This window comes from Myxine glutinosa, chromosome 3, assembly GCF_964187855.1.
Source record: "Myxine glutinosa chromosome 3, kmMyxGlut1.1, whole genome shotgun sequence".
NCBI classification, from domain to species: domain Eukaryota; kingdom Metazoa; phylum Chordata; class Myxini; order Myxiniformes; family Myxinidae; genus Myxine; species Myxine glutinosa.
In genome coordinates, this window is record NC_136263.1 from 74,707,212 (window position 1) to 74,779,300 (window position 72,089).

General features: G+C 44.7%; 2 protein-coding genes across 4 annotated transcripts in view; both read left to right on the forward strand.

The window, feature by feature from the left end:
- The first annotated feature begins 22,153 nt into the window (after positions 1-22,153).
- On the forward strand, positions 22,154-49,320 carry LOC137423438 (E3 ubiquitin-protein ligase TRAF7). The gene is made up of 13 exons (XM_078774213.1): positions 22,154-22,311; positions 28,087-28,304; positions 28,520-28,593; positions 28,919-28,967; positions 33,410-33,537; positions 37,414-37,496; positions 37,619-37,658; positions 40,539-40,655; positions 43,584-43,706; positions 45,187-45,306; positions 47,118-47,249; positions 48,843-48,962; positions 49,164-49,320. The coding sequence occupies exons 1-13, from the start codon at positions 22,235-22,237 to the stop codon at positions 49,176-49,178; spliced, it is 1,296 nt and encodes a 431-aa protein (XP_078630339.1). The 5' UTR covers positions 22,154-22,234; the 3' UTR covers positions 49,179-49,320.
- An 18,243-nt stretch (positions 49,321-67,563) lies between these two features.
- Positions 67,564-72,089, forward strand: part of LOC137423439 (uncharacterized) — a 6,741-nt gene continuing 2,215 nt past the window's right edge. For 2 of the 3 annotated variants that reach the window (XM_068110615.2, XM_068110613.2), the window contains exons 1-2: positions 67,564-70,900; positions 71,010-71,769. In XM_068110615.2, coding sequence (XP_067966716.2) covers positions 67,797-70,229 — 2,433 coding nt within the window. In that variant the 5' untranslated portion in view covers positions 67,564-67,796 and the 3' untranslated portion in view covers positions 70,230-70,900; positions 71,010-71,769. The remainder of the gene's footprint in view (positions 70,901-71,009; positions 71,770-72,089) is intronic. The other variant, XM_068110614.2, reaches the window with a different exon arrangement.

Consider the following 72,089-nt stretch of genomic DNA (forward strand, 5'->3'; position numbering starts at 1 on the left):
ATACAGAACGAAGAAGAAGAAGATACACAGGGCAGCCTTAAACAGTCTTATATTATACCCCGGGACAACAAACAGACTCACACGACAGGGAATGGCAGGCAGGAATGACTGGAAGAAGGAGAGGGTCCAGGTGGGACACCAGGGCTGGAAGGTTCGGGCAGAGGCACAGCATGGAGGTCCGCTCCAGGTCCACGCTCCGGGCTCGAGGCGAAAACCTGGCGGCAGCCGAAAGTATTCGTTTCACGAGGTAGGGGCTTTTCGAAGCAGCTTGTCAAAGAGCTCCGCGCAGCTTCGTCTCTCTCAGCCAGACCTCACCAAGCGCCGTCTCCAACCCAAGTCGACTCTTAGAAGCACCTTCTCACTCAAACTCTTGGTGTACCTTCTCACGCGTCTCTCAACCGTACATTCTCACCCGACTCCCAACCGTACCTTCTCACCCGACTCTCTAGCACCTTCTCACTCAACTCCCCCAAGCAGTCCCTTTCAGCCGCTTTTTTTGCTCGTGTTGGAATCAAGCCGCCGGCTCTGATGACACGCCTACCGGTTCGCTCACCGCGGCGCTGGTTGGTCGGTAAGGGCTTGCTGACTCCACCTCCGATGACGAGTCGACGTGCCACACCTTGTTCTGGTGGCTCCGCCCCCTTCTTCCTCGGCTTGACCGCATGGCTTATGGCGGTTTGGGGCCAACAACCGAATCAAGGCAAGGAGCAGCGAACGCTGCTGGCAAACGAAGTACTGGGGCCTATCTTATTTGATTAATGCAACGCAGATTCAACTATTGGGAACAGATCCTTAACTGAAACACGTACTAATGAAATAACTACGGAGAGGTCCTATGGTTCGCTATGTGTTGTACATGGACTAACTAGGGTGCGATCTTTAACAAGCCAATTGATGGGGATATTTACAGGGGAACATTTATAAGGGCAAATTTCATTCCCCTTTTCTCCCGCCTCTGGAACAAACTCCCCCCACTCCCTTCAATCCCACTCCTCTCTCCAGGTCTTTAAAACAGCTGTTCACCACCATCTCTTATCTTCCCCCATCCAAAACCTTGATCTTTTCTACCCCCGCTAATTCACCCCAGATACACTTTTTTTCTTCTTTCATTCCAACTTCTTTCCTGGAAGTCCTTGCAGTGTTCATATGTTTTATACCTCTCCCACCTCCCCCAAAGCTCTCACCCTCCCACATTTCTCCCGTTGTCCCTGCTCTCAAATGTTGTGTTTGTGTCCTTCCCCCTCTCCTCTCTCCCTCTCTCCCCATCTTGTCTGCCGCTCCCCTTATTTTTTGTGTTTTGTGTATCGGTTTCACTTTTTGTGTGATTAATGTTCGCTCTTTCACGAGCCTCGATCTTGTATACAAAAAAAAAGGGAAACATTTACTAAAATTTACGAGTGAAGGTTCTAAAAACCGTAACAATATATATGTATATATATATAGAGAGAGATATATAGAGACATAGAGATATATAGAGATATACAGAGATAGATAGATAGATAGATTATATATCAGGGTGTCACTAGTAATGGTGGGCGGAAATTTAAAGATGGATTTTTTCAGTCTCACCCCATAATATTATTCCACTTAGTGTAAAAACAGAGTAGAATAAATTTGGTCCTGATTAGCCATCATTTGGAGGTCGCTCATTCAACTTCAAATAATGTCCGTTTGTTCACATCACTTTCTACTTCTTGGAAATAAACCAAATAACCATTTTCCTTTATTTCATAATTTCGGGTTTTTCTTGCTTATGAGCAGGCTTCCTATTATTCCATTAGACGTTACCCCTTTTAGTGTTGGGAGGATGCCATCCGGATGGATGTTCCGGCTAGATCCGAGCCATTCGTTGAATGGATGGATGTTTGGCAAATCCGGTATAGCCGATCTTCTTCGTTCCGCCGAGCTTTACCTCTAAGGACAATTTAGGTTCGGGTACACGTGACGTCGCATCCGTGCGATATGCCGTCTATCGGGACGGGATGAGATATGCCGTCTTTCGGGACGGGACGAGATATGCCGTCTGCGTTTCGAGATGAACGGAGGAGTATGAATCGTGGAGGTTCTGCGCGCTTTGCACGACACTAAGTAACGTCCTGGGGAGGCGCGTTTCGATCACTTTGTGCGTAGTCGTAATCTGCCATACTCGGTTGAGGGCGTTCGCCGGGTCGGCGAATGACCGGTTTACAACCGGTTTACAACCCTCCCATGGGGACGCTGGTCAGGGCTACTAGACCGTGGCAGCGATGGGCGATGGATTTCAACAGGGCCGCTGCCGGTATCGGGTAACTCTCGTTATGGCTCCGAATGGCTCTCATCGATTCTCTCTCCCTCGATGTGTACCCCTGACCTCGCTATTATTCCATGACATGGACCTAACATGGATCGACCATGAACCCTTGGGAGCCTAGTCAGGTACAGGCTGACGTGGAGGCTTACTGTAATGTGCTGTTTACACATCTTACACATCTTACACATCGGATGAGACATGTAGACTTGAATGGTACGTACCCGCACATATTCTAGGCTTGCTTGCATTGATTAATATAATCGATCCTTCCTATTTGATGCCAAGATCCTGATATATATATTGCATGATTGTATTTTACAGGATGATGCCAGAGATCTGATTGATATTAAACCTACCTATGGGACAAAGTTGTGGACTTGGTTCATTTTCACAACAGAACATGGATGGATATCCAACAGAATCCAACAGAACATGGATGACTCTAAAACCGCTACCTCAGATACTGCCTTCATTTCATCTGCTGACCGCTTTCTTCGTTTCTCCTCCTCCTCCCGCTGTCGATTACGATATTCGGCTTGGCATTGATGGGTCTTGTCCAGACCTGTCATTGAGCCGGGACGTCCTCGATGACGCTGCTGCTGGAGGAACTCCCAGTCCTCTCGGCACTTGATCAGTTTCTCAGCGTGGTCAGCGTGGGCGATGTCAAAGAGATGATCTAAACGTTCAACGAATTCTTTTTCCTTCGTCTTGTGTGAATCACTTGTCCTTGAAGCGTGTTTCTTGAGGCCTTTCCACTCCTCGAAAACTTTTTCTAGTTTGCTCATGCAATGTTGCTCGAGCCTGGTTGGAATATGAGCTTTATCCCAGAAAGCCATCACTGCTCGACAAGACTCCCTTAATGCGTCCCAGACTGTCAGTTTCTTTTTTGTATACTGAATCGAGGCTTGTGAAAGAGCTAAATGAATGAGCTAAATGAATGAGCTAAATTTTCATGGTGAATGTAGAAGAAATGCCCGAATGCTTGCCGACAGTCGCGTGAAAAAGTAAGTACACCCCATGTAAAGTTTAAACTTTTTCAACATATTTCAACATACAGCTATTTGATCTTCATTTCAACAATATTGATAGATAAAGGTGATATAATATAACAAATACCATGAAACATTTACATTTTGTAGTCCATTGTATAATTGAAATAAACATCAATGCAAATTTCGCTTGTGGAAAAAGTAAGTACACCCTTGGCTCTAATAGGTGGTATTGCCCTCCTTTGGCAGAAACAATCTCAAGTAGGCGTTTCTTATAACTGTCTACCAGTCTCTGACATCGACTGGGAGAAATTTTTGCCCACTCCTCCATGCAGAATTCTTTCAGCTGTGCGATGTTTGAGGGGTTTCTTGCCTGCACAGCTCGTTTCAAATCCCCCCACAACATCTCGATGGGCTTTAGATCCGGGCTTTGACTTGGCCATTCCAGAACCCTCCATTTCTTTCTTTTCAGCCATTCCTTGGTGGATTTACTGGTATGTTTAGGGTCATTGTCATGTTGCAAGGTCCACCTTCGGTTGAGCTTCAACTTTTCGACAGATGGCCTCACATTATCCTCAAGCACCCTCTGGTACAATGAAGAATTAATAGTGGATTATATGATTGTGAGCTGCACAGGCCCTGATGCAGCAAAGCTGCCCCAAACCATAATATTTCCACCACCATGTTTTTCAGTTGGTATCAGGTTCTTGTGGTCAAATGCTGTCTTTGGTTTTCGCCAAACATGTCTTCTGGTACTGTTGCCAAATAACTCTACCTTTGACTCATCTGTCCAGAGCACATTGTTCCAGAAGTGCTGGTCTTTGCCTCGGTGTTCATTGGCAAACTTTAGTCTTGCCCTGATGTTCTTTCTGGACAGCAAAGGTTTCCTCCTGGCACACCTCCCATGTAGATAAAATTTGTGCAGCCTCTTTCTAATGGTAGACTCGTGCACTTTGACATCAACAGTGGCAAGAGCTACCTGTAGGTCCCGTGATGACATTCTGGGGTTCTTAGAGACTTCTTTCAGCATCTTGCGGTCTGCTCTCGGGCTGAACTTGCTGGGGCGGCCTGGCCTGAACAAGTTGGCAGTTGTTTGGAATCTTCTCCACTTGTAGATGATCTTCCGGACAGTCGAATGGTTGATTTCAAATTGTTTGGAGATCTTTTAAAATCCCTTCCCAGACTCATAGGCATCTATAACCTTCTTTCTGAAGGCCTCAGAGAGCTCTTTTGATCTTGGCTTGGTGACGCCGCACACTTCAACAACAAAGAGCAAACCAAACTAAATGTCTGAGGTTTAAATTAGACAGGTTCCTCCAAGATCCTCTCTAACGATGTTCTAATCATTTGCACCTGAGCTGGTGCACCTGATTCTAATTTTAGCTATTTGTAAGTAGTGATAAATGTAGGGGTGTACTTACTTTTTCCACAGCGAAATTTGCATTTATGTTCATTTAAATTATACAATGGACTACAAAATGTAAATGTTTCATGATATTTGTTATATTATATCACCTTTATCTATCAATATTGTTGAAATGAAGATCAAATAGCTGAATGTTGAAATATGTTGAAAAAGTCAAAACTTTACATGGGGTGTACTTACTTTTTCACGTGACTGTAGATGAGGGAAGCTTGCATCCCTTCACCTCATCCACCGTTGTTCATAGCAAGTATACCTGTTTGCGGGTATCCATCTGTAGAAAGATTAAGTGGAATATGATTTCTATGTAAGACCAATCACTGCAAAATCTGGGAGATGACTGACGTGTTGCAAGTTTTTTTTGGGTTTTTTTTTGTGCGTAGAAATATCAATATTTTTTTGGGAAGCAGGAATAATATTAAAAGAACCGCGTTTTGATGTGGTTTAGGGAGTTGAAAGGGGAACAGTTGAGAGAAGAGGAACAGACGCTGGATAAGGAAAAATGATAAGGCTTCGGGAAATGGATGACCGGAAAAATTGAAGAAGAAGCCCGCAGAGACGTCGATAATTTTATACGTGTAGAATGTAGAATTGTAGAATCTATATGTTCTATATCTATCTATAATTCCAGTAATCTCTGTGTGTATGTATGTATGTATGTATGTATGTATGTATGTCTGTGACCGCTGTTTCTCGACAACCACGGGTCCGATATACTTTAAACTTGCCAGGTATATTGCTGGGGACCCGAGGATGTGCCTTTTCAAGGTTTCATATTAATCGGACAAGTAGTTACCGAGCTATGTCCAAAAAACGATTCAACCAATCAGAGAGCAGCGAGCTATCACGTGTGCCGAACGTGCCGAACAGACTCTGCCTCGGACGGCACATTTGAGAGCGTATTCATTTATTTCACGTTGGCAAACTATGTTGCCGCTATGTTGGCGTTAAACGATGTTTTAAAACTAATTAAAACTAATTTGCGATTCTTTCGCTTTCCTGCGCGTTTGTGCATGCTATGGCGATTTCTTTACCAAACTCCGCAAGCCGTTCGCTTTGGACCAAACCATTTCATGTAAATAGAGGGGGGGGATTGTCACCGTACTCGCAAGCCGTTCGCTTTGGACCAAACCATTTCATGTAAATAGAGGGGGGGGGGGATATAATTTTAGATATAGATATAGTACGGGCATGCCCTAGTATGTAGAATTGTAGAACATATTATGTTCATCGGTCATTCATTCGTATTTATAAAAAATATGAACAAATAATAGTTTTATTTAAATTTTAAAAATCTGATTGGAATACAAAAATCTGATTTAAAAAAAGAAAAAAGAAAAAAGACTTTGGACCTCGGGGGTGACCTTTTAAAGTTATTCAATCCAAATGATTTTTCATTCACAAAGTTTTTACTACTAATCAAATAGATTCCCGGGGTGAGAATATGAAAAATCCAAACTTTACATTTTAGTGACACCCTATTATATATATATATATGATCAAGGCACCTCCTAGCTTTAATGGTGAGCACCAGCCACGGATTATGTCTCACACGGTAAAAACCGCATCACCCGCAAGGAACCAACAGCCTGTCTGCCACACAGACCATCGTTCCCGCCAGTGCAAACCAAAACCAGGGGGTGCGTTGCGATCGGCAGGGATAATAATCAACGACATAACAGCATGACGAGCGCTGTCCCGATCTCCTGTGGACCGAAGTCCGAGACCAAAGCGTCACCTCCGTCCCGGAGGCCTCAGCCCGGCCACTCTGTCAACAGACAGAGATTTATTCTTTGGTCCCCATTGGCTAAACATCAAGCAGAGCCGCCAATCCAGATTTCGGGCTTATTAACTGTTATGAGGCCACAGTTAAGGCCTGCCTTTTTTACTATGAAAAAAGGTAAAAAGTCAAACATTTGAACAGCCTCGGACGTGCACCTTGACCCCATGGCCAAGGCACAACGTCAACAAGGCTGTCCCCATAACAATACACATGTGCCTCAACCCCAAGGGGGAAGCACATGGTCATTCAAACACATGCATCATGCCCCCAAATGGCCACAATGCATGGTCATACAATTGGGACCACTCCTCTTAATAGGAGTAAGACCCCTTAATCCACTGACAGGGCATTACTCCTGCCAGGTACGATTTGCAGGCCTACCAGCGCTTTTAGGGCCTGCGCAAGGCCTGCCTTTTTTGCTTGTGAAAAAAGGTAAAAAGTCAAACATTTGAACAGCCTCGGACGTGCCCCTTGACCCCATGGCCAAGGCACAACGTCAACAAGGCTGTCCCCATAACAATACACATGCGCCTCAACCCCAAGGGGGAAGCACATGGTCATTCAAACGCATGCATCATGCCCCCGAGGGGCCACAATGCATGGTCATACAACTGGGACCACTCCTCTTAATAGGAGTAAGACCCCTTGATCCACCGACAGGGCATTACTCCTGCCAGGTCCGATTTGCATGCAGGTCTACCAGCCCTGTTTTGGGGCCACAGGGAAGCCCTGCCTTTTTTACTATGAAAAAAGGTAAAAAGTCAAACATTTGAACAGCCTCGGACGTGCACCTTGACCCCATGGCCAAGGCACAACGTCAACAAGGCTGTCCCCATAACAATACACATGTGCCTCAACCCCAAGGGGGAAGCACATGGTCATTCAAACTCATGCATCATGCCCCCGAAGGGCCACAATGCATGGTCATACAATTGGGACCACTCCTCTTAATAGGAGTAAGACCCCTTGATCCACCGACAGAGCATTACTCCTGCCAGGTCCGATTTGCATGCAGGTCTACCAGCGCTTTTAGGGCCTGCGCAAGGCCTGCCTTTTTGCTTGTGAAAAAAGGTAAAAAGTCAAACATTTGAACAGCCTTGGACGTGCACCTTGACCCCATGGCCAAGGCACAACGTCAACAAGGCTGTCCCAATAACATTACACATGCGCCTCAACCCCAAGGGGGAAGCAGATGGTCATTCAAACGCATGCATCATGCCCCCGAAGGGCCACAATGCATGGTCATACAATTGGGACCACTCCTCTTAATAGGAGTAAGACCCCTTAATCCACCAGCAGGGCATTACTCCTGCCAGGTCCGATGTGCATGCAGGTCTACGAGCGTTTTGGGCCCGCTCGAAGGCCTGCCTTTTTTACAATGAAAAAAGGTAAAAAGTCAACCATTTGAACAGCCTTGGACGTGCACCTTGACCCCATGGTCAAGGCACAACGTCAACAAGGCTGTCCCAATAACAATACACATGTGCCTCAACCCCAAGGGGGAGGCACATGGTCATTCAAACGCATGCATCATGCCCCCGAGGGGCCACAATGCATGGTCATACAATTGGGACCACTCCTCTTAATAGGAGTGAGACCCCTTAATCCACCAGCAGGGCATTACTCCTCCCAGGTCCGATTTGCATGCAGGTCTACCGCCCCTGTTTTGGGGCCACAGCTAAGGCCTGCCTTTTTTGCTTGTGAAAAAGGTAAAAAGTCAAACATTTGAACAGCCTCGGACGTGCACCTTGACCCCATGGCCAAGGCACAACGTCAACAAGGCTGTCCCAATAACAATACACATGCGCCTCAACCCCAAGGGGGAAGCGCATGGTCATTCAAACACATGCATCATGCCCCCGAGGGGCCACAATGCATGGTCATTCAATTGGGACCACTCCTCTCAATAGGAGTAAGACCCCTTAATCCACTGACAGGGCATTACTCCTGTCAGGTACGATATGCGCCCGTTTTAGGGCCCCGGACAGGGCCTGCCTTTTTTACACTGAAAAAAGGTAAAAAGTCAAACATTTGAACAGCCTTGGACGTGCACCTTGACCCCATGGTCAAGGCACAACGTCAACAAGGCTGTCCCCATAACAATACACATGCGCCTCAACCCCGAGGGGGAAGCACATGGTCATTCAAACGCATGCATCATGCCCCCCGAAGGGCCACAATGCATGGTCATACAGTTGGGACCACTCCTCTTAATAGGAGTGAGACCCCTTAATCCACCGGCAGGGCATTACTCCTGCCAGGTCCGATTTGCATGCAGTTTTTCGCGTCGCCACAGGGCGGCACACTGCGAAAAATCTAACCAATGAGGACCAAACTCGTCTATTAAGTTGATCAAGGCACCTCCTAGCTTTAATGGTGAGCACCAGCCACGGATTATGTCTCACACGGTAAAAACCGCATAACCCGCAAGGAACCAACAGCCTGTCTGCCACACAGACCATCGTTCCCGCCAGTGCAAACCAAAACCAGGGTGTGCGTTGCGATCGGCAGGGATAATAATCAACGACATAACAGCGTGACGAGCGCTGTCCCGATCTCCTGTGGACCGAAGTCCTAGACCAAAGCGTCACCTCCGTCCCGGAGGCCTCAGCCCGGCCACTCTGTCAACAGACAGAGATTTATTCTTTGGTCCCCATTGGCTAAACATCAAGCAGAGCCGCCAATCCATATTTCGGGCTAAATAACCCTCATCAGGACGGCATACTGCAATATATATATCTGTGCAGCGTCTGTCCTGTCCTGTGTTGTCCTGTGTTGTGTTGTCTTGTCACTGAACTACTTTCTCAAGCTTTTGTTAAATCGTACCAAACTTCTGGTATGCACATATCTCTCCCGTCGGTATGTCCTTAGGGTATTGTTTTTGAAAAAATTTCAATTATTATTATTTTTGGGGGGGGAATTTTTTGGGGATTTTTTTTTTTCAACTTCAATTGTTTATAAAATGTGATATCACGTATATTACAAATACATTTGTGCAAAATCATTGTTTGAATTATGATTGGTTTAAACCATGACAAAACGGCAACTCAGGTACAGTCATTTATCTATATATCTACACATCTGGGCAGTGTCTGTGTTGTCACTTAACGACTCCCTCAAGCTTTTGTTTCCGTAGTTGTGAAGTGTTTTTAATAACGTGGTGGTGAGGTGGTTTGAATTATGTGGTGGTGATGTGTTTTTATTACGTGTTTTATGGCTGTGAGGTGTTTTCAATTTCGTGGTGGTGAGGTGTTTTCAATTTCGTGGTGGTGAGGTGTTTTTAATTTTGTGGCTGTGAGGTGTTTTTATTACGTGTTTTATGGCTGTGAGGTGTTTTTAATTTCGTGGTGGTGAGGTGTTTTCAATTTCGTGGCTGTTAGGTTTTTCAATTTTGTGGCTGTGAGGTGTTTTTATTACGTGTTTTATGGCTGTGAGGTGTTTTTAATCTCGTGGTGGTGAGGTGTTTTCAATTTCGTGGAGGTGAGGTGTTTTTAATTTTGTGGCTGTGAGGTGTTTTTATTACGTGTTTTATGGCTGTGAGGTTTTTTCAATTTCGTGGTGGTGAAGTGTTTTCAATTTCGTGGTGGTGAGGTGTTTCCAATTTTGTGGCTGCGAGGTGTTTTTATTACGTGTTTTATGGCTGTGAGGTGTTTTCAATTTCGTGGCTGTGAGGTGTTTTCAATTTTGTGGCTGTGAGGTGTTTTTAATTTCGTGGTGGTGAGGTGTTTTCAATTTCGTGGTGGTGAGGTGTTTTTAATTTCGTGGCTGTGAGGTGTTTTTATTACGTGTTTTATGGCTGTGAGGTGTTTTTAATTTTGTGGTGGTGAGGTGCTTTCAATTACGTGTTGGTGAGGTGTTTTTATTACGTGTTTTATGGCTGTGAGGTGATTTACAGACTTGGCATTTAATATGGAATATTTTTTTTGTGGGGGTGAACTTACTTTTCAAGATGACTTAGAACCAAAAGTTCAATTGAATTATGTTGAAATTATTCTAGATTTTGTTAATGTGACCTTTAAAAGAAACAAAAACCACATTTGACATTTCGAAGCAAATAAATTGATCCTTGAAAGTGATGGAAACTGATTTGCCAAGGATTTGATTTGGAATTTGAAGGATTTGATGGATTTGCCAAGGTTTGGACAGGAATCGCTTGCCATGCAGTGACAATAGTCTGCTGCAATTCACGCACAGAGGTCGGCTGCTGTTCCAAGTGGTCGATTTGACGAGTTAATTCTGCCCACAAGTTCTCTATCGGATTCCTATCCGGGGACATGGCAGGCCACTCCATATGCTCCACACCACGTTCAGCAAAAAAGTGTTGGATCATGCGAGCACGATGAGTCCGTGCATTGTCATCTTGGAAGAGAAAGTTTCCTCGAAAGGCTGCACGAGCAAATAGAAGCAATGTTTCTTCCAGAATGACCCTGTACTTGAACTGGTTCAGGATTCCATTCAGAACAACCCGGTCAGTTTTGCCCCCTGCATGAAAAGCAGCCCAAATGGTCACCCTACCACCTCCAGCTTGGACTCTTGGCACTATACAATCTTCGTTGTGGGCTTCATGCACTTGTCTGTGCACTCGGACGCGGCCATCTTGACGATAGACCAGAAATATAGACTCGTCACTGAAGATCACGTGATTCCAGTGTCCTGGCTGCCATTGACGGTGCTCTCTGGCCCACTGCAATCGGCGCTGGCTGTGTTGTCTGGTCAGGCGTGGCTTTCTCAGGGGACGCCTGGCACGATAGCCTGCTTGAACCAGTCGTTGGTTGACTAACTTTCTGGATACAGGCACATTTGTCAGTTGCTGCCACTCAGCCCTAAGCCGATTAGCTGACTTGGTACGGCCATTGCAGACTAACCGGTGCAGCTGGCGATCATCTCTCCTTGTGGTTCTGCGTGGACGTCCTGGCCTCGGTATTGGAGGAGGGACACCCCTCTGAGCATTTCGTTTCAGGATCTTTGACACCTGACCTTGAGTGATGCCATACTGCCGAGTAATAGCACGCTGTTTCATGCCAGAATTTCGTAAAGCCATCAATCCATGACAAACAGCATTGTCAAGTTGACGGACCATCTCCAGAGGAAGCGGCAATAACTTTTGTAGACGTGCAGCAGTTGTTTTCCATTAATACAGAACGCAACAACCCTTATATACCCGATTGTGAAGCCAATTGTCAAATGTACCTGTCCTTACATTTTGTCACGCCACCTGTGATATAATCCTGTTATTGACTTCTTGCTGCAAAAGACAATCAGTGACATGGTTCTTTCAACAAAGGCATCACCGAAGGCTAAAAGAAACTCACCAGATTGATATACTGAGTTCAGAAAGTAAACCCAAGTCAAGAAAAAAAAAAAAATTGCATATTAAATGCCAAGTCTGTAAATTTCGTGGTGGTGAGGTGTTTTTAATTTCGTGGCTGTGAGGTGTTTTTATTACGTGTTTTATGGCTGTGAGATGTTTTTAATTTCGTGGTGGTGAGGTGTTTTTAATTTCGTGGCTTTGAGGTGTTTTTATTACGTGTTTTATGGCTGTGAGGTGTTTTTAATTACGTGGTGTTGAGGTGTTTTTAATTTCGTGGCTGTGAGGTGTTTTAAATTACGTGGTGGTGAGGTGTTTTAAAATACTTGGTGGTGAGGTGTTTTAAATAATGTAGGGGTGAGGTGTTTTAAATTATGTGGTGGTGAGGTGTTTCAAATTATGTGGTGGTGAGGTGTTTTAAATTATGTGGTGGTGAGGTGTTTTAAATTATGTGGTGGTGAGGTGTTTTAAAATACTTGGTGGTGAGGTGTTTTAAATAATGTGGGGGTGAGGTGTTTTAAATTCTGTGGTGGTGAGGTGTTTCAAATTATGTGTTGGTGAGGTGTTTTAAATTATGTGGTGGTGAGGTGTTTTAAATTATGTGGTGGTGAGGTGTTTTAAATTACGTGGTGGTGAGGTGTAATCGTCCCAAACTTCCAGTCTGCACTGACCCCTCCCCTATGTATGTGCTGAGGGGTTCTTTCTTGAAAAAAACCATTCAACCTAAATCTTCAACCTAAATTGCCTATAAAAATGTAATATCACAAATACATTTGAGCAAAATAATTGTTTGTATTATGATTGGTGTAAATCATGACAACACAGCAACTCAGGTGTAGTCATTATCCTCAGCTAAAATAAGCCCGTTCCTCAGTAACGACGCTCGGTGAGGCGAGCGAAGCTAGTATATATATATATATATATATATATATATATATATATATATTGTTGTGGATTTGTAATTGCGTGTAAAGACCACCCTGCTGCCTCCATTCTGTGTATGGGGAATATGGTGTATGTGTATGTGGTCAAAGGGCGTCCCTTAGTTAGGTCATATACAATCACGTAGCCAAATCATAGATTTCCTCCTTGTTGGTAGTTATTTCCTTATTCTGTGTATTAGGTTAAGGCTCTGTTTTCAACTAGTTAACACTGCATTGCATCGAATTCAAACAAGGTAGTATCCCCTTTCAATTTCCCCAGAACCTCCATTGGATTCCCCTTTTGTCAGCCGCATTACAAATTCCTCTGCGCGGTTTGCTGCATTCCGCTGTTTCTTTGGGCTTGCGGTTTTCGCCGCAGCTGCTTGGCGGTTTTCACCGCGACTCCATTAGCCACGAGGTGGGCTCAGAGAAGAAGGGGGAGGAGCCGCCGAATCCAGGGCGTTGGCCGCCCCTCGTCATCAAGGGCGGAGCCAAAAGAGGCAGTGCGAGCCAACCGGCACTGCAGTAGCGACCCGGTAGGTGTGCCGAGAGAGCCCGCGGAGAGAGGTCGAGGCGCGCTATAAAACGCGTGCGCGTGCGTCAGAATGGTTGGTTGTTGGTGGTTGGTGGTTGGTGGTCAGTTGTTGGTGGTTGGTGGCTGAAAGTACAGTTGTTGCTGAAGGAGGAAGGGTTGATGAAGAAAGAGAGTGGCGTTGGAGGAGGACGAGTTGAGTGTGGCGTTAAGTGGCGTTAAAGTGGAGCTGAAGAGCCCGGGGTCCAGCATGAAGCGCCCATCCGCTCGCGGTGAACGATACGCGCCGCTGCACACCAAGGTTTTCCCGCCAAGAACGCGAGTCGACTCCTGGAGCGGGACCTCGACGCCTGCAGTGGCCTGGGCCTTCCCATTCCTCCTTCCAGTCATTCCTGCCTCCATTCCCCATTCGTGTGAGTCTGTCTTTGTTTGTTCTGTTCCTGGGTATTAATTAAGATTGCTATAGGTAAGCTAGAATTTTCACTGTATCCGCTTCTTCTTCTTCTGTGGTTATTTTCTTATCCTTCTTTCTCCTTGGTTATTTTGATTGTGTAAATAGTAGTACTAAATAATAGTAGTATTTCCAACCTTTTGCCTTTGTCTTCCTCTTCTTCACATCCGTGTCGTCTTTGTCATTTCCCTCATTGGACACCTGTGGCACGATTTTGGCCAACGGTAAGAATCGGGTCTAGTCATTGTTAACAGTTCGTGCCGCGGTTGCTTAAAACTGCTCGGCAATTAACATCTGTCCGCGGTACGAACGGGGCTGTGCACCTACCTTTCCGATGGTGGCTGTACCGCGTCAGTACAGGGACCACGTCGGTCAGTCATAAACGAGGGGACTAATCCCCCCTCGCGAAGGGATCCGAGGCCGACGTTGGGTTCCGCAACAATATATATATTATATTATATATATATATATATACATACATACATACATACATACATACATACATACATACATACATACATACATATATATATATATATATATATATATATATATATATATATATATATATATATATATATATATATATATACACAGACTTGGCATTTAATATGGAATATTTTTTTTGTGGGGGTGAACTTACTTTTCAAGATGTCTTAGAACCAAAAGTTCATTGGAATTATATTGAAATTATTCTAGATTTTGTTAATGTGACCTTTAAAAGAAACAAAAACCACATTCGACATTTCGAAACAAATAAATTGATCCTTGAAAGTGATGTCAACTGATAACGAACTCAATTCATGGACAATACTGTGTTAAACTTCTGTATGTTTTCCAGAAGTATCTCTTTATTTTGCACATTAGCCAATTTTTTTTAAACAAAAACAAAAGTTAAATTACGACTGGGATTACGGACAGTAAAATTACAGTTCAGTACTTCGTGTAACCCCCACGAGCATTCAGGAGAGCACGTACACGTTGAGGCATGCTGTTCACGAGATTTGCCAAGGTTTGGACAGGAATCGCTTGCCATGCAGTGACAATAGCCTGCTGCAATTCACGCACAGAGGTCGGCTGCTGGTCCAAGTGGTCGATTTGACGCGTTAATTCTGCCCACAAGTTCTCTATTGGATTCATATCCGGGGACATGGCAGGCCACCCTATATGCTCTACACCACGGTCAGCAAGAAAGTGTTGGATCATGCGAGCACGATCAGGCCGTGCATTGTCATCTTGGAAGACAAAGTTTCCTTGAAAGGCTGCACGAGCAAATGGAAGCAAGTTTGTTCCAGAATGGCCCTGTACTTGAACTGGTTCAGGTTTCCATTCAGAACAACCAGGTCAGTTTTGCCCCCTGCATGAAAAGCAGCCCAAACGGTCACCCCACCACCTCCAGCTTGGACTCTTGGCACTATACAATCTTTGTTGTAGGCTTCATGCACTTGTCTGCACACTCGGACGTGGCCATCTTGACGATAGACCAGAAATCTAGACTCGTCACTGAAGATCACGTTATTCCAGTGTCCTGGCTGCCATTGACGGTGCTCTCTGGCCCACTGCAATCGGTGCTGGCGGTGTTGTCTGGTCAGGCGTGGCTTTCTCAGGGGACGCCTGGCACGATAGCCTGCTTGAACCAGTCGTTGGTTGACTAGCCTTCTGGATACAGGCACATTTGTCAGTTGCTGCCACTCAGCCCTAAGCCGATTAGCTGACTTGGTACGGCCATTGCGGACTAACCGGTGCAGCTGGCGATCATCCCTCCTTGTGGTTCTGCGGGGACGTCCTGGCCTCGGTATTGGAGTAGGGACACCCCTCTGAGCATTTCGTTTCGGGATCTTTGACACCTGACCTTGAGTGATGCCATACTGCCGAGCAATAGCACGCTGCTTCATGCCATAATTTCGTAAAGCCACCACTCCATGACAAACAGCATTATCGGGTTGACAGACCATCTCCAGAGGAAGCGGCAATAACTTTTGGAGACGTGCAGCGGTTGTTTTCCACTTATACAGAACGCAACAACCCTTGTATACCCGACTGTGAAGCCAATCATCAAATGCACCTGTCCGTACATTTTGCCACGTCACCTGTGATATAATCCTGTTGTTGACTTCTTGCTGCGACAGACAATCAGTGACATGGTTCTTTTAACAAATAAATCACCAAAGTGTAAAAGAAACTTACCAGATTGATATTCTGAGGTAAGAAAGTAAACCCAAGTCAAGATTTAAAAAAAATTCCATATTAAATGCCAAGTCTGTATATATATATATATATATATATATATATATATATATATATATATATATATATATATATATATACACAGTGAAACCTTGACTTACGAGTTTAATTCGTTCTGTGACCGAGCTCGTAACTCAATTTGCTCGTTTCTCAAATTAAATTTCCCCATTAAAATGCATTGAAATGCTATTAATCCGTTCCAGCCCACCAAAAACCACACCAATTTTTTTTTAAATATACAGTATATATAAAAATATCTCGCGCTTTATATTTCACCTGTATGCAGCATACAAGTTGGCAGGATGGCCTGGACTGGAGGTACGCACACTTGACTCTAAACTGTCCAGCCTGGGTTTGAATCCCGACCCAGCTATAACCTGTCATGGGTGAATCACAGGCAGGGTGATTCATCAATGCGTGTACCGCTAAACTGGGCGCCCCGTTTGCGTCCCATAATCGTTGTTGGATGTTAAGGATCTCACCGTGTTTTCCACAAAGAGAAGGCGAGCTATCGCCGGCACTCTGAACAAGTTGTGGCCTGGCATGCTCTTCTTCTCTGCCGTTATATACGTCCTCCTCGGCATCTTTTTCCAGAAGAGCCCTGTCTCGTCACAGTTGAAGATTTGCTGGGGGATGTATCGTTCGGCTTCTATCAGTTCGGCAAAAGTTATAATAAAATCTTCAGCTGCCTTCACATCCGAGCTTGCTGCCTCACCATGCCTGACGACGGAGTGAATGCCGGTCCTCTTCTTAAAATTATCAAACCATCCCCGACTGCCTTTGAATGACTTCCGATGCCTTGTCCGTTGATGTTCCCGCCGTCTGCTGCACCAAATCCCCGTAAATGTCTCGGGCCTTCTCACACATGATGCTCTCGGTCACGGTATCTCCTGCGAGCTGCTTCTCCGTCAACCACACAAACAACAACTTCTCCATCTCTTCATGGATAGAGGTCCGGAGCTTTGAAATAATCGTAACACCCTTGGCTGGCGTTATAGCCTTTATCGACTCCTTCTGCTTCAAAATCGTACATATCGTAGAAGTACTACGATCGTACTGCCTCACCAAGTCGACAACACGCACACCTCGCTCATGTTTTTCGACGATTGCGTGTTTTATATCCAAGCACATCATCCTCTTCTTCTTCTCAGTACTGCCCTTGGCACTCAATTTCTTAGGACCCATGGTTAAAACTAAGAAATTTTCCAAAATAACCAAAATGCGAAAACAAAGCAGCAGCGATATACGGCAGAGATGCTTGCACGGCAAGATAACCACGTGACCGGAACCCACCTGGTGGCGGGTGGCGTAAGCTCGTAACTCAGATCTCGGCTCGCATCTCAAAGCAAAAAACCGCCCGAGCGACGGCTCGTATCTCGGAAAACTCGTAAGTTGGTGCACTCGTAAGTCAAGGTTTCACTGTATATATATGTATATATATATATATATATATATATATATATATATAAATATATATATATATATATATATATATATAATGTTGCGGATATGGGATTTACATCCATCCATATACGCTTGTAAATATTCCCCTATTTCCTCATCCTTCCCAACTATCCCCAATCCCCCATTCCCTAGTCCCATTTTCTGTAAACAACACTCTGTAGACCCGAACTCCCCCTATTTCCCCCATTAAATGTCGCATCCAGGTCCACCGCATCTCACGTAGACAACTATAGGACATCTTGCTAGTTATTCTTAGTCTATGTCAGTTAAGGACTCGTTTCCATTAATTCTGACTCTTCGTTGCACCAGAATGTGATTGTATGGCACCGTTAGAAAGTTTAGGACCTCCCAATACCTCCCCGCAGCTCTTCCTCATGGAACAACAACAACAACAACAACAGCGGCGGCGGCGTGGGGAGTGCGCGTCCTCACTCCGGCTTGGTTAGCCGCCATCGAACATGTGCTCGATGGGGTTACCATGTAGGGGCTCGCTGTCAGCTCCTCGTCAAGGGCGGAGCCCGGTAACCCCCCGCACCCAATAGAAGCGGCGGACCAATCCCATCTGGGGCGGAGCCAAGCAGCCGAGGGTGTGTGACTCCCCGTTGAGCATGCGCAGGAAGAGGGAGGTGACGTCAGATGCGCGCTGGACTTGAAGGAAGAGAGACGCCACCTCCGAGCGCTGCAATACCTCACCCGCATCTCTGGACTGGACCGAGCTGTATCCTGTCCCTGAGCCAAGGTGCACCTTGTGCTATCAATCGACTGCCTGTCCTTCCCTGCCAGCAATCCCTGTGTAAGTCAGTCTTGTCCCGTTTGTCTGTGGTCTGTCGGGGATAAGATAAGACTGTGTCTAAGTGCCCATCTTTTCTGTGCTTTACCTCTTACCTTGTAATCTACTCCTTTTCTGCATCACCAATTATATCCTCCTCCGGAGGTCTTGAGAACTGTACCCCTTGTGTCGTTTGATTTATCCCAGCCGTTGTGTCCTTTCCTTCATTGATTTAGCATAGCGCGATTTAGTCAACGTCGGGTGGAATCGGGTAAACTGTGCGAACACGGCGGCCATTCCGCTCGGCCCATCATAACATCTTAATAAGTCGTGTCCGTAACAATTGGTGTCGAGGAGTGAGATCGGACCCGAAGCGCGCTTCACGCGCTCGAAATTATTAACGGCGAAATTTGATTTTGTTTTACAAAAATAAAAACCCGAATTTTGAAAGTCGCGCTATGGCAGATCAAGACGGCTGGGTTCCGGTAGAGGAGAGTGAGGCAGGGTCGATCCAGGACCAAATTGAGGGACATGAGGAGAGCGAAGCAGTGAGGGTGGCAGGTTCGCAAAATGGCGTCCTCGCGCACGAGGTTGCGGGCGCGCAAAATGGCGCCTCGCACATGGCTCCGGCGGCCGCACCCGCTGCACAAGTGGGAGGGATGGCCCAAATGCAGGCCCTCATGGAGCAATTTATGGTACAAATGCAGGCGTCCCTCAACCTGCAGAGTGAGCAAATGAGGTCTCAGAGTGAGCAAATGGGGGTAATGGGGAACCGGATGGATGCTCAGGGTGAGCGATTGGAGGGCCAAATGGGGGCCAATAGCCAACGGTTAGAACAAAGGATGGGGTCCAATAGCGAGAAATTGAGGGAGGACATGGGGTCCAATAGCGAGAAATTGAGGGAGGACATGGGGTCCAATAGCGAGAAATTGAGGGAGGACATGGGGGCCCAGATCGGAGGGTTAGGGAGTAGAATAGAGGGATTAGACAAGAAATTAGAGGGGTTAGACAATGGAATGGAAGGGATGAAAAAGGGGTTAGAGGGGTTAGAAAACAGTATGGAAGGCAAATTGAGGGACATAAGGGACCAAGCGGAAAGGGAAGTTTAAAAAATGGGGCAGCAGATAGAGGGGGTCAGAAGGGGGGTAGAAACTAAATTGGATGCTCACAGGGAGGAAATGGAGCAGATGAGGGTGGCATCTGGGCAGGAGATGCAGGTGATGGGAGAAGAGATCAGAAGAGGTGTGAGTGAGGAGGTCGGAGGAGTGCGCGAGGAGGTGAGGCACTGTAAGGAGCGCATGGAGAAGGAGGTGAGAAAGGGGACTGTAAAATTGCAAGGGGGTATAGAGGAGTTGACGCTGGGAGTAGAACAGCTGACAGTGGGACAAAAGGAGTTGGGGGACCAGGTAAAGAAGAACACAGCGGTAATAGAGGGTTTAAAATCGACACAGAAGGAGATGAAAAAGGACGTATGGGGTAATTAAAAAAGAGTGTCAGACGGTACATGAGGACCTGACGAGGAAAATGAACAAGGTGGTAGAGGTGATGGAGGTTAAAGAGCGGGAGGTGCGGGAGCACATAGAAAAAAATAAGGTGGAGTTAGAGGAAGAACTTAAGGGGGCGCACGAGGAGATGAAGGAGGTGAAGCAGAAATTAGAAGAAGTGGAAGAAGGGGTGAGCGAAATTAAGAAGCGACGGAGAGAGGATAAAAAAGAGATAAAGGAGGAAGTAAAAGAATTGGTCCAAAGTCTGTGTTCGGATCGTGATGATGTGCTCATTAACCGGATGAGGGATTCGCAGGTGATGGAGGAGAAGCGAAGAGAAAGAGGACCCGGTGTAAGTGGTGACCAATATGGTCGTGCGTATGATGCGCCAGGTGATTTAATAAGCTTGGGGGTCGAGATGGACCCGGATGTTCGTGAGAGGCCAAGAGTGAGGTGTATGGCTGGTCCGGAGGGTATGGAACGAGGGTGCGAGCAAGAGGGTCCGGTGATGGGAGAGGTGCGAGGTGTGAGTGAGCAAGGTTGTGGTGGTATGGAATGGGTAGCGGGTTGCGGAAGTGTGACCCATGCATCGACACCAACAGGGGTAGTTTTTAGAGGGACAGGGGAGGCACGAGAGCCCCTTGGGGGTAATGTACTGTGGGGGCCCGGCCGGTTCGGCCCCGCGCTGACCCCGCAAGGGGCGACGCACGGGGTCCGGCAGGCGGGCAACGACTCGTATACGAGGTGGTCCCACAAGGTCCCACTCGCGCCGTATGACGGTGGGTAAGGGTGGCATCCCTGCCACCCTTCCCATGAAGGTGGGGCAAATGCGCACTAGATTTATGGGGTGTATGGCAGTGAAAACTAGCCCGGGTGGGTTAGGATATTGTGTGTAGGGATCTAGCGAAGATGACATTAGGTAACGTTAAGGTTCAGATAGTGACTGATACCTGTAGTGGGGACGCAGGTAGTTTAGTGTGTTTGATAATGACGAGGGAGCGCAATAGTTTAAAGGGACGACTGGGAAGCGCAAGTTTCAGAGGGGAGTAGTTAGATGAGATGATGCTGTGTGAGAACTGGACAGGTGTGTGGAGCAGTGTATGAGTAGTGAGTGTTGTGGATCAGCGCGAATGCGCTTAGGGGAGAGAAGGGTGCAGGCGGCACCAAGTATGAGTGCACAGGTGTGCAAGTACAGGTGTGTGGAATATATGGAGCAGAGAATGAGTGGTGTGGAGAGAGTTGGAGTAAGTGGTACGGAGTGGTGTGCATGGTGCGAAGGTGTGGATGGGGGAAGAGTGGACCCCTTTCACGAGTACCCGGGGCGGGTAGTGTAAGTGTTAGGTAGAGGGTATAGGTAAATTGTGGTTGGATATTGGCATTTGTGGTGCGGTTGCAGAATGGTATTGTGGATGGGTGCATTAGTGTTGTGGAAATGGCTGGGCGTGTAGCCTGTTAGTGTGTGTAGTTGGGTTGGGCACTCCACCACTGTGAGGATGTCGGCCAGGTGAGGCCGCAGGTAGGCTCTGGGAGCCGTTAGTGTCAGTGGGTGCCTGAGGATCCCGGGTGTGGATCGGGCAGCCCGTGCCAGAGAGGGCACTGAGGGGGTGAGAGTGCGAGAGGGCCTTCCCCAGTTAGTTAGGTTAGGGTGAGGAGCAGGTAAGCTCGGGTGGCAACTACAGTGGTGGAGGTGTGCAGGTGGGTAGACCTGCTGGGAGAGCTACACGTCACAGCCCAGAAATTGTGCGAGGGCACCGGGAGATGAATCGGGGGAGTGAGACCCCAAATTGAGAGGCACCACAGTTTGGGCAATGGGAATTGGTTTTTAGAACCCATAGTGTAAGTTGGCCAATGGATTGGCAGGGAAAGACCCCGGGTAATGTAAAGTTGTTAAAGTCATTTAGGAAATAGTTAGGATTGATGAACCTGTCGCACCATACGCAGCCACTTACCTGAGGTGATGATGATGACTCCACACCTGTGTTTTCTTTGTTTTGTGTTGCAGGAAATGAGAATTGCTGTGTGGATTTGTGAGACGCATCACGACGTGGATAAGACATTGGGGTGATTCCATCTCTCCCTCCTTAGGAGGGACTGATGATGAATTGGTGATGGCAAATTTTGATGAGAGTTGGAAATGGCAAATTTGATTGGTTAGGAGGGAGAGAAGACGAATTTGGTTTATGGGAGGAACGGGGAAGACAGTAGGGACGTTTGTTGATGTGTAAAGTAGATGTTTATGGGTAGTGTGGTGTTTTGTGGATACAGTAAGGGGTAAGGGAGGGGCAATGTAGGTTACCTGGTGGGGGGGGGGGGGGGCGTACGGTAGGAACGTACCTGTCTCACCTGGTTCCCATGTGCCCCTAGTGTGCATTACCTCATATTGCGTGCACTTTTGCGCCCTTACCACCTTGCTCACTTGTCTTACTTTTGTCTCCCACCTCCGAGGATCTGGCTTTGGGGCAGAGAGAGAGGAGAGAGAGGTGCTGGCTCCGCAGTTGTGGGCCTGTACTTTCGCTGCTTGCTGCCTGGATCGATACACCATATGGACCGCAATTTTTGTGGCCGCCCACCATGGACCGCAGTTCTTTTGCGGGCAAGCACCACCCGTGGATGGACCTCTGCGTCAACGTGACACCTATGCCATACAGGTGAACCACTTTTAGTTGGCCCCCCTGACGGCCACAATTTAGAAATGGACGCGGTTGGCGCCTTTCTTTATTTCTAAGGAAGCCAGAAGGCCAAGTACTTCAAGAAGGCAAGACCAGCGGCAGAACATCGGCCGGCTGCGACACCACCAGTGACTATGAACACTTTATTGGTGCACCGGATGGTGCTGACTGTGTGTATGGGGTGGTGCTTTTGGTGCTTGGATGGGGTGCTCTGCACATTATTAAAGGCCGTAGGGCCACAGGGCACTCGTGGGTTGGTGTATCGATGCTGGCATGCGTGCTCTCTCTCTATGCATAACATCTGCATGTGTTCCTCAAAGAACAGGTCCTGGATCGTAGTGTAAATATCAGTGTAGTCTTGTATAAATGATGCTCCCTACCGGCTGTATGTTTAGTTTGAGGATTCTTTCCGCGATTCGGTTATCCTGTGGGTGTGTTTCTGTGAAGAGAAGGGTGCAACGTCGCAGGGGGACATAATTACTCATTTGTGAACATCTGTAAAACTGTCGCACTCAGGGTTGAGTTAATAGTAGAGGGAACTACATCTGAGTGCCACACTAACGTAGTTAAAAATTTATCGGGTCGGGACGCCCCGAGGTAGAGAAGGGTGCAATGTTGCGGATATGGGATTTACATCCATCCATATCCGCTTGTAAATATTCCCCTATTTCCTCATCCTTCCCAACTATCCCCAATCCCCCATTCCCTAGTCCCATTTTCTGTAAACAACACTCTGTAGACCCGAACTCCCCCTATTTCCCCCATTAAATGTCGCATCCAGGTCCACCGCATCTCACGTAGACAACTATAGGACATCTTGCTAGTTATTCTTAGTCTATGTCAGTTAAGGACTCGTTTCCATTAATTCTGACTCTTCGTTGCACCAGAATGTGATTGTATGGCACCGTTAGAAAGTTTAGGACCTCCCAATACCTCCCCGCAGCTCTTCCTCATGGAACAACAACAACAACAACAACAGCGGCGGCGGCGCGGGGAGTGCGCGTCCTCACTCCGGCTTGTTTAGCCGCCATCGAACATGTGCTCGACGGGGTTACCATGTAGGGGCTCGCTGTCAGCTCCTCGTCAAGGGCGGAGCCCGGTAACCCCCCGCACCCAATAGAAGCGGCGGACCAATCCCATCTGGGGCGGAGCCAAGCAGCCGAGGGCGTGTGACTCCCCGTTGAGCATGCGCAGGAAGAGGGAGGTGACGTCAGATGCGCGCTGGACTTGAAGGAAGAGAGACGCCACCTCCGAGCGCTGCAATACCTCCCCGCATCTCTGGACTGGACCGAGCTGTATCCTGTCCCTGAGCCAAGGTGCACCTTGTGCTATCAATCGACTGCCTGTCCTTCCCTGCCAGCAATCCCTGTGTAAGTCAGTCTTGTCCCGTTTGTCTGTGGTCTGTCGGGGATAAGATAAGACTGTGTCTAAGTGCCCATCTTTTCTGTGCTTTACCTCTTACCTTGTAAACTACTCCTTTTCTGCATCACCAATTATATCCTCCTCCGGAGGTCTTGAGAACTGTACCCCTTGTGTCGTTTGATTTATCCCAGCCGTTGTGTCCTTTCCTTCATTGATTTAGCATAGCGCGATTTAGTCAACGTCGGGTGGAATCGGGTAAACTGTGCGAACACGGCGGCCATTCCGCTCGGCCCATCATAACATCTTAATAAGTCGTGTCCGTAACAATATATATATATATATATATATATATATATATATATATATATATATATATATATATATATATATATATATATATATATATATATATATATATATACAGTGGAACCTTGACTTACGAGTTTAATTCGTTCTGTGACCGAGCTCGTAACTCAATTTGCTCGTTTCTCAAATCAAATTTCCCCATTGAAATGCTATTAATCCGTTCCAGCCCGCCAAAAACCACACCAATTTTTTTTTAAATATACAGTATATATAAAAATATCTCGCGCTTTATATTTCACCTGTATGCAGCATACAAGTTGGCAGGATGGCCTGGACTGTAGGTACGCACACTTGACTCTAAACTGTCCAGCCTGGGTTTGAATCCCGACCCAGCTATAACCTGTCATGTCGGTGTTTCACAGGCAGGGTGATTCATCAATGTGTGTACCGCTAAACTGGGCGCCCCGTTTGCGTCCCATTAGTTGTTGGATGTTAAGGATCTCACCGTGTTTTCCACAAAGAGAAGGCGAGCTATCGCCGGCACTCTGAACAAGTTGTGGCCTGGCATGCTCTTCTCCTCTGCCGTTATATACGTCCTCCTCGGCATCTTTTTCCAGAAGAGCCCTGTCTCGTCACAGTTGAAGATTTGCTGGGGGATGTATCGTTCGGCTTCTATCAGTTCGGCAAAAGTTATAATAAAATCTTCAGCTGCCTTCACATCCGCCTCACCAAGTCGACAACACGCACACCTCGCTCATGTTGTTCGACGATTGCGTGTTTTATATCCAAGCACATCATCCTCTTCTTCTTCTCAGTACTGCCCTTGGCACTCAATTTCTTAGGACCCATGGTTAAAACTAAGAAATTTTCCAAAATAACCAAAATGCGAAAACAAAACAGCAGCGATATACGGCAGAAATGCTTGCACGGCAAGATAACCACGTGACCGGAACCCACCTGGTGGCGGGTGGCGTTAGCTCCAAAATAACCAAAATGCGAAAACAAAACAGCAGCGATATACGGCAGAAATGCTTGCACGGCAAGATAACCACGTGACCGGAACCCACCTAGTGGCGGGTGGCGTTAGCTCCAAAATAACCAAAATGCGAAAACAAAACAGCAGCGATATACGGCAGAAATGCTTGCACGGCAAGATAACCACGTGACCGGAACCCACCTGGTGGCGGGTGGCGTAAGCTCGTAACTCAAATCTCGGCTCGCATCTCAAAGCAATAAACCGCCCGAGCGACGGCTCGTATCTCGGAAAACTCGTAAGTTGGTGCACTCATAAGTCAAGGTTCCACTGTATATATATATATATATATATATATATATATATATATATATACTGTATATATATATATATATATATATATATATATATATATATTGTTGTGGATATGAGGATTGTGTTTTTTTGTTTTTATTGCTTTATTCTGGACCCTCCTGCCTCCAGTCTGTGTATAAAGGTCAAAGGTCATTCCGTAGTTATTTCATAAACAATCACGTTAGCCAATCATAGATTTCCTCCTTGTTGACAGTTATTTCCTTATTCCTTATCTGTGTAGTAGGGTAAGGCCTTGTCTTCCATTAATTGACACTCCATTGCACCGAATTCAAATCGATAGATCCCCTTTCATTCCCATTCCCAAAGCCTCTACTGCCAACTGAATTTGCCGCCATTGCCACGCGGTCGGCTCGGAGAAGAAGGGGGAAGAGCTGCCGAATCCTGGGCGTGCCCGCCCATCGTCATCAAGGGTGGAGCCAGAGGGCCGTGCCGACCAATCAGGGCCGAGGCGAGCTCACCGATGGGCGTGTTCTAGAGGCCGGCGGCTTGATTTGCCCGCGGCGTTATAAAAAGCGCGCGCGGAAGCCGCTGACAGAAGCGCGGGGGAAGCCTTTGACACAAGTGCGGAGGAGTGATGAAAAGGAGTCCTGAGAAAGCACACGACGTCCCCACGGCAGCACGGAGAGCGAACCATTGAGCAAGACTGAGAGAGAGAGAAACGTGAGGGGGTGCCTGTATTGCGGCAATAGGCCGATACCCTCTAGGCCCTATTGCCGGTCGGTGAGACGCGAGGCTGTGTTTGCCGGGTTTTCGCCTCGACCCCAAAGCGTGGATCGGGGCGCGCGCTTGGAGCCGGACCTCGACGCCTACCATCTGCCTGGACCCTCCTCTGCCGTCCCAAACCATCCCTGCCATTCCATCCTTCTTGTGTACGTGAGTTTGTTCTGTGTCTTGGCCTGGGGTATAAGTTAAGCCTGTTTAGTTAAGCTAGAATTTTCACTGTGTCTCCTTGATTCCTTCTGTCTTTATTTTATTATCTTTCCTTCTTCCTTGGTTTCTTTTGGTCCTGTAAATAGTAATAAATAATAATCGTATTTCAAACCTTTTTGTCTCCTTCTTCTTCTTCTTCACATCCACATCGTCTTTGTCTTTTCCCAATTGAACATCTGTGGCACGATTTGGCCAACGTTCAGAATCGGGTCTTAGTCATTGTTAACGGTTCGGGCCGTGGCGCCATCCGCTCGGCAAATCCAGTAACATCTTATCCGCGGTCCGTAACAATATATATATATACATATATATATATATATATATATATATATGGTGAATGGAAAAGGGAATCATGGACATCCTTTGGGTGGAACATGTCTATATGTATATATAGATGTCTATATGTATATATATGTCTATATGTATGTCTATATGTATGTCTATATGTATATATGTATATATATATAGAACATGTCTATATGTATATATATATATAGAACATGTCTATATATGAAAAGGCATATATATATGTATCATGGACATCCTTTGGGTGGAACATGTCTGTTAAATATGCAATGTCTGGGGTAGCAGCAGCAGCCTGATTGTTGGAACAGAGTCCTCAAATGTTGGAGGTCCATACTCTGAGGGGAATGGAAAAGAATAGAACAGTTGGCCCCAACATTTGCGGATCCTGTGTATTTGCGGTTCATAACGTGACCTGCTTCTACATTCGCACTTCGTGTATTCGCAGTTTAAGAAATAGTATTCAATTTTTTTTTTGTTATACATCAGGACTGGTCTCCTATATCCACCACCACTGATATTAATTCAGCCTGGGAATTCTTCTACAGAAACCTGCTCTCTCTCATGCACAGATTCATCCCATCTCTTCAATTATATCTTACTTCCTGCTCTTTGTACTCTGAATCCTTTGGTGAGGAAATTTCTTTAAAACAACTTGCATTCTCCTCCTGCAAGTCAAATCCAACTGAAGACAACCTCAGATCATTCCACAAAGCTCACAAGTGTGCCCACCCTCTGGAGAGCCAGAAAACAATATCTTTCCAATCTCAAGAATGAGCTTTCACACTTGTCCCCCTCCTCTAAAACATGGTGATGCATTGTCAAGTTGGCACCCTCTGCCCTCTACATGCTTTGTCCCCCTCAGGTATCTGCAGAATGCACGCAGTCCACCAGCAACCCCCTCCTAGTGAAACTGCCTCCATCCAGAACCACTGCTCACCTCCACTCATTTATTCCTCTTAATCCCCACTTGTGGAACCACTTTCCATGCTCTCTTCAATTCATTCTTCCCTCCAAGTCTTCAATACAGCTATTCACCACCATCTCAAGTCATCCCCCAACCAAAATCATGATGTTTACTGCACCTGTTAAACCATCCCCCACCCCTTCCAAAATTTTTGCTTATGTATCCATCTTCTCCACCCTTTGTGTTCTCCCTTATCCCTCATCGCTACCTGCATTCTTTGTTTGTCAGTCTCCTTCTATTTTCTCCCTCCGTCCTGCTGTTGGCATCTCCCCAGCTACTCCATTTGTTATGTTGTGTCATTTTTTGTTTTGTGTCATAGCTCTTCCAGGACCTAGACCATAGTTAACCCCCCCACCCCCCTCCAATTCAAATAATGTCCCCACATTCACAACTTTTCCAGGAACGTATCCCCCGCGAATGTCGGGTCCGACTGTATTTGTATTCCGCTGTTGTAACCTGTTTCAAATCAGAGTGTACGTCATTTCATGGAGTACCTCAATGAATTAATTGGCATTTGCTAATCAATTTACTTTTCCAGGTGCCAGTTTGCTGGGAACCAGGAGGCATATCGTTCCCACCTCACTGCTTGCCGTTTTGAGGGACTGAAAGAGTTCTTGCAGCAGACTGATGATCGCTTCCATGAGCTGCAGTTTTCCATGGTGCAAAAAGACCAAGAGATTGGCTTCCTACGCAGTATGCTGGGAAAACTATCTGAACGTCTTGAGCAGCATGAGAAGTCCATCGAACTGAAGTTTGGTGCGTATGTCTGTGTTTTTCCTGGTTATGTTCCAAGTAGTTGGAAATAATACACTTGTTTAAAACTTAGGTTGCACCTTTCATTTTTGTTCCCTCATGAGATATTTTGTGCTTTGAAAAGCATTGTTGTGTTTTTCTCAACATCAGTCGACAAAGTTGTCTCCAGCAAAGAACTTAATCATATTTCACCAATGTTAATTCCATTCTTTTTGCAGATGTTCTGGATGAAAATCAAAGCAAATTGGGTGAGGAGCTAATGGAGTTCCGGAGGGACACTTCCATGCTGAGTGTGAGTTCCAGTTTAGCTTTCATTTACTAATTTCCTTCACTGCCTCTTCCTTCCCCAAATTTCATCCAAAGTTCTTGTTCACTTTATCATTGGGGAAAAGTAAAAGCGGCTGTAGAGAAGTAAAAAGCTGATGCTTTGAGTTAAAAACTGCTTACTTTATCCCTCCTGTGTTATTTGAAAAAGACAGAGCTTTGATCTTTAACTGAACACTATTGTATATTTTGAGTTAATATTTTTCTGAAGATGTAAACATTTTGAAATCGGTTTTCATGGTTTTTCAAATAAATTTGTTTGTTTCAAGTAACAAGTTGTGTGCCTTTCTCAGGATGAGCTTTCCCACATCAATGCAAGGTTGAACATGGGTGTTTTAGGATGTAAGTTTTCTCCATTTTACATTGAAGCATATTTCACACTATTTTTGAACAATGTCGTTGATTTTGTGTTCATTTGGATATAATGGGACTGTGTGTGTGTGTGTGTGTGTGTGTGTGTGTGTGTGTGTGTGTGTGTGTGTGTGTGTGTGTGTGTGTGTGTGTGTGTGTGTGTGTGTGTGTGCACGCGCGCGCGCGCGCACGGATATGCGTGTGTATGCATGCAAGGTGGCTGAATCAAATAAGTTGTACAAATCCTTATCCTAAAAATTTGGAACTTCATGTATCTCATCTATGACGCAATGTGAGTGAAGAATTTATGACATTCATTACCCATGCCAAGAAACTGTTTGACATAATAGGGTGCATGGATGAAGAACCACCTTTAGAGGCCATTTTTCCCCGCAGAGCAGGGGTTGGCCTTTTTCGGGCACCGTGGTCCCCTTTTTGAAGCAATGTTTGATGGCCGGATGTTCTTCCTGCCGCCAACCCTGTTAGTCGCCTCTTGTGACACACAGGGAATTGCCAGTGAACTGGTACTCAATTTGCCAACCTCAGAAGGATGACAGGCTGAGTCAACCCCCCTGGCGTTAATTCAGCGATCGAACGGGATTCGAACCCAGGATCGTAGGATCCCAAGCTGGCACCCTAACTGCTAAACCAACACCAGGCTAGGCTAATAGGGTGCAGGGATGATACGGGTATGTAGGCCATAATAGTATTGTCCAGTTAACGATACTCTCTTTGTTCAGAATGAATGTGCGAGGCAAGACTATGCTCTCTCTACGAGTGACGTTCTAGTTTTATGGGCATATGTTATCACATTTGTCATACTAACATAGATTTCCCCAGAAAATAGTCCAAGCTATAAAACATTATTTGCACCCTGAAACCAACATCAGTCGAATCGCCGACAACAACAAACAACATGCATTTTAAAGGCCATTTTCCCTACTAGAGTGGGGGTTAGCCTTGCGGTCCCCATGACAATCTTCTCCATTTTCCCCTATTTTCTGCATCTCTCCTTGTTTAACCCTCTTGCCCGCATTTCTTCTTCCACCATCTTTAGCCAAGTCTTTCTCGGTCTTCCCTGTCCTCTACTTCCTTCTACATTCATTTCCATCACTCTTCTCAACCAGTCACTTTCATCCTTCCTCAACACATGACCAAACCATCTCATCCTGTTCCTCTTCACAGCATAAATCACAGGCTCTATTCCTATCATCTTTCGCAATTCATCATTTGTCTTCCTCTCTCTCAACGATACTCCGCACATCCATCGAACCATTCGCATTTCCACCCTTTCCAACCTTCGCTGCTGCTCTACGTTCATTACCCATGTCTCGCTCCCATAAATCATAACACTTCTCACACATGCAGCATACACCTTTCCCTTCAGCTTCAACGACACTCCCCTCATCATCAGCATGCCACTCAGTTCCCGAAACTTCTTCCATGCACATCTCACTCTAGCAACCGTTGCCGAGTCTGATCCACCTTCTCCATTCAGCATGTCTCCGAGGTAGCAAAATGTTTTCACACCTTCCAGCTTCACGCCGTCTCCAAGATCCAACTCAACATTTCCTCCATCTGCAGCTGCCTCTGTGCACACCTTACATTTGAATGTAGCTGCCACACTGGTTAATGAGCCTCTCAGACCACTACATTTTGGATGAATCCACTCAGCGCACATTGTACATTGAATGGAGTTCACTCCGACACCCTTCCTACACACAGCACAGGGCCACTTCCCAGTTCTTTCCACCTCACCACATGCTTTACCACTTGCCATCACCTTCGTCTTTCCGATACTCACCTTCAGACCTTTTGTCTCCATACATTCCTTCCACTTGTTCATCTTTTCCTTCAGGCCATCCATACTTTCTGCAATCAACACCAGATCATTTGCATACAACCACTCCCACGGTAAACCCTCCTTTACGTTCTGAGCCAGCACCTCCATCACAGCTACAAATAGTAGTGGACTTAGTACCGACCCCTGATGCACTCCCACCTTCACCTCAAACTCACCACTGTTCCCGTCCTTCGTCCTTACAGCTGTGCGCACGCTTTTGTACATTGCCATCACTACTCTGATCAACCATTCCTCCACTCCTAACTTCCTCAATGCCCATGTCAATACTTTGCGTGGAACCGTATCGAATGCTTTCTCCAGATCAACAAACCCAAGAAACAACTTCTTCCTCTTCTCCATGTACTGCTCCTGCAACTGCCTCACAATGAAAAGCGTGTCTGTCGTTCCTCTTCCTGGCATAAATCCAAACTGCATTTCGTCGATCTTCACTTTCTTCCTTTCCTCCTCTCCAACACCCTTTCCAATACCTTCATTCCATGCTCCAATAACTTTATCGCTCGGTACGAGCCATACTCCAGAGGGTCACCTTTCCCCTTGTATAGAGGGACGAGGGCACTCAGTTCCCAATCCACTGGAATGCGGCCTTCTTTCACCACCAGATTACAGATCTCTGTCATTCTCTTCACACCCCAACTTCCTGCTGCCTTCAACATATCTCCCACAACTCCCGTCGGCCCTCCCACTTTTCTACCCTTCATTGCCTCCACGTCGGCCCAGTTCACTGGTAATTCCCTGTTTGTCGTTAAAGGCGGTAAAAAGGGTTGGCGTCAGGAAGGGCATCCGGCCGTAAAACATTGACTTCAAAAAGGGGACCAAAAAACAACAACAACCACGGTTCCCAAAAAAGGCCAACCCCCGCTTTGCGGGGAAAAATGGCCTCTAAAGGTGGTTTTTATTATTATTGCTTTTATCGCTTCCTCAACTTCCTTCTCAGTTATCTTCTCTACCGGTCCTAAAACTGGGTTACTCTCTATGTTGCCATCCCATTCATTTTCTGTATTCAACAGCATTTCCATATATCTTTTCCAACTTCCTTTAATTCCATCTGGGTCGACAACGATTTGTCCCACTTCATCCTTCAAGCAACTCACCCCCATCACATCACACCTCTCTTTCGCTATCTGCTTTGCAATCCTGAATACTGCTTTCTGATCCTCTTCCGAATCCAAGCGTTCTCCGAACATTTTCCTACATGCCTCCTGCGCCTTTGCTACCTCTTTCTTTGCAGCCTTCCTGGCTGAATTTTAACTTTCATGCTCTGCTGTTTCTGCTCCCATACCCTTCGCCTTCTGCCACTCCTTGAACTTCTTCCTCTTCTCGTCAATCCTCTTTCCAACTTCATCATCCCACCACCATGTTTGGTGAATCATGAATCGCCGACAGTTGAATGGTAAATATTAGCGAAGAGGCGAATTTTGTGCTGACGATCCAAGCTTTCTCCAGTTGTTCAGTTGGGATAACATGTTTCCCCTTCCTCTTTCGATGTAAACTAACGACTGTCGTTTTTCAATTGATGGGTCATCACTGCGATTGGTTAACCAATATTTAACTGGCTTTGGCTTTTCAGCAATTGTCACGACTATTTCATGATATCTTACAATCCTTTTGTCATGCTCAGAAATTGCACGGATGCCACCACGACTACCACGTTGTGTTGATGTTGACAGCCAATTAACTCATCGTCGTTGTTGGTTTACATAATAGTTGAAGCATTAACGGTGTCCGTTGTCGTCTTGCATTACAACTCATGAGACAAAATATTGTGAAAGTCAGTTCTAAAAAAATGGAGAATCATATAACTTAAAATAATAATAAAACTATATTTCATAAGGGTATACACAATCAAATTGACAGAATTTGCTCTTCTCTGATAATAAACATCAACCTCAATAATGAACATGCGTTAATTACATTGCATACATGTAAATGACACGATTTATTATTGGAGACTACATTTTTAATTTTGTATTATAAATGTTTTGCTTTACAAATTCTAAAGGAAAAAAAAATCGTTTCCCATTAGGTTTTGGCACGGAACCAGAATTTTGTTTCCCATCGGTTCCCATAAACTTAAATCACGGAACCGAAAAACGGTTACCGATGCGATCTGAAATCCCCAGGCCTGCCCTGTCTGTCTGTCTGTTTGTTTGTGAACAAGATATCTCACGATGGACAGATTTGGATGAAATTTGGCAGAGAGGTAGCATGTGTGACAAGGACGAAATGATTAGATTTTGTTGAAGATCCGGATTCTGATCCGGCTAGTAGAATTTTTTTTCAGTGATTCTTCACCATTGGGAGATAGGGCCAAAAACGACACGTCGTAGTAGTAGGATATCTCAAAAAGTTATGGACGGATGATTTTGATTAAATGTGATTCTGTATTGTGATTTTCTGGTCTACTCTAGGATACAAAATGTAAACTGTTCACCTGGCGGAGGTATGCTCTCTACTGAGTGCCGTTCTAGTTTGGTTCTATTTTTGCACAGATATTATATCACTTGTTTCATATATGTGATTAGTGACAAGATTAACGTTCACCAATAATTGCTATTTTTCCACTTTCCAGCATATGATCCTCAGCAGATTTTCAAATGCAAAGGCACCTTTGTGGGGCACCAGGGCCCCGTTTGGTGCCTTTGTGTTTACCCCACTGGTGATTTGCTCTTCAGTGGTTCATCTGACAAGACAATCAAGGTGACTTGTAGCTTGATGCGTTTTTTTCTGTATTCATCACAAATATTAAGCAACAAATGTTTTACTGCTTGTATTGTTTTTTCTATGGCAAGTTTGAGCATTGTTCCTATTTTGGTTGAAGAGTACCAGCACATTCATCTGTAAATTTCTTAAAGAAACATGTTAGTGGAGCCCAAAGTTAAGTTACATAAAAACAAACCAAGGCCTTTAAGTTAATTGGAAATTCCCCACAATTAAGTCGAGTCTATGGGCCTATCTCCTCACCATCGCAGACAGGTCGGTGGTGTCTCTGTCTTTTACTGCCTCATTTCTTGTCTTGCACCCTCTGCTCTTTCCGTGCTTTGTCCCACCTTTCCGTACTTTGTGTATTTATCAAGCAATCCATTTTTTTAACATCCGCCATGTAAAGAAAGATTTAACAATATTGTCTCTGAAAATCAAAACGATGTTGAACATCTACCTCCAATAAAAATCAGTGGCCAGTTGCGTACTGCATACCCATGTGAAAATATTAAATACAAGCAATTTCCTGTGTCAAAAAATTAGAATAGATGATGTTTCATGTTGAGATACTGATTTAAATTCAGTCCATTTCTCATTATAAAAATTGTAAGGTCTCAAGCATGTGTACAAGTACTGTACAAATGTGTCTATCCATGGGGAGGAAGTACGACATCTCTGAAATGAAGAAAGCATTGGTCAAGGGACTCACAGATGATGTAAAGTCACAGTCAGATATCGCCAGAAAATCGGCTCGTCTCAATCCACAGTATCTCGTATCTTCAAAGAGCTTTGCACCGGCATGGTGTTGCATCATGCATAAATAATTCTGAATGGAAGAGGATCACCACGTCAAGAGATGGCAGGAAGTTGGTCGATATTGCTTCGAGGAACTGTTTCCAGTCTACCAAAAACCTTGCTCACAGGTAGAAAGACAATGGTGTCGAGCATCCAGCTCTACAACCTACCGCCGTCTTCATGAGCTTGGATTTCGCTCATGCTATGATGCCTCTCCTGAATGTGTTCAAAAGGAGGAAAAGACTGTTGTGGGACAGACACAGAGAGAGGCAGCGTGAGGGAGAGAGAGAGAGAGAGAGAGAGAGACAGAGAAGGTCAGAGATATAGAGAGACAGAAAACCGGTCCGTAGAACAATGGTCAACTATTACAAATTGACATCCTGTATCCTTTGGTGGCAAGGGGCGCCGAGTATGGTGCTGTCTCAAACAGACGGATCACCCTACCTGCTTACAGCGGAGTGTCGTTTCCGCAAAGCCAGTTGATATGAGGTGGCATGAATGTGGGGCCTCTCTGCCTGCTGAATCAGAGTTATTGTGGCTGTGCACCAAGACGGACTGGAGTATTTCATGATCCCAACTGCTGAGGTTTTTTTTTGTGACAAATACTTTGGGCCGAATTTATGAAACGTGTTTAAAGTGGGAACCCAAACGCTCAGACCACCTCGATCAATGAATCAATCAATGAATGATTGAACTCAAACGGCGAATAATTTTCAAATTTGTACAAATATGCTGGGACGATGCATCGTTGGTGGTTGTAGTTACCCCTCCTTCCCCTCCCCAGCTGCCCTCCACCATTCCCCATCAGCCATCACCCCCACAATCAGGCTATTTTCGACACTTTCTGATTGGCAAACAATTTTGAAAAAAAAACCACCCTTCAAATTAGACCGTGATTAATGGTTTTCAGAAAAAAAAAATTGTGTTTGGGTTCCCCTTTTAGAGTTAGATGAATGTAGAATCGCCATTCCTGCGATGATCACCCGTTCAAAGTTAATCGCCTGTCGCCGAAGTGTTTTTCTAATGCGCGATCAAAACCTAATCACAAGCGTTTAAATAACAAATAAACTTTTACACGTTGGCGAGGGCGTGTTTAAGAGTGTGTTTAAGGCCTTGACGCAGCATTTGACAAAAATGGTATAGTTGGAACTGCAATTGTACTTTCATATACTTCCTGGCAGTTTAAGTTAAATAGAATAACTATAAGGGTAGGGAAGAAGTGGCAAAATGTCATCAGATCTGCATGCATAATAAATAGATGGGCATTAATTAATTTTATACTATATGTACAACCAAAACATGAAACATGATAGATGTTTCAATAACAATCATCGATCACTTCACTCCAGATTACCCGTAGTGGCAAACATGTGGGAACCATTGCTCGGACACAGAGATTGTACACATTCACAGATTGTCTTTTCCATAATCAATGGTTGGAAGGAGAGAGATGAATGAGCAGAAGGACAGGGATGGATGAGTGGAAGGAGAGGGATGGATGAGCAGAAGGACAGGGATGGATGAGTGGAAGGAGAGGGATGGATGGGTGGAAGGAGAGGGGTGGATGAGTGGAAGGAGAGGGATGGATGAGTCGAAGGAGAGGGATTGATGAGTGGAAGGTGAGGGATTGATGAGTGGAAGGAGATGGATGGATTAGTGGAAGGAGAGGGATGGATGAGTGGAAGGAGGGATGGATGAGTGGAAGGAGTAATGGATAATGTCGAAGGAGGGATGGATAATGTCGAAGGAGGGATGAAGATGACCTGGATCAACCTACGATGAGGAGAAGAGGTCGGATGAAAATGAAATGTGCTGAATCCCTTTCAACAGTTGTCCGTGTCGTTGTTATTCTGTGCAAGTGCATCATTTCAATTGGATGTTGGAGATATGGGCGGGGTTTCACAGGGTAATCAGCTGTTTATACGCGCACCGCTAAACGGATGTTAGTCTCCCTTTGTAAATTGCTATTTAAATGGGTAATTAGCTGTGTGCGTACAAATATGTTTTTGTCAACGTTTAAGGGTTAGGTGTGTGTTAGCAAGATGCTCGCTAAATATCTTTTGTAAATTCGGCTCTTCATCTTCTAAGAAGACCTGGCATATCACACGGTCTACAATGGTATGGCTTGTTATGCCTCACTTTGTGATTTTATCTTGACCTACAAAGTCGCCCGACCTAAATCTAATAGCGAATTTATTTTGTACTGTCAAATTCAAGGTGAATGTGCTCAAACCCCAAACACTTTCGGGACTGAAGGATAAACTAGTCCAGTGCTGGGAATCCATCATGGTAGAATAATGCAACCGCCTCGTCGCGTCAATGCCACGCCACGTAAAGGCTGTGATCAAAGCTAAAGGAGTAACAACTAAGTGTTAAAGTGATTTTTCCTGTCTGTTGGCCTAGAATGCAAATTATTCTAATTTTGTGGAACTAATAAATGAATATATGACTGCTTATGTTCAAATAATTACTATTTTTTGTTGAAAGGAGATAGTTATGATTTTCCAAACTTTTCCGAGGTAATATTATTAGTTCTTTCTTTAGATATCAGATGTGCAAGGAAAATTAACGCTTGATCATTTGTAATCGATTTATTTAGTGCTCACTCGGTTCTCGCTGTGTTATCCTAAATTTATGAACCATATCATGCATACCTGCATACATATAGTGTATCCACAGATACCCATACATCCAAAGTCAACTATTTCAAATTCAACAGAGAGGCAGGGGTGAAAACATAACCTCCGCCCACCTTAGGTGGCAGAGGTAAAAATTTCACAGGACGTAGGGATGGTATGTCCTGCCAAAAGCCGACGACCTCCTTCCAAAAAGTATGTAAACATGGTAGGGAGCGTCACAAAAAATATAAATTATTATGTGAAACCATCCCTCCACCTTTCTTTAAATAATGTTTGTTCCCTGTCCATTCCTTCATCCATTTGCAATGATACTGTGTTGATTGTTTGCACGTAACACAAACATACACGTAAAGCATCCGAGTGAAGGCACACCATTATCATCATTGTGGTCACCCGGCATTTTCTACATTGTGATCTCAGTGTTTCTCTTCCCATTAAGGTGTGGGACACATGTACTAATTACAAGTGCCAGAAAACCCTTGAAGGACATGATGGAATTGTCCTTGCCCTTTGCATCCAGGGGTGAGAACTTCATTCAGTCCTTATCAGGGTACAGTTGAGAAAGGTTCGGAATTTTATGGAAATCTCCAAACTTAAGGTGTTGAAAACCGAGTTGCTTGTAATAATGTTTTTTCTTGTTGCAGGAATAAACTGTACAGTGGTTCTGCAGATTGCACGATAATTGTAAGTTTGTCATTTGGGTGTTGGAAAAGTTTTCTTATCTTTATTAAGTAGTAAGTACGTATTGGTGAAATGACAATTGAAGATGTATCAAGAAAAAGAAGATGTGCATTTGATTTTTCCGTTTGGAAACTACATATATTTATTGATTTGGAGATTGGACAAATTGTCCTACCATAGTTCCAAAAGTATCTTATTGATGGTACAAGGAAATACAAGGAACTTCAACACAGGAGGAGGCCTTAAGGCCCATCAAGCCTGTGCAATCATACCAACATCTTAGTACTCCCCCATCTCCACTACTTTCACATACCTATCCAACTCAATTTTAAAACTGTATACATACTGACTCTACAGGTTGAGTCACAATCCCAGGACACGCTTTTGCTGCTTATCCAAGATTTGCTTATACCATCCACCAGGGTGAGCCATAAGCCCCAATAATAATAACATATTACAGTAATAACAGTAATACATATTAAAAGGAATAATAATAACATTACAGTAATACAATAATTACAATACCTCCTTAGACATCGAGTGCATCCGTATGACGTCCGCCATTGTCACGGCATAACATAATTTTTCTCCACGTGTGGTGTGAAAACTGACTCAAAATGCCATGTGTTATGGTGCCGAATGCTTCCTGAATGCATTGTTTCAGCTCATCTACAGATGGCATGCGGTGTTCTGCAACTTTAGCTTTGACTTACCCCAACTGAGGATTGTCACAGGTGGCCAGGTCCGGACTGTGTGGTGGTCACAGAAGCTGTCAACCTGTTATCAGGATCTGCATCTGACAAATCACTAATGACAGTTGTTCCCTGTCCATGTGAAGGTTTTCTTAAATTGTACAACGTAATGATGAATATGAAACACTCAACTCTGCAGAACATTTCTGTAATGATTTTTATGAAGATCTGAGAACGAATGTTTTAAAGTTTTGAATTCCCAAATCATTAATTTTTGGTCGTCCGCTGTGCTTGCTGTCGAGTACACCTCCTGTCTGAAATACGTTTTTTCCCAAAGATGTAGATTTGATTTTGACAGTGCTGGTTTCCCAAAACGCTCCTCAAAGTCTTCTTGCACCTGTTTCATCGTCTTATTTGTGTTTCTCCTCTTGTGGTACCACACCTCTGCTACCAGCCTCTCTTCCACTGTAAATGGAGTGGTGTCTGCTATCTTAGTTTAATATATTATTTGCATTATCTGAAAAAAGAAAAGGTATAAATAAATACATGGTTTAAACAAATCTTATGGAAGCAGCTAAAACCGTGTCCTGGGACTTATGACTCACCATCTACTGCCAATACCCTTGCTGGGAGAACATTCCATGAATTCACCACTCTGAGTGAAACACCCCTGCCTTACTAAGATCCTAACTCTCCTCTCCTTTACCCTTAAACTGTGCCCCCTTGTCCTTTCAGTGTCCATTCTGCTGAAAAATTATTCTGCACTTATTGTGTCGATACCCATCATTATCTTAAGCATCACCATTAGATCCCTCACAATCTCCTCGTTTCTGATGCAAAAAGTCCTGTCTCTTTCAGCCGCTCCTCATACCTCAGTCTAGTTAGGCCCAGGATCAATCTAGTTACTACATGTTGCACCTTCTGTATTACAATTATGTCCTTCCTAAATTCCTGTACAGAGTTATAAACACTATCTCTTTTTATTTATTATTTATCCCTATGAATGCAACCAAAAACCCTGTTTACTTTACCAATTATCTGCCTGGCACTGTCCTGTTTGCTTACTCCTCCCCCCCACCCCCAAATCTATTACCACCTCCAGATCCTTCTCCTGTGTGGCATGACCCCAAACTCCCCCGAACATTATGTAGTCTCTATTTTCATTCTTACCCAACCCCAGCACCTTACATTTCCTTGTGTTGAACGGCATCTGTCAATCTTTTTCCCAGTCTAATTCAGTATCCAGATTTTCCTGAATCTGAACACCTCCTGCTCCCTTTCTGCTGTCTCCCTTTTAAGGTGGCTCTCTCTCTCTCTCTCTCTTTCCATAATTATTTGCATTGTGAATCCCTTTGTCTTTGTTTCCAAATCCAAAATCGACACTTCATCACACCTCACAGTGGCTTGTTTGGGTTAAAGACTTGTTTTCTCAAACCAGTCTCTAATGAAAGCAGTGTCTTGAGGTACAACTGCAGCAGTGCAGGTAGTCCAGAATGCCAATATAATTTTGTATTCATAATGCCTTTTACCACAGTTGATGGATTGAGTGGAAGCCAGCAAATCTATGTTCAAAAACAGTATGCGGTCTCCAGACATATGGAAATAAGGAGTCCATTCTTACCTTTCATATGCAGCACATGGCTGCTGGGTTGCATCATTTGCTTGGGGCATTGCTGTGCCACTAATACAGTGCCCCCTGTAGGTTAGAGCAGGAATTTGTAATTTGTTCAGGGTGCCGGCAATAGCTCGCCTACTCTTTATGAAGGGCATCATGGGATGTTTAACATCCACTAACTAAAGGTAGTGGACAGTACACCAGGTTTGTCGCCCATCCGAGGGACGGCACACGCATTGATGCCTCGCCCTGCCTGTGAAACACCAGGATGACAGTTTATAGCTTGGACGAGATTTTAACCCAGGATAGACAGCTCAGAGGTGAGTGTGCGTACTTCTAGTCTATCCTCGTGCCAGCCCAAAGAGTATGTGTTGAACCGCTGTTTCAGCTCCACACTCGTGAAGCCTCTTTATCATGACTTGCATGGATGTTTAAAAACTGCTGACTGCTTTGCTAATAATTTAAAGGTCTTTTTCTTGTGACTTCATTTTTTGTCAATGGTGGCATTTTTTGTAAGCCTTTGTTGCTATTCCTATTATGATTGCTTTTTATTGTTAACCATGTGAATTTGTACAGGTTTGGGACATCCAGACATTGCACAAAGTTAACACTATTCGAGCCCATGACAACCCAGTGTGCACCCTCGTCTCTTCTTCCAACACCCTCTTTACGGGTTCGCTCAAAGCCATCAAGGTAGTAGACCTCTTTACATTATAACTTTTTTGCTAAAGACAGAGTCAAGGCTCATGGAAGAGCTAGAACAAAGAACGGATCAGGACGCAACATAACAAAAGGAAAAGCTGAGGGAAAAGGGGGAAACCCAACATCAGGACCGAGGGGAAAATGTGGAAGGACATGGACAAACAAGGGATGCGGGTAATGATGACGGTTAGTGGAGAACGCAATGGGTGGACAAGTTGGATACTAAAGCAATTTTTTTTTGGGGGGGGGGGGTTGAGGGGGGGGGGTGATGGTGGTGGTTTAACGGGTGTAGAAAAGATCATGATTTTGGATAAGGAATGATCTGAGATGGTGGTGAACAGTTGTTGTGAAGACCTGGAGGGAGGAATGAGATTGAAGAGTGTGGAAGTTCGTTCCACAGGCACGAAAAAAGAGCAACAAATGAGTATAGGTTGGTAGTAATACTGCATTTTGGGAGTTTTACTAGAAGGTGTTTGCTGGTGGACCATGTGTGTCCTGCAGAGACTTGGGGGACAGAGCACAAAGAGGGCAAAGGTTGCAAGACCAGAAAGGAGATGGAAGAAGACAGAGAGACCACTGACTTGTCGGCGAAGGCAAAGTGATAGACTCAGCTTAATCGTGGGAGATTTCAATGATCTTGAAGGCCTTGGTTTCCAGAGCATCAAACTGAGCTAGGTATTGAGACAGGGGTGCCAATCTAGAGGGGAGAGCAGGTAGGTAGGTGGATAGAAGTTCAGGGCTTTCAGGTGTGCCAAGGAAGGACTTTGTACAAGGGAGGATTGCCAGTCAGCGGCGGGCTTTGGAGGCCAACTTTGAAATGTGGTTTGCCCAAGAAAAGGCAGATAGTGAGACCCTGCAGTTTGAATGACTGAACTTCTTCAAGAGAAGAACTTGAAACTATAGGACCTCCTTATGGAAAAGCAAAACATCTTTGTGTGTATATCCATAATAATAAAAGAGAAAGTGCATCTGTGTGTTTGTCTGTGTCCTCCATAACTCCAAAACTATGAAACCTAGCGGCCCAACATTTTGCATGCATACTTAGGGAACTGTAAGGGAATAGGGTGTGCATGAATGAAAACTGTGTTTGGTTAAATTTAAACACCCCTATTGAAGATTTTATAGCTTGGACGAGGCTTACCTCATGAAAGGCTTTATCCTGTGTCAGCCCAACCTCACCTCGCAGTGGTCTTAGCCGCCATTTAGATTTTGCCTGCTCAAGAGCCTTACCTTGGAAACACGATCTACTCTCACGGACTAATTAAAGTATATAATTGAAATCTGTGTTCGGGTTTGAGGATTGGATCCCGTGGACTAAAGAAGTGTCAAAATTTGGAGTGAAATCTGAACTAATTTAAATGAAATACCGGTTCTTGTAACTAAGCGTATTCGTCAAGCGTTGGATTATTCGCCCACTAAAGGGAGCGTGAGCTGGGTTTAGACCTTTTGCCTGCGTTGGTTGGAGAATGTTTCCTGAGAAGATTGAGTTAAGTGCTGTGTTTGATCATCTATGCTCTGCATGGCTGAAATGGCACTTAAGATATGCCTGGTCATACTAAACACTGCCTGGAGACGTCCGGAGTTTTGTAAGGAGCTGGAGGGGGGAGCGGGTTTGGGAGGAGGTAAGCGTGAGGGGAGGGGAAGCGCCTTCATTACCGCCTCGAAAGTACACTTTAAAGAACTTATGTACATGTACACTTTAAAATGTACACGTACACTTTCTCAATATCACGTCTGAATTTATGTACATTTCAAAAACGTGTTGAAAATGGAACAAGGTACGTTTTCATTACAAAGAAAATAGTCATGACTAATATTTGAAGTGTTTAATGAAAAAAAAATTGTCCTTTTGTCAGCGTTTTTATGTATAGTGTACGCTGTCGAGATATGCAGAAATGTGTTCCATTACCAAGCGGCTAGCTAGTGCTTGCCAAGCCAGGCGTTCCTTATCAACGGTTTTGATTGGAGTGCTAGCTTGAGTTCTTGCCACTTGGTGAATGCTCTACAAGAAATTTGTTAACTGAACACACCTCAGTTTATCCTCACATGGCGGCAAGGATAAACATATAGACTGACTTTGAAGGGGGAGTGGGGGGGGTGGGGGAGGGGGAGAAGTGGTGGTGTGGGAGTCCGGAGGGTGGGTGGAGTGGGAGTCTGCAGCGAGGGGGTAGGTAAGGGGTAGAGTGGGAGTCCAGAGGGGGTGGGGTGAGAGGAGGTAGGGGAAGGAGTGGGAGGGGAAAAGGTGGGAGAAGGAAAGGGGTAGGGTGGGGGACTGGAGGCGGTGGGGTAGGAAGAAGGAAGGGAAAGGGTGGGAGTCCGGAGGGAGGTGGGGTGAGCGGAGGAAGGGGAAGGTGTGGGATGAGGAATGGGTGGAAGGAAGGAACCGCAACGCCGGGTACCTTTGCTAGTACAGAAGAAATTGAGAATCACATATTATTTATTTTATTGCAAAGTTTATCAGTTTCTTCCCTCATTAAAGTAGTGCAGCTCATTTGGGGCTCACTTACACCATATTTTCAGAGTCAATGGGAGTGAGGAGGTTGCTTTTTGTGACTTTTGTACCTGCTCTGAGTCGGTCACAAGCAAGCTGAAAAGCAGCTCTATCCATCTGCCCACACCCAGGACTGACAGGGATTGGTATGGTACGAGAGGATATATCCATGTTGGGACACAAGATGGTCATGAAAGCGAGTGAAGAAAAGGGACTGTATGTATGTAGCAAAACAGAGGAGGAAGGACGGATAGGCTCAAAACTGCTACCATTTATTTAATGAAGAATATTGCCTTCTATCGGAAGACAGCCATGATAACATTGACCCTTAATATCTGACTGTCCACAGTGGTATTTATCAACATATTTAATCATTTCTGTACAGTTGGAGATTGGTGTCACATTTACAGGAATATTTGTGGCTGCAGGTGTGGGACATCGTGGGCACCGAGCTCAAACCAAGGCAGGAACTCACTGGGCTTAACCACTGGGTGCGTGCACTGGTAGCTTCACAGAATTACCTCTACAGCGGTTCCTACCAAACCATAAAGGTACCAGGTGGGGTGGGGTCTGGTGCTTACATACATGTTTATCATTGTCTCTTTGCCAGTATAATTTACAAGATATTAAATGCTCCCTTTGCGCCTCTTCCTGCACGGTGCTCGTCTTGTGGAAAAGCTGCGAACCATCCCAATAATTGAGATGAATTGCCCGGGGTAATGCGATTATTTACACCTTGATTTGGTCATTTTATTGTGCTTTCATTTAGTGTATTGTTTTGTGGTATCTCAAGTATAATTGCATTTACAAAGATTTGAATATGACTGACTACTCTCAGTTTACAAAGCCTTTGTCTGTAGCTCGAAGGATGACTGCTCTCTGCCATGGGCTGGCACCCCAGCACCACATATGTCTCTCCTGGATTCTGTGAAATATAAAGTTCTCAGAATTATTGGAATCTCCATTGATGAGGCCGAACACAAGGTCTGTTACTTTCGTATCGCAGTCAGGTCGGTGGTCTCTGTTTTGTAGCACCTTTTCTGCGATATTGTTCCCTCTGACCTTACAGTCATCCACCCTCCCTATCTACTCCAGATGCACACAATCTTCCAGTAACCCCCTCCACCCCGGTTAAATTTCCAAAATCCAGGCTTCGCTCTCAATCCTTGAGATTACATGAATTTGGGCACATTACGTGTGAGCGTAGTGACTGAGGGAAGTGTGAGGGGAGGGGCAAAGAGTCAGATGGGATGGAAAGGGGGTACATGATGTTTTTTTCATGCTTCCCCTGATGAAGTCGCTGGAGGCATTATGTGTTTGGGTTTTCATGAAGGATCTATCCCTACACATGATGTCTTCTTCAAGATACCTCTTCTTGGAAAGATAATTTGTGATTTGAGCATACCTTTACTCACTCACACAAGGTATTTCATCCCAATACTCACATTCTTCATTCTTTAACAACTATAGCTTGATTGCTCAGGCCGGCATGATCACCAATATGGCAGCCTACACGGTCGTGTCACCTGGTGTGGTCAACGGCACAAGGTCCGCATGCTTCCTTCAGAGATGCCAGACTTCTGCTAATTTCCAGATTTCTTCTTTAATCCTAAAATTGCCAATTATGAACTTGAATAATCAAGTTTTTTTTTTTTTGTGCTTTGTGTGCCTATGGAGAACAATTTTATGAATTCCCACTTATTCTTTCAATTCCCATTGATATGTTATTTTCCTTTATGTTGCTTTTACAACCCTTCATTGTTATTTCTCATCGAAGAGCTTAGAACCTTGCATTTATAATCGGTTATTTATTAAACAACGCCCCCTTTCTTTTCCTATCAAATTTAAACTATTGAAAGGAGAAAACGTCTTGTTTAATATGACTACCGTATGTATGGTACAGTATCTTGCTTTATCAACAAACACAGCACTACTTGTCTATTTTCACTGCATCCAAACTGACATCTATTTGCACATCTCTGCACGAAGTGTACTTCTGACAACAGTACGTTTTCTGATTCTTGTCCCTAGATCTGGGACATTCGAACTCTGGAATGTGTTCATGTGCTGCAGACATCTGGAGGCAGTGTGTACTCTATTGCTGTCACCAGCCACCATATTGTTTGTGGGACATATGAAAACCTCATTCATGTAGGTATATCTGCAGCCAAAATGACTTGCTCAAGCAGATTGAGATTTTATTTGATATTATGGAGACCCACGGAGAAGTTGGCTTTGTTTACCTTTTTCAAAAAGATATGTCACACCCCATTAATTTTATCTTCAAGTTTATACTTGTCTTTTCTGATACTAACCCCAAGCTTACTACAAACTTTACATCTGCAGTACAGTACATCCTTTAACATCTACAGGCTAACTGCCTTTCCCTCATTATGCAATGTTCATCACATAGCAAGCTTTCTGCCAGATGATATAATTAGGGTTTGTTTAGGATATGGATTTGTTTGGGATATAGTGTAATAACCTCTGCCACCAAACCAAAGGTGGATGGGGTTATGGTTTCACCCCTGTATGTTTGTCTGTGAGCAGGATATCTCAAAAAGTTGTGAATGGATTCAGACGAAATTTGATGGTCAGGTAGGGTGTGTGAAAAGGAAGAATTGATTCGATTTTGGTGAAGATCTGGATCCGATAATTTTTTGAGTGATTCTCCACCATTGAGAGAGAGGACCAAAAACTATATATAGCATGATATCTCAAAACGTTGTGGGTGAGTTATAACGAAACTAGGTAGATGAGTTGGTTAGGTGAAAAGAATTGGAGAATCCGATTCGATTTTGGAGGTCTGGATCCAGATCCGGCCTATCAGTGGGATACACAACGTAAACAGTTCAGCCTGGCAGAGGTATGCACTCCGAGTGCCGTTCTAGTTACCCTCGCCTGAGGAGAGGGTTTTGCATTTAAGTCCATTTGTTTGTTTGTTTGTTTGTCCGCACAGAATAAATATGATTTTCTCTGCAACCATTGGTCTGATTGACAGGAAATTTTCACCACAAGTGCACCTCCACCTATATAATTTTTTAATGATAAATATGACGTCAAAGATCACGTGGGTCGGTCGCCATTTTGGAAAAACTGAAAATATTTGCACCTCTATATCTCTGAAAGCGCTGCATCGAAAAAATTGAGACATGGCTCATTGTAAAGAACTCTCCATGGGGAATAAAATATGTTAATGATGATGTCATCGATGCCTCCATTATACAACAACACACAACAACAGGCATTTTAAGGGCATTTTCCCTGCTAGAGTGGGGGTTAGCCTCCATTATGACATCATAAAATCGACAAGTACAAAACTTCATCCGATCAAGATGAAATATCCTGAGCATAATCTAGGAATAAATGAGTTTAGAAAGAAAAAAAATGATGACGTCATCGGTCACGTGGTTCGGCCACCATATTTGTTTTAACACAAAAGCCTTTAAAACCACTGAAAATACATCCTGGCGAGGGTTTGCAATCTCTGATTGCTCTTTCTTGTTTCAAATGTGTGAATGAATATGAATGAATGAATGTTAAAGAAAATGTGTGAAAGAGAGGTGGATAGGCACGTTCAGACAAGATCATGTATTGCGTTATAATTATCGTGTTGTTCGTTTGTGGTGTTGATCATTTGATTTGAAGAAAATTGAGGTTGGTGGTTATGTGGGCGGGAAGATAACATTTGGTCAGAAGCACGAGAAGCAGGAAATAATTTATGCAGAGCAGTGTGAGGCGTTGCTATTTTGGCTTGATGGAAGCTACCCCACCTTCCCCATACATGTTCGCCGGGATCTCTCACAGGCCATATACGTTTGCTGGGATCCCTGGCAGGTTTTCCCCACATATTTGGAATTATCCTGTGTTTACCCAAACGATTGTATTTGAAAGATCGTTTCTGCCTTGCTGGTGATGTCATGAAGGCAGAAACATGTGAACTCACTTTTCTCTGTGTACAGGTTTGGGACCTCGAGACAAAAGAACAAATGCGCACGTTGACAGGCCATGTGGGCACTGTATATGCCCTGGCAGTCATCTCAACACCTGATCAGACCAAAGTGTTCAGTGCCTCATATGACCGCTCACTTAGGGTGAGTAAAATCATTTTGTATACATTCTTTGCTTTTAAAAAAAATATAAGAACCAAAGTTGAGCTTGTAACATAATTGCTGAAGGGCGGCCATCTGCCAAAAGCTCATTTAATGATGTTCGCAGAACCAAAGTAAATAAGCTTTGAATAATGCAGAGCTTTATAGATTATCTGAGTTATATAGATTATCATCGATCTGACATCTAGTGCGGACTCACTCACTCACTCACTCACTGACACAGCACCAATACAATAGCTTCTTGTGTTGCTGATACGTGCAAAGCTAGTAAGTCACCCAATAGATTCCCACATCCATATATGTCAGTTAAAAGTCAGTAACAGTTGGTATTAAATCTGTGATCATATGAAAATGTGCACGGAAAAAATATATAACCGCTTACAAAAATCTGTAAGCTTTGTGTAAAAGGTTTTGGCCTGCAGTTCTGTACTATATGCTTGAGATTAAAGATGGTTCCCCAAAAACTTATTTGCACCTCAGTCACTACCTGACTTCATTTTCTGTGCTGTATGGTTCATATATGTATCGCATTGAGGTACAAATATGTACTTTCTGGCCCAATAAATATTGAGGTTTCTGGCCCCTTGAGGTTTCTGGCTCTTCTTTGCCCAATAAATACTTTCTGGATATCTTTGTCTTGGATTGAGTGATGTGCTCCATCCTCTAGGGATAACATCCATTACCAAGCTCGTTTGCATGTCTTGAAGACCATTTGGGAACGGCTGGCATAACCGAGAGGGTGATCATGAAACAAGTGCTTGGTCTTCACACAATACCCGGCCGCCAATTTTTACGTGCGACGTAACGTCAGAGCTACATACCTGTCTTGATTGGAAAGCAAAATGGTTGAACCGGATGTGAGGCAACTTGTGATGATGACAGCCACTCTTCTTCACATTTACTTAAACAACAATGTTGTGGTGGAATATAAGGCGATCCAATGAAAAAAGAAGCTGCGCCACCAAAATCGAGTGAGACTTTGTAATAAATGCTTGTTTTTGAGATGGAACCGCTCCAGCCATTGTGCTGTTTCAATGATATATTCCTGCTTTCGTTGCTTCAGTGTATTGTGACACGAGACTGCGCTCTTGTGAATACAATGATTCTTCAAATCTTGCGTGAGATTTAGATAGTTTTGTAACTTCTGCAGGAACTCGCCTGGTGCTGTACGGACTTGTACGATCACAAGGAAACTAATAACCGCACTTGTGTAGTTTTGCCAGCGCAGAGCAAATTCTTAGTCTGCACAGACTCAAATATCAGTCAGTCATTCTATTTTCTCCTCCAAGTCAAGTGACGTGGTTACGTCACCGAGATGACGTCGACTGGCCATTTATGTGCAGCTCAAATTGGCCCGCTTTGGCCCTGGGTGTTCGAGCAGATGACCGATTATAGTGGGTGTGAACGTAAATTCTGAGGCGCTGCCCGGTCCCAAGTCAAAGACGTGATGTAAATGAGTCGTGTGAATACTTTTGATTACACCACAATTTGAGAATGCTTGTATGAAAGGAAATATAAATTGTTATTTTGAAGCATATTTTCTACTCTACTCGTGATTACCTTGTGTCTGATCAGGTTTGGAGCATGGACAATATGATCTGCACTCAGACATTGTTGAGGCACCAGGGTAGTGTCACAGCACTTGCTGTTTCTCGTGGTCGTCTATTTTCTGGTGCTGTAGACAGCACGGTCAAGGTACGTACACACACACACACACACACACACACACACACACACACACACACACACACACACACACACACACACACACACACACACACACACCCCCCCCCCCCTCTTCATTTTTCTACTTTATCAGTATTTTGAATGTCTGTTATTGTTTCTTTGTCATAGGAATAATGTGCTGCCATCAAACAGATCTTTGCTCTTTTTCAGGTGTGGACATCATGAATATAGGCCTGACCTGCTTCAACGATTAATGTAGCTATACTGATTGGAAAAAGTTTCTTTTTTTTCCAAGTTTTAATTTTTTATAACGAAATGTTTACATGATATTGTACCTTATGAATGACACCATATAAAAAGTTTTAAATTGTTTTTGTCATACTTTTGCCATTTTTCATTATGTCTTGGTTTTTATTTCATGACATTTCTTTAAATGTCAGATCTACTATGGCCTGTTTTGTATGCTTTATATGGGAAAAAAACTTAAAACTTTTAAAAGTTCGTTTTGAATTATCATTCTTATCCTGGATGTTAAAATAAATTGTTCTTGAAAATTTTGCACTTTGACGGTGGAAGTGCGAAGTTTAATTTTGATAAGCAAAACTAATTAAATCTGGCCGTGATAAACAATGACCATCTTTTCATCTTCGCCATTCATGGTTTTTAAATCATCAACTATTGCTTCACTTTTGTTCATTTTGTCTTGACCAAATTTAAGATCACATTGTGACAGGGTGGCACCTTGTGAGCATATATTGTCTACGTTTGATTGTCAATCCTACTACAGACTGTTTGATGGCTTTATGAAGGTAGAGAGTTGTGTCAAAAAACGTGGTCTGTTGATGTTAAGCTGGGGACACCTACGAGTGTTGGTTGCTGGTGGATATTAAGTATTCCACAGTGCCTTTCTACGAAGAGTGAACAAATGCCAAATTATTGCCTGAACCAGCTCCAGTCAGACATTAGACCTGGGCAGCCAATTCGTGAAAGACGGGCCAATTTGACATGTTCTATATGAAGCCCCCGTTTCCTCACTAAAGTGGGACAAGGTGTGAAATGCCGATGAAGAAGAAATTTGGCACCAATTGTACATTGAAGACGTATTGCCTAGTTTTTGTCTGAGTGCTTGTCTTATGGATACTGTTCATATCTCGTGAGTATGCTGTGTGCTGTCAATGTAAAATATACCAAGTATATTTTTTGTATACACAGTCAAAGCTCCTGGAAGAGTTAGAACGCTGAATAGAGCAGGATGCAACAGAACAAAAGGAACAGTAAAGAGAGGGGGAAAACACCAACAGCAGGATTGGAGGCCAAGGGAGGACATTTGGACAAACAAAGGTGTGAGGAGGAATGAGGGGTAGGGAATGATGCACAGGGTGTACAATATGGATGCAGAAGAAAACTCTCCTGAAGAAAAAAACAGGACAGTTGGATGGAGGTGGGCTTGGGGGTAGGAGGAGGGATAACAGAGGTTTTTTTGGGGTATACATAGTCGAGACTCATGGAAGAGCTTATACAGTGAACGGATCAGGACTTAACAGACAAAAACAGGATGCAAAACACGCATGCATGGGGTGGACAAAATGGAAACAGAAGAAAACTCCAAGGAGGGAAAATAGGAAGAAGGAGGGATTTTGGTGGGGCTAACTTGGATAGAAAAGACCATAGTTTAGGGTTGAGGATTTATCTAAGCAGAGGTAGAAAAGTTCCCCCATTAACCATATAATTTATACAAAACAATTTCCATGAAAGCTGAAATGTCAGATATTTTCAACCAATCAAATACACTGATATGACTCGGGACCAATAATTTGAAGTGGCATTGTGGGTTACATGCTTGATGGTGGAGACAGAGGGACCTGAATGAGGTTGTAGTTGCAATTGCATGCTCATAAAATGAAATGTTTTTTCTAAAGCGATAGAAGACCATTCACCATGATGCATATTAACCTACAAATAAAAGAAAACTGTCATTTAGTGGGCCACCCATATTGATAAAATAGTTTAGTCATATGCAATATTGGGTTAAAGATAAAGTTTACATCAACAGATTTACAAAAAAATGCCACTTTGGAAATCAGATGACCAAATCCCATTTTAGAATCGATAAACTTGTAGTCTCTTTACAATTTACATATATTTTTACTTTTCACCTTGTGGGCAACTGTTTGCAGTCAGTACTGTGGGTAGTGTGCGCTGAGTGGATTGTGTAATGCCTGTTTGGAAAGAGCGGCTTGCCAGATGGCCTCGAGGTACGCACACTCACCCCTAAGCTAGGTTTGAATGCCGACCCAGCTAAAAATTGCCATTCCGGTGTTTCACAGGCAGGCCGATTCATCAATGTGTATGCCACTCACAAATGGATGTTAAACTTGGCGTCCCATCTGCCGACATTAGTACTTTGACGTTAAATATCCCATGGTGTCCTTCATGAAGAGTAGGCGAACTGTCGGCATCATGGCCAATATCCAAATTCCTTCCCTAGCCTACAGAGGGCATTGCCTCAGCGCAAATGCCGTGCCCTCAGCCAATGATGTGACCGTGCAGCTTTGTGCTGCATTCGAAAGAAGAATAAAGAAATAGCCCCACTTGTAGGAATGCATGAGCAGGTTAAGGTGGATGTCAAAAAAATAACCTTTACATCATGGGATTTCTAAACAAAATATGACTGTAACTGCCTTTGTTATATCTGAACATTCAGTGGCCACTTGAATAATACATCTGAAAAAAAATACCTCAATTTTATCACACCGAGCCATATTACCTGCATTGTATTGTTATAAATTACATTGTTATATTTCACATAACAAATGTGACCTTTATACTGTGTATTCACTTTTAAATCTATTCATTTAACTATCTATTCATTTAACCATATTCATTCATATAATCTATTCATTCATTTAACCAAATCTATTCATTCCAAAAAAAAAATCCATCTCTTACAGAACCTCTTTTCTACATTCCCGAAACTCTCCTGCACTCCACCCCTCCTTCAGCGTCCTCAAACGTATTTTTGACTCTAAGGTCACAAGAAACTCATTTTGCAATAAACGTTCGTTTCCCATTAATCGTACAATTTCTAAAATTCAATCTCACCCCTCCCCTCCAAATCTTCCCCATCACCCCTTCCCTCCAAAACTTCCCCATCACCCCTCCCTTCCAAAACTTCCCCCTTACCCCTCCCCTCCAAATCTTCCCCATCACCCCTCCCCTCCAAATCTACCCACTTGCCCCTCCCCTCCAAATCTTCCCCATCACCCCTTCCCTCCAAAACTTCCCCATCACCCCTCCCCTCCAAATCTTCCCCCTTGCCCCTCCCCTCCAAATCTTCCCCATCACCCCTTCCCTCCAAAACTTCCCCATCACCCCTCCCTTCCAAAACCTCCCCATCACCCCTCCCCTCCAAATCTATCCACTTGCCCCTCCCCTCCAAAACTTCCCCATCACCCCTCCCTTCCAAAACTTCCCCCTTGCCCCTCCCCTCCAAATCTTCCCCATCACCCCTCCCCTCCAAATCTATCCACTTGCCCCTCCCCTCCAAAACTTCCCCATCACCCCTCCCCTCCAAATATACCCCTTGCCCCTCCCCTCCAAATCTTCCCCATCACTCATCTCTTTCAAATCTTCCCCCTTGCCCCTCCCCTCCAAATCTTCCCCATCACCCATCCCTTTCAAATCCCCCCCCTTGCCCCTTCCCTCCTAAACTTCCCCCACACCCCTCCCCTCCGAGACTCTCCCTCGTTCCTCCCCTCCGAGACTCCCCTCTCACCCCTCCTCCTCAAAGCGTCCTCCCCGCTTCTTCCCCCTTCCAACTTTCACCTTAATCTCCCCCAACCTTCTGCCTCGCTCTTCTCCCTCCTCAAATAACACCTCACTGTGCCTCACCCAATCACCATCAAACCTTTTGTCCACCCCATTCTTCCCTTTCTCCAACCTAGTCTGAAATCTCTTACACACCTTCAACAGCTCTCCCTACCACTTCCTCCTCTTCCACATATTACCCTACCCCTCCCCCCCCCCTGTTCTGTATCCGATGCTGCCCCTTCCTCCTCATTAACGGTATGAACCTCAAACATCCGGGGCCTTCGCTCAAACTTGACTGATCTCTCCATACAGGTTGCTTCTGACAAACCAGACGTGATCTGCTTAACAGAAACTTTCCTCCTTCATGATGTCTCTGATTCATTGGTATCTCTCCCAGGTTACTCCCTCCTCCGGTATGATAGACCTGAGCCTCGTCCTGGAGGTGGGGTTGCTATCTTTATAAAAAAAAACTCTCTTCCTCACTCGCCCTGCACTGTCCTCTCTCCAACTCACCCCCAGGAATACCTTTGGCTATGGCTTCCCCTTCGCTCCCACCTTTTGTTCATATGTGTGTTGTACCGTCCATCAAACAGTGATGACTCCATCTACATCTCGCTGTCTGATAATATGGACCAACTTCGATCTACCCATCCCAACTCTCTCTTCCTCATATGTGGTGATTTCAATTGTCACCATGCCAGTTGGCTGGGTGTTGCTACTGCTCTCACCAGCCATGACTCCTCAGCAAAGGACTTCTGCGACTCACTGGGACTGAAACAATGTCAATTTCCTGACCCGGATCTCAGTCAACGGAGCATCTTCTCTTCTGGACGTGGTAATGACTAACTTCCCTGAAAATGTCTGCTGCTCTTCTTCTGCTCCAATCGGCTCATCTGATCATGTGCTTGTTAAAGTGGACATCTCTCTCACCATTCTCAGTGAGCCTCCTCAGCGTCGACGAGTCTGGCATTTCACTCAGGCTAACTGGCACGGTCTTCAAGCAGCCATCAATCATCTGGACTGGTCTCCCATCTCTACCGCCTCTGACATCAACTCATCCTGGGAATTCTTCCAAAGTAAATTGCTCTCTCTCAGGCACAGATTTATCCCATCTCGTCTTCAGTTGTCATACCCTTCCTCCCGTCCATGGTACATGGAATCTTGTGGTGAGGCTGTTGCCCAGAAACAACTTGCCTTCTTCTCCTGGAAAGCAAATCCAACGGAAGGAAATCTCATTGACTTTCACAAAGCCCGAAACAAGTGTGTGCCCACCCTCAGGAGAGCCAGGAAACAATATCTCTCCGTTCTCAAGACCGAACTCTCTTATCTGTCTCCCTCTTCCAAATCCTGGTGGCGTCTGGTCAAATCTGTTTCTGGGGTTTGTTCCCCCTCCATCCCCTCCCTCACCTCAAATGGCTACACGGCTGACTCCGCACGTGAAAAAGCTGAATGCCTCAACTCTGTGTTTGTCTCTAAATCTTGTGTCCCAAACCCATCCTTCTCTGTGCCCACTGTACCCAGTCGTACCCAGCTGCTCCTGGACTCTGTGTCCTTTCCTCCTGACAAGGTGGAAAAGTTTCTGTCAACCCTCGACTCTGATTCTGCAACTGGACCTGACGGCATCAGCCCACGGGTCCTAAAATCCTGTTCTTCCGCTCTTTCACTCCCTCTCTCTGTTCTCTTCACCCTCTCTTTTGCTCAAGGTCATCTGCCATCTGCTTGGAAATCGGCCAACATCACCGCTTTGCACAAAAAATGTGCAAAAACAGATCCTAGCAACTACAGACCAATCAGCCTTCTCCCAATTATCAGCAAAGTCATGGAATCCATCATTGCTTCGGATATGAAATCTTTCCTCTTCTCCAATGGCTTGATCTCTGATCATCAATTTGGTTTCAGACCTGGTCACTCTACTCTGGACATGCTGCTTCTGCTTTCTCAACAATGGATGGAGGTCCTCAATGCCAAACAGGAAATTAGAGCTGTCTCCCTTGACATATCACGTGCCTTCGATACGGTCTGGCACCCCGCTCTGCTCACCAAGCTCTCCTCCTTTGGTATCCATGGAAATCTCCACGCATGGCTGGCGGACTTCCTCTCTAGTCGTAGTCAACGTGTGGCCCTGAATGGGTTTCTCTCATCTCCTCTTGCTGTTCAGGCTGGAGTTCCCCAAGGCAGTGTTCTGGGCCCTGTGCTTTTTCTGGTCTTCATCAATGATCTCTCTGACTCTCTTGAAAATCCTCTCTATCTCTTTGCTGATGACTCCACTCTCTGCCACTCCATTCATCATCCCTCAGATCGGCAGTCTGCAGCCTCCTCACTCTCTGCAGATCTGGACAAAATCACAGACTGGGCAAACAAGTGGAACATGTCTTTCAATCCTGACAAATCTCACACTCTTATGATGTCTCTCTGAAAAGACCGACTGGACAACCCTCCCATCCACTTTCTGAATAATCCTCTCCAAGAAGTTCTGTCACTCAAGCTTTTGGGTCTCACTATCGGCCATGATCTTTCCTGGGGAAACCACATTTCAAATCTGGCCTCCAAAGCCAGTCGCCGACTGGGCATCCTCCGTCGTGCGAAATCCTTCCTTGGCACACCTGAGCTCCTCACCACATAAAAGGCTTTCATCCGCAGCTCAATGGAATACTGCTCTCCCCTCTGGGCTGGTGCTCCTGCCTCACACCGAGCTCGTCTTCACGCTGTTGAAACCAAAGCGTTCAGAATCATTGGAATCTCCCGCGATGAAGCTAACTCCAAGGGCCTTTCACTCGCTCACCGCAGGCAGGTTGGTGGTCTTCCCGTCTTCCACCGACTTCTCTCCGGCCTTGCCCCCCCCCCCACCCCCCAGCTCTCTCTGGGCTCTGTCCCCCAAATATTCCTGCAGGTCGCACAAGATCTGCCTGCAACCCTCTTATGGTTAAACTGCCAAAATCAAGACTCTCTGCTCACCTTCACTCCTTCATTCCTCTTTTCTCCTGCCTCTGGAACAAACTCCCTCACTCTCTTCAATCCCACTCCCTCCCTCCAGGTCTTTAAAACAGCTGTTCACCACCATCTCTTATCTTCCCCAATCCAAAACCTTGATCTTTTCTACCCCCGCTAATTTCACCCCAAATCCACTTTTTGAAATACCAACTTCTGTCCTGGAAGTCCTTGGTGTCCTTGTGTTTTATACTTCTCCCACCCTCCCCCCCCCCCCTTCCCACGCCGCCTCCCCCCAAGCCCTCTCCCTCCCACACATCTCCCGATGTCCCTGCTCTCAAATGTTGTGTTTGTGTGCTTCCCCTTCTCTCCCCATCTTGTCTACTGCTCCCTGCTTTTATATATTTTGTTTGTCTGTTTGATTTGTTTGTGAAATAAATGTTAGCTCTTTCACGAGCCTCGATTCTGTATACAAAAAAAAAAAAAAAAAATCTTCCGAGTGTGTATTGGAGTTGGATTGCTCTCGCGGATAAAGTTAGGGACCCATTAATGGGGCTAGGTGAGTCCACAACGGTAGTCAGCTCAAAAAATATAATTTGTCTGTCTGCACGTGCATGTTTTCAGATTGCATCTGTCCTTACACAAAAGCCTGGATATTTTGTGCAACAACACATAACCAAAGTATTATATGTAGCTTTCTCAGTCGAGGGAACAGCAGGTTGCGCTCAAGCGTTCCTCAAGCCTTAAAAACTTGGCTTTAAAATTTCCACTTCTCTGTGCTATGAGAAATGCCTTGCCATGCCCAAATAACGACACTTCACCATAATGCACCCGACGACTCTGCGCGATGCCGACAAGTCTTAATGTTTGAACTTTGACCTTTTTGGGTTCACCCAACTTGCACAGAACATTCTCTTGGCAGAATTTTTTTAGGTTGTGCAATTATTGTTTTATTTTTTAAAAATCGAATCCGTAGATGTGGAAAGGCAAAGCGAAGTTACAGCTTTGCTGGTTTAATCCCCCAGTTACGGAATGTGGACATTGCTGTTTTGTCGTCACCTTTTAGTGCTCATACATGTTCAGCTGGCTGTGTGATTCCAGGTATACTACACAGTACACAGGTATAGAGTTGAGAGATTCAGCTTGGTATTGTGCACACCACCGACTGTTTGTTTCATTTGAACCAAAGTTTCTGTAAGCTGTTTGCGGCATTATGGAACAGTCGTCCCGGTGAAAACTTGTGTGGGTCTGTGGTAGGTAAGATACACAATGGATTTAAGAGTATTAATTAATGTGCAGCAAACTACAACACAACAACAACAGGCATTTTAAGGCCATTTTCCCTGCAAGAGCGGGGGTTAGCCTTGTGGTCCCCATGACAATCTTCTCCATTTTGCCCTATTTTCTGCATCTCCCCTTGTTAACCCCCTTGCCCGCATTTCTTCTTCGACCATCTTCAGCCAAGTCTTTCTCGGTCTTCCCCGTCCTCTACTTCCTTCTACATTCATTTCCATCACTCTTCTCAACCAGTCACTTTCATCCTTCCTCAACACATGACCAAACCATCTCAACCTGTTTCTCTTCACAGCATCCATCACAGGCTCCATTCCCATCATCTTTCGCAATTCATCATTTGTCTTCCTCTCTCTCAACGATACTCCACACATCCACCGAACCATTCGCATTTCCACCCTTTCCAGCCTTCGTTGCTGCTCTACGTTCATTACCCATGTCTCGCTCCCATAAATCATAACACTTCTCACACAAGCAGCATACACCTTTCCCTTCAGCTTCAACGACACTCCCCTCCTCGTCAGCATGTCACTCAGTTCCCGAAACTTCTTCCATGCACATCTCACTCCAGCAACCGTTGCCGAGTCTGATCCACCTTCTCCATTCAGCATGTCTCCAAGGTAACAAAATGTTTTCACACCTTCCAGCTTCACGCCGTCTCCAAGATCCAACTCAACATTTCCTCCATCTGCAGCTCCCTCTGTGCACACCTTACACTTGAATGTAGCTGCCACACTGGTTAATGACCCTCTCAGAGCACTACATTTTTGATGAACCCACTCAGCGCACATTGTACATTGAATGGAATTCACTCTGACACCCTTCCTGCACACAGCACACCGCCACTTCCCAGTTCTTTCCACCTCACCACATGCTTTACCACTTGCCATCACCTTCGTTTTTCCGATATTCACCTTCAGACCTTTTGTCTCCATACATTCCTTCCACTTGTTCATCTTCTCCTTCAGTCCATCCATACTTTCTGCAATCAACACCAGATCATCTGCATACAACAACTCCCACGGTAAACCCTCCTTTACGTTCCGAGCCAGCACCTCCATCACAGCTACAAATAGTAGTGGACTTTATACTGACCCCTGATGCACTCCCACCTTCACCTCAAACTCACCACTGTTCCCGTCCTTCGTCCTTACAGCTGTGCGCGCTCTTTTGTACATTGCCATCACCACTCTGATCAACCATTCCTCCACTCCTAACTTCCTCAATGCCCATGTCACTACTTCACGTGGAACCCTATCGAATGCTTTCTCCAGATCAACAAACCCAAGAAACAACTTCTTCCTCTTCTCCATGTACTTCTCCTGCAACTGCCTCACAATAAAAAGCACGTCTGTCGTTCCTCTTCCTGGCATAAATCCAAACTGCATTTCGTCAATCTTCACTTTCTTCCTTATCCTCCTCTCCAACACCCTTTCCAATACCTTCATTCCATGCTCCAATAACTTTATCGCTCGATCCGAGCCACAGTCCATAGGGTCACCTTTCCCCTTGTGTAGAGGGACGAGGGTACTCAGTTCCCAATCCACTGGAATGCGGCCTTCTTTCACCACCAGATTGCAGATCTCTGTCATTCTCTTCACACCCCAATTTCCCGCTGCCTTCAACATATCTCCCACAACTCCCGTAGGTCCTCCCGCTTTTCTACTCTTCATTGCTTTTATCGCTTCCTCAACTTCCTTTTCGGTTGTCTTCTCTGCCGATCCTAAAACTGGGTTACTCTCTATGTTGCCATTCCATTCATTCTCTGCATTCAACAGTATTTCCATATATCTCTTCCATCTTCCTTTAATTCCATCTGGGTCCACAACGATTTGTCCCACTTCATCCTTTAAGCAACTCACCCACATCACATCGCACCTCTCTTTAGCTATCTGCTTTGCAATCCTGAATACCGCTCTCTGATCCTCTTCCGAATCCAAGCGTTCTCCGTACATTTTCCTACATGCCTCCATGCCTCCTGCTGCACATTAATTAATACTCTGCGAACATTTTCCTGCATGCCTCCTGCGCCTTTCCTACCTCTTTCTTTGCAGCCTTCTTGGCTGCCTTATAACTTTCACGCTCTGCCTTTTCTGCCCCCGTACCCTTTGCCTTCTGCCACTCCTTGAACTTCTTCCTCTTCTCGTCAATCTTCTTTCCAACTTCATCATCCCACCACCATGTTTCCGAGTGCCTCGGTGGTCCTTTTGTCCATCCACATACCTCACCAACGGCTCCCAACAGACTATCTTTCATTGACATCCAACCACTTTCAAGCTCAACCACATCATCCTCGACCATACTCAGCCTCTCTTTTAATCCCCCCTCACTGTCACCTCTTTCAACCTCCACACCTTCATTCTCGGTTGGTACTTCACCCACCGAGCTCTCCTCATACCTTTCACCCTTATGTCACAGACAACCAAGTGGTGCTGTGAAACGGCCTCTTCCCCCAGGATCACCTTTGTGTCCCGGAGGTGCCCCCTATCTCGCCTACGCACCATCTGGTAGTCAACGGTTGTCGTCGACCCACCTGACGTGTATGTAACAAGCTTATTATCCTCTTTCTGGAGCTGAGTATTACAAATCAACAAATCAGCTCCATCAGCAAACTCCAAAATCCTTTCACCTTCTCCATTTCTCACACCATATCCATAACCCCCATGAACTCCCTCAAAACCATCCATACTCCTTCCCACATGTCCATTTAGGTCTCCTCCAACCACAACAACTTCCTCATCTTTCACGTTTTCCATCAGCTTCTCTATCGCACACCAGAACTTGTCCTTCTCTTCATCGCTCCGACCAACCTGCAGAGCATATCCTGAGATGATGTTCACCAAGAGCTTTCCAATCATCATTTTCACCATCATCAACCTTTCACTCACTCTCGTCACACTCACCACACTGTCTACAAACTCCTCAGAAAACAGGACACCAACACCATTCACGCCCTCCGGGCACCCTTGCCACACAAACTTGTATTTCTGTCCCTGCCTACCCTTCACCATTCTCACACCACTTCCCTTCCATCTCGTCTCTTGCACACAACATATGTCCACTCTTCTTCTGACCAATACTTCCACCACTTCTCCTGAAGTATTGGTCAGAAGAATGTGCAGCAAACTGTGGCTTGCTTTTATCGTTGTTTCGAATGTGACTACGCCACTGATGCAGTGCCCCCCTGCAGGCTAGAGCAGGAATTCCGAATTCGTTGAGTGTCATCGACACGATAATCGGTCTCCTCATCGTGAAAGACTCTGGGATCTTTAACGTCCACCAACAACCAATGTTGACAGAATGTTCCTCCCATTTAACTTCCTTCCAGATAAAACAGTTCAAAGTTGAGCAAGCGTACATATAAGTTCTTCCACCAGCCCTTAAGAGTATGTTTGCTGATGGTAGCGGAGGGTGTGGCTGACGTTTACAGAGTTGTCTTTGCCAGAGCAACAAAATAAGGAAATGTGCTTGAATGGAGGATTGTAAGGTGTTAGGGACTGGATCAAATTCAGTTGTTATAGTGAATTAAAAGATCGAAAACATGGACCATTTCCTTTGGTGTTTCACCAACATTACATGTAATCCCACACTCCACCCACATTCGACCCTCAATATTTCATACAGGCACTTCGATCTTTGACCACCACCCAACGGTTTATAATCCTTCCCGCAACTATATTTGTTTCTTTTTTCTCTGATGAAGGGTTAGTGCTTGAAACATCAGCCGCACCTCGTTTATCAATTATCACAGAGGCAAACATACTCTGAATTTTATCGAATAAAAGTTTATAATTGTTTATCTTTAAGATATTGCAAGATCTTCAAATATTTACACATTCACACATATTGTGCTGTATCGTACAAAATGAAGTGTAGACCACAGGATACAAAAATCAATACTGACAAGTGAGAATGACAAGGTTGAAGTCAGATATTTCAATCACATATCGGTTGTCTTCATGTGTGACTATCAAGATAATGGTGTGTGTGTATACATGTATGTATGCACGTATGTATGTATGTATGTGTGTGTGCGTGTGCGCACATTACTTGTTTTATTTGATGAAGACCACTCTAATTGAAATGTCACACTTAAACCTTGTCAATTTCATGACATTTGTCAATACTAGGTGGTATCGTTGTATCCTGTAGTATGACTTTTCCCAGTGAGACGTTTTTCTTTAAGGGGTTATATTTTGTTTCACCAAATAATACGTTGGCAATGTTGCTTTGAGCATATAAAAGATAGCCTTTGTGCTCAAAAATGAAATCAGATCTTCATGCAAATACAGTACTGTAGTCTTTTTTTAAAGTGTGCACTTAATATGACGTAATTTATTGTCTCTTGGCTTTTTTCATTTACAACATTTTATAACGTATTCTCAATGTGCTGTACATAATTATAAGTTGGAATTAAAGACTATTTTAATTTGCTCATCCAAGTGGATTTTGTTCTTAATATATTGTAACCAACACATTGTAAATGCTTGAATTCTGTGTTTACTTCAACCAGGTTTGTTCACCATTATTTCATGATACAGTTCAAATTGACATGGTATGGACGCCATTTTGGAAAAGTATGGACGCCATATTGGGAAAAAGTTGCACCTCTATCTCTGAAACCACTCAATGGGTGGAAAAAATGAAACACGGCTGATTGTCAAGTCCTCCCCATTGGGAAACCGGTGCCTTCATTATGACATAATTCGACAAGTACAACGCTTGATCCGATCAGTAGAAAAAAAAAAAGTTCTGTTGGTCCAATACACGCAAAATTTTCACCATAGGAGCATCTCCTCCTGTGGAACGTTTTAATGAATTATGTCATCTGATCAGTATGAATTTTTTACTCTCACCATAGGAGAGGGTATTGCATTTGAGTCCGTTTGCCTGTTTTTCCACACAAAATAAATATGATTTTCTCTGCAACCGTTGGTCCGATTGACAGGAAATTTTCACCATAGGTGCACTTCCACCTGTAGAATTTTGTAATGATAATTATGACGTCATAGGTCACGTGGTACAGGCACCATCTTGGAAAAACCGAAAAACTTTGCACCTCCATATCTATGAAATCGCTGCACAGAAAAAATTGAGACGTGGCTCATTGTAAAGAACTCTCCATGGGGAATAACTTATGTTAATGATGATGTCATATGTACCTCCATTATGACGTCATAATTCGACAAGTACAAAACTTCATCCGATCAAGAAGAAATTTATTGAGCGTCATCTAGTTTGTCTCTGCAACTGTTAGTCCGATGGACAGAAAATTTTCACCATAGGAGCACCTCCTGTATAATTTTTTTTAACGATAATTATGGCATCATAGGTAAAACGTTGCACCTGTATATCTCAGAAACCACTCCATGGAAAAAAATTTAAACGTGGCTCATTGTGAAGAACTCCACATGGGGAATATGTGTTAACGATGATGTCTTTGCTGCCTTCATTATGATTTCATAATTCGACAAGTACAACGCTTAGTCTGATCAGTTTGAAATTTATTGAGCATGATCTACAGAACAATTATCTATCTATAATTCCACTAATCTCTGTGTGTATGTTTGTTTGTTTGTTTGTATGTCTGTGACCGCTGTTTCTCGACAACTACCGGTCCGATATACTTGAAACTTGCCAGGTATATTGCTGGGGACCCGAGGATGTGCCTTTTCAAGGTTTCATATTAATCGGACAATTACTTACCGAGCTATGTCCAAAAAACGATTCAACCAATCAGAGAGCAGCGAGCTATCACGTGTGCCGAACGTGGCGAACACACTCTGCCTCGGATGGCACATTTGAGAGCGTATTCATTTATTTCCCGTCGGCAAACTATGTTGCCGTTAAACGATGTTTTAAAACTAATTAAAACTAATTTGCGATTCATCGTAACTGCGATTCGTAACTGCCGTTCGCTTTGGCTTTGCGAATGGACCAAACCATTTCATGTAAATAGAGGGGGGGTTCTGTGGTCGTTCGCTTTGGCTTTGCGAATGGACCAAACCATTTCATGTAAATAGAGGGGGGGGATATAATTTTAGATATAGATATAGTACGGGCATGCCCTAGTATTAGAGAATGTCAACATGTCATCACTCACGTCGCCTGGCAGCCATATTGGATCAAAGAAACAAACAAACAAAAAAAACCCTTCAAAAACAGAAGAGTTGGCTCACACCAAGTTGACTGTGCAGGGTAAGTATTCAATGAATACCATCTAGTTAATAGATGAACTCATGTTTCAATGGTATGTAATTAATAGACACTCAGGTTTCAATAGTATGTAATTAATAAACGTACTCAGGTTTAAATAGCATGTCATTAATAGACGTACTCTGGTTTTAATTGGATGTAATTAATCAACATAGTCAGGTTTGAAAGGTTTCAATAGTATGTAATTAATAGACCTATTGAGGTTTCAATTGCATCATTTTTATTATTATGGAGCAAACGTATATGGTTATGTATGTATATTTGTGACCAGAACATCTTCAAATTTCCTTCAACAAATTCGGTCATGTTTATATATATATATAAGTAAGTTTATATAAAAAGTAAGTACACCCCATGTAAAGTTTTGACTTTTTCAACATATTTCAACATACAGCTATTTGATCTTCATTTCAACAATATTGATAGATAAAGGTGATATAATATAACAAATATCATGAAACATTTACATTTTGTAGTCCATTGTATAATTTAAATAAACATAAATGCAAATTTCGCATGTGGAAAAAGTAAGTACAAAAGGTGTAACTACAGCCAAAGTAAGATGGCTGTAGTTACACCTTTTGGCCTCTTCGAGTTCCTCCGAATGCCGTTCGGCCTTAAGAACGCGGCCCAGGCCTTCCAGCGGCTGATGGACAGTGTGCTGCACGATCTCACCTTTCTGTTCATCTACCTGGATGACATTCTCATCGCCAGCACTTCCCGGGCGGAGCACCTCGTCTACCTGCGCACGCTTTTCGAGAGCCTCGGCCAGCACGGCCTCATCATCAACCCGGCAAAATGCCAGTTTGGCGTAACGGCCGTCGACTTCCTGGGGCACCGCATCACGAAGCGCGGGGCCGTCCCGCTTCCTACCAAGGTGGAGGCAGTCACAAGTTTCCCGTGCCCCCGCTCCATCAAGGCCCTACAGGAATTTTTGGGGATGGTAAATTTTTACCACCGGTTCGTGCCTCGCGCCGCCCAACTCATGCGCCCCCTGTACGAAGCCCTCCGGGGCAAGCCGGCCAAGCACGACGTTGCCTGGACCACAGAGATGGACGCGGCGTTCACGGGCGCTAAGCTGGCCCTCGCCAATGTGACCATGCTGGCACACCCGGCGCTCGACGCACCCATCGCCCTCACCACGGACGCTTCTGACTACGCGGTGGGCGCCGTGCATGAACAGTGGGTGAACGGAGCTTGGCAACCGCTGGCCTTCTTCAGCCGGCAGCTTCGACCTAACGAGCGCAAGTATAGCGCTTTCGACCGCGAGCTCCTCGGCCTTTACCTGGCCGTTCGCCACTTCCGCCATCTTTTAGTCTACTTGCCAAGCCTATAGAGCCCTCTTGTGAACCCGGAAATGTTGAGTACCCCAACGTTTTAAGTTAGAAATGTACAGTATGGGTCCCCAGCACTTAGAAACTGCCGGATGCTAACTTGCATATGTTGGGCAATTAGCAAAATTAGCATTAATAGCATTAACCCTATCAAACATAGGCCTGGGACACTGAAATTTCTGTTTCGCTCTATTGCTCCGTTTGAATGCTTCGTGTGAGCAAACTATTTGAAGGATCTGTATGAAATTTGGACATAATACACTTAGACAGATATGCTTTCCGTGAGTGTTCTTATAAAAATTTCCTGCGATCAAAATTTCATGTGAAAAAAGGGATGTAAAAGCCGTGGATTTTTTTTCATCCAACATTTTTTTGCACGGTTAGTGCCCCTACTCTCATGTTGAGCTACAGTTTCAATGTTAGTGTTTATTTGAACAGATCGTAACCTGGCACGTTCAACGCACTAAGCCCCATCTCGCTAGCTGCTATAGTTTTTGAGATATTGAGTATTTAGATTAATTAGGTTTACTCTCCATGAAATAGAGAGTAACCTATTATTACTGCTAGAGTTTTTCTTATTATTCTTCCGCCCTATTTTGCACCTCCGAAAACTTCATAATTAATGTTCTCAGCAACCGCTAGTCGGATTGACAGGAAATTTTCATCAAATGATCGTCTCGGCTCCGAGAATTTTTTAATGCTAATTATGACGTCATAGGTCACGTGGTATGGGCGCCATCTTGTAAAACAAATTCAACTTTTCCCCTCTTTTCCCCTCAAACTTTTGGGCGCCATTCAACTTTTCCCCTCAAAATTTGAGGAATGGCTCATTCTATAGAACTCTTCAATGGGAACAAAAGACATGTGTATCGAGTATATTAAAAATGCTAACGTTAAGAGGTAAGAATTCGTCAAACAAAATATTTTCTCCCCCGAAAATGGGATTTTTTTCCCAGATGCTTCGTTAAAAAAAACTCAGTTTTCAAAAAATTTCGAAGTCATACGTCACATGGTTCGGTCGCCATCTTGTTTTTCGTGAAAAAACACAAAAAATCCTTTTTCTCCGCAACGGCTGAACGGATCGAGCCCAAACTTGGCATGCGTATTCGCATACCCATGATGAACAAAAAAGTCAGTGAGCACGACGTCATCCGACACATGGTTTCAGAGTTATGACGTTTTAAAGCTCAAACTAGAAATGGAATCACCTCCATAATTTGTGGAGATATCAAGTGGAAACTTTACACAAATGTTCCTCATGGGGGGATGTTTCATCGTTACTTGAGACGTTTTGATAAGTCACATGGTTTGGCCGCAATAAATAATGGAAGTTAAATTTTAAAAAGCTTGTAACTCTTGAACCACTGCATGTATCGACTTGAATTTTTAATGCAGTGTAGCTCTCATCAAGCGGAACAAGTGTGCAAAATTTCAAGTTGATTGGATGTACGGTCGCGAAGCTATAAGTCTTTATTGTTGAAAGAAGAAGAAAGACACCATTTTGTCCTCCCAGGCCACGTCTCCCAGTGCTATTGCCATTTTAAGTTTTAATTTCCTTTAAAAAGCATTTTCTCTGCAATAATAGGGCCGATTGAGATAAAATTTTCACCATAGGAGGGACTCGGTCTGTAGAATATTTTAATGGTAATTATGACGTCGCAGGTCACGTGGTTCGGCCGCCATCTTGTTTTTCGTGAAAACACGAAAACCCCTTTTTCTCTGCAACGGCTGAACAGATCGAGGCCAAACTTTGCAAGCAGAATCGCATACCCATGACGAACAAAAAAGTCAGCGAGCACGACATCATCCGACACATGGTTTCAGAGTTATGACGTTTTTAAGCATGAACCTTTAAAACTTAGCTCCTCCCTCATTTTTGATCCAATCGAGGAGAAAATTCACAGATCTGTTCAGCATGTCAGTCTACTAAAATGTCATTTTAGAATTTGCGATATGTCACGTGGTTTGGCAGATATCGTTAACTAAACGAATTTTTATTTTTAAATGGATATCTCTTGAATCGCTTTATTGATCGACGTGAAACTTCATACTGTAGTAGAAGTCATGAAGAGTAACAAGTGTGCAAAATCTCAAGATGATTGGATGTACGGTCTGGAAACTAGAAGTTGTTATTGCCTGAAGAAGAAGAACCACAACACTTTTTTTTGACCAGGCCATGTGACATAACCACCTCACGAGCTAAGGGTAGCTCGAAATTAAATTGTCTTCGGATTTGGCAGTCGCTAGCGGGTGTTAACATTCGAATGCAATAAATCTGGGCAAATTCTGATGAATTTTCATAAAACTACACGATATTGTCATTTACATCGGAAAATACCATTGTAAAACTCTCCGCCGCCTCGGCTTATTTCTCGCTCTGAAGTTCATCCTGTCTTCAATTTTAAGGAGAAAGAGAGGTATCTGCAAGCAATGGTGACCAATATTTTGTGGAAATCCGATTTAAAATGACGAAGTTATCCAAAATCTAACATTTTAAATAGGTCGCATTTCCAAAGTGAATCTTCCACAGGTAAAATATCCACACGTGCAGGCAGACCTTACGGCGTCAATTTGGCTCCGATTTCAAATTGGATTTCGATTGTTGTATTGCCTCGGATGAGTTAACAAAATACCACAACAAATTTGGTGACAATCATGAAAAATTTGACCAAGTTCGATCGACGGGATACTTCGTTCTACGCTGACATACGGCACGGGCCACGGATGACGTCATGCCACGGCAGGACGTTCTTCCACGGGTGGCAGATATCGTTAATTAAACGAAAATATTTTTTAAAATGGATGGGGTGGGGGGGATGTGCGTGTGTTTGTGTGTGTGTGTGGATGTGCGTGTGCGTGGATGTCTGTGTGTGTGTGTGGGTTGGGGGGGGGGGGATATGTGTGTATGTGGGGGGTGGGGGGTTGGGGTGTGCGTATGGGGGGGGGCGAGTGTGTGTGTGTATGTGTGGAGGGGTGTGTGTGGGGGGGGGGTGGATTTGTAGTACGGGGGGGGGGGGGGGTGAGTGTGTGTGTGTGTGTGTGTGTGTCGGGGTTGTAACCAAGGGGGTTGTGTCAAAGCATGTCCAATGAAAGTGGGGTTGTATGAAAAGTGGGGTTGTATCAAAAGTGGGGTTGTATCAAAAGTGGGGTTGTATCAAAAGTGGGTGCGAGTAAACCGGTCATCACTGCCAGCAGTTTTAAAGTGGCAGTTCTAGTTTTTAGGTTTTTTTTGAGTATTCAAAATTTGCAGTACCAATAGGTGATGAATTCAACAGGTGTCGAGGAGCTAGTCGGTGCATCATTTGGAGGCCTGAAATCCATCTTCAATGGGAAGGCCTGGCCCAAGGCTATGCGAGCCTTCCGTATGGTTGTGTCTGCTCTTCTTCATGACTTCTTCGTGGATGGAGAGAAGACTCACGAGCAGATAACGGCATTCCTGGAGAAAGCCAGAGAGCACCCCACAGGCCGGCTATGGGAGGATTGTTTCATCACCCCTACCCTAATAGCTCACAGGTTCTGGCGAGCAGAAAGAGAGGGTGATTGGATGCTGCAACAACACTGCCTTGAAGAGATGCTGCCCTATTTCTTTGCTGCCGGTCATCACCACTACGCAAGATGGATCACATGGCATCTGCGTGACATGCAGTACCTTCCTGCTACTGCCAAGGATGACCTTTACGCTGGAAGCCGTGTGTGCCGCCACTCTGATGGTGCAGCTGCAGTGAGTGGAGACATGTTTGGGGAGCAGACATGCATCAAGCAAGGGAAGGGAGTAGGAGGCATGAAGGGCATCTCCACCAACCCTGAGCAGGTCGCCGTGTGGATCCAATCTTTCGGCATCTGCTCCTATCTCTCCAAGTCATTGGATGAGATTTACGACGATGCTGAAGCACCGGATAAGACAATGAAGCCCAACAGACACAAAGAAGAGGGTAAAGGATGGCGGGAATTGGATGCGGAGGACCGGGCTAAAATCCTGAGAGTGCTACAGGAAAACTCCCATCCACTCACCATAGAGACCGCGACCCTCCACCATATCATAAATGGTCAGGTGGCAGATGAAAAGGTGAATGTGCAAGATGCATTGAAGATCGGACAGGACATGAGCACACTGTTCTCTTCATCACTTCCTGAGAGATTTCATGCGCCCATCTCAAATAAGGTGGTGACAATGACATTCACCAAAAAAAGAGTGAAGGTCAATGCGAAGATCATATGTGACCTTGAGGCGTTGTTTGCTCGGCTGCTGGTGGTGGGGAGCAAGAGAAGAATGGAGCTCTCTGCCCTCTTTGACTACGAGCTCGGCCCGGTCCCTGCATCCATCATCGATGAGTATGGATGCCTCAGGAAGGGTAACAAGTCTGTGATCGTCCAGCGTCTTGGAATCCTTGCCCCCAATCCCCACCCACCACATGTTGTACTCGTTGATGCATCGCAGTTCATCTACCACGTGGTGTGGCCATCGTCAGGCACTGTGGCTGACCTCGCAGCCAGCATGGGGCGCCGGCTTAATCGCTACATCACCGAAACATTTGTCATCTTTGACCGGTATGAGCAAGTCTCTGCCAAAGACCACGAGAGGCAGAGAAGAGCTGGGGAGAGCTCAACAGGGTACCGACTCTCACTGACAACCCCTCTACCTAGCCGCGACAAAGTGATGAAGAACAAGACAAACAAACGGAGACTGGGTGAGCTCCTGTGCACACACAGCATAGGAGATCACATCAAGATGGTCAGCAAAGCAGACAGTATTGTCACTCATGACGAGGCTGACGTCTCCCTCATCTCATACATGTTGGATGCAGCCAGTCGCGGAGCTGAAACTGTCTGCATTCTCAGCGACGACACTGATGTTTTCGTACTCATGGTCTATTGGTGCTGGAAGGTGGGTATCACATGTAACTTGCAGATGGAGAGATGGGATGGCACTATTCTCAACATCAATTCGACAGTAGAGAATCTCGGTGAGCAGTGTCGCTCCATCCTGGCTATGCATGCTCTCTCTGGATGTGACACCACCTCCTATCCCGCGGGGAAAGGGAAGGTGTCCGCCCTCAAGGCCATGAGAGTAGTACCTGGTGACCTGCTTCACTTCATCGGAGAGGAGGGAGCTACTGATTTACAGATTACAGAGGCAGTGAGTGGTTTCTTCCTGGCTCTGTACAACGAGAGGGAGTCGGCATCTCTGAACGTCGCCAGATATGACATCTACCGAAAGCGCAAAACCCCCCCAGCACTGAAGACACTGCCTCCTACAGAGCGCAACGCTCTCCTCCATGGACGGCGTGCCCATCTACAGGTGCTGCTTTGGAAAGCAGCAGACTGCCCTGACCCACCAGCTGTGGACATAATAGAGTTTGGATGGAATAAGAAGGAAGGCGAGAAGGGAGAGGAAGTCATCATGCCCATCCTGGATGCAAGCCCCGTTGCTCCTCCTGCCGTGTTGGAAATGATCAGCTGTAGCTGCAAAGCTGGGTTAAAGCCCTGTTTAACAGCAAAGTGCAGCTGCGTAGCTGCAGGCCTGGCCTGTACCAGCTACTGCTTCTGCAAAGGCTCTAATAGTACATGTTGCAACACACTCACACACTCACAGCAAGAAGAGCAAAATGACAAGAATGTAGAGTCAGGAGAAGAAGATGAAGACGATGAGGATGAGTTTTATGATGAGGATATGCTTTATAACAGTGCAGAGTAGTAGAAGTGCAAGACGCTCTTTCTTGATGGAAGTTTTATGTTGTGTAACTAGTGCACATATTTTTCAGCTCTGATAATTTTGGGTATACTTGTGTTTTAATTTTGAGGATATTATTTACCCATCATCATATTATTCTAGTTTGGTATGGTACTTGCCTTTGTTACCTCTAATACCTGTGAATAAAAGTGGAGCAATAGAGCGAAACAGAAATTTCAGTGTCCCAGGCCTATGTTTGATAGGGTTAATGCTATTAATGCTAATTTTGCTAATTGCCCAACATATGCAAGTTAGCATCCGGCAGTTTCTAAGTGCTGGGGACCCATACTGTACATTTCTAACTTTAAACTTTGGGGTACTCAACATTTCCGGGTTCACATTGCTGGCAAGTAGACTAGTAGCACAACCTGCTGCTACAACTTCTACATGTGATCAGAGCCAGGCACCTGCTGATTGTGAGGCTGTGTCCAGTGAGGTTCGTCACTTTGTTACAAATAATAGCCACAGCATAATTCTTGTTTTTGCAATTTTCTAGCGAAGTAATCGCATAACGAATGAAATATGTATGGTTTATTTCCAGGTTCAGTCAACAGAGACATCTCTTCAGCCTTGCACCAGACGACACGTGCGTGTTCAGGTGTCACAAACCAAGCTCGGCACTCTTAAACACAAAGGTATTACTTGCTTTATTATTATTAATATGCTTTTCCTGATTCTATTACTTTTCACTTGTTAATTGTTTGTTAATTGTTTTGATGTTTAATGTTTGCTGATGACTTCCAGGTACTCAAACTGATGTGCTCAGCCATGTGTCACACATTGGCACACAGACTGAGCCACTGCCAGGCCACTGTGTAACATGTGGCCATCAAAATGATGCTGTGGCAGCTGCTGGAAGAGATGGCGGCTGTGACAGCCCTGAACCTCTTGATGAGAGTGATAACGACTACCTGCCTTCATCTGCTGACGAGACTGACGACAGTTGCAGCTCCGAGCAACAGACTCCTGAGACAAACAATGTCCTCGACGACACAAAGTATATAGTCTTCTGGAGCAGCTTGCTGCAACTTTTCAAGTTGGTGCGCTGCAGCTGGTGTGGAGAGACGGGTCTCAAGGTGGATCATAACACAAACGGCACCATGTTGCTGGTGCATTTTCAATGTGGTGTATGTTCTCTGACAACAGAGTGGAAGAGTCAGCCTTATATAGGCAAGTCACTCGCTGGCAATATCATTTTGTCAGCTGGCATTCTCATGTCAGGTGCTGTACCAAGCAAGGTACTCAAGGTTCTCCACCATATGAGAGTGGCAGGAATTTCATCGAGAACTTTCTCGCGACCCAAAACATGATGCTTTTTCCTGCCATAAAACCCTTTTGGTTGGAGAACAGAAAGTGGCTCGTGGCATCCCTGCAAGCAGAGCGCAGAGGTTTGATGTTTGGTGGGGATGGACGCTGTGACTCGCCAGGACACTCGGCGAAGTTTGGCTCTTATGCTATCATGGAGCTGGTGGCCAAAGTCATCATCGATGTTGAGCTTGTTCAGGTAACATCAGCAGATATATGTAGACATACACATAGAACTAGTGTGGGTACATAGAATATTGGTTGTGGACAATTTAAGTTGACTTAGATGTTCTCAACACACGATTATGTTTAGTGCAATAAAGTTCCAAGCTCTTGCCACATGGAGAAGGAGGGGCTGAAAAGAGTGATAGCATTTCTGAGCAAAGAAGGCCTGTCCATAGACACAATGGTCACGGACAGGCATGTCCAGGTTAGGAAATGGCTGAAGGAAAATGCGCCTGAAGTCAAACACCTCTTTGACGTTTGGCACATTGCAAAAGGTGGTGAACGCTTTTACAT

Excerpts from the sequence above, each read along its gene's own strand:
- LOC137423438 (XM_078774213.1), top strand. The coding sequence starts at position 22,235 with ATGGACCGCAGTTCTTTTGCGGGCAAGCACCACCCGTGGATGGACCTC. Across the intron at positions 28,305-28,519 it reads GTCCATCGAACTGAAGTTTG|ATGTTCTGGATGAAAATCAA; the intron begins GTGCGTATGTCT and ends TTCTTTTTGCAG. Across the intron at positions 28,968-33,409 it reads GAACATGGGTGTTTTAGGAT|CATATGATCCTCAGCAGATT; the intron begins GTAAGTTTTCTC and ends TCCACTTTCCAG.